Source organism: Euphorbia lathyris, chromosome 5 (genome assembly GCF_963576675.1).
Source record: "Euphorbia lathyris chromosome 5, ddEupLath1.1, whole genome shotgun sequence".
In the NCBI taxonomy this organism is placed as follows: Eukaryota; Viridiplantae; Streptophyta; class Magnoliopsida; order Malpighiales; family Euphorbiaceae; genus Euphorbia; species Euphorbia lathyris.
In genome coordinates this window covers 68,390,467-68,462,555 of record NC_088914.1, presented here as the reverse complement: position 1 = coordinate 68,462,555, position 72,089 = coordinate 68,390,467, and the positions used below count along the sequence as shown (strand labels likewise).

Sequence of the window (72,089 nt, the reverse complement as noted above, 5' to 3'; positions counted from 1 at the left end):
GTCCTACTAGATGTGCCAAAAATTGTTAGCGATATTTAAAAACATACAATGATGCGGAGCATCTCCTTCGAGGACCGAGTCCGGGCGAGAGAAGTCAGAGGAGGAACCAAGCACGAACAATCAAACGAGTAAAGGCGCCAGAAACAGTCCCACACGACGAGTCACTTAAGTGACGCTCCGTGTGGAGTATGATTTGATCCGGAGAGAGTGGCACTCATTGAGTCAGAAGCTAACCCACACTACGTGTGACTTAAGTGATGTTCTACGTGAGCTCTTTTAAAAAGCCTTGCAAATCAGTCTTGCTCCTTACTCTGGTTTCCTCCTTATTACAACTCATGTCACTCCATATTTACAACCATGCCACCTATTTATCCTTACCTCATTTTACCCTTAGCATTACCCTTTAATTAATTATGTAAGTTAGGCTTTTATATAATTTGTTCTTTAGGGTTTTGAGATGATATAAATGCATCTCTTTCTTTTGTTATCAATTAACTTTTTATAATACAATTTTATCATCTTGATTATGAAGCTTTTGTAAAGGTTTTAAGCTTCAACAATGGGAGATTTCATTATTCCTACGCTTTATTCCGTAAAACCCGGGATTCACTCCTTGAAGTTTAGGTTGAAAAGAACCTTTTTGTCAGTTTAATCAAAACTAACTCGTCCCGAAAATCCATCCATATTATACAATGGATAACTCAATATCATAAGATTGATATACAACATCATACAAACGACATACTAATGAAGTAAAATATCATTAGAGTTAATTGTATTGACGTTTATAATTATAAATGTTATATTGTAATGATAGACAGCAATATGGTTACTGTCATGTAATGGTCATTGCAATGGCAGTTTCCGCTCGTTATCTGAAACTATAACAGATGACTGTAACTCAATGTTTACTAATCAAATAAATAAACTTATGCATAACAATTACAGATTTCGAATTATTTATTATTTTAAATGATAAAGTTAAAATTTTATGCTATTGTTTTATTATTATTATTATTATTAGCACTATAAAATGTGAGAAGAGGCAAAATAGTGATAAAAAAAAGGTTAGATTAGAAATATTGTGTATAATAGCTCTGATAAAAAAAAAAAAAAAAAAAAATCAGAGGCCAGAACCTTATAGTGAGCTAATCACGAATTCTTTTGATTTTAAAATTGGATAGTTAATTCTATAAAAAAAATGGGTAGTTAAATTAATATAATGTTGTAATGTTACTTTACAAATTATTAAATGGAGCATATATATTTTTTTTTATTGAAATACGGACCTAGCCCAACGGGAATCCTAACCAGATTGGCACCCCCGAAAAGGCAAAGAACCAAATATATAAATGAAGAGATGAAAAAAGTATGAAACCAAAACAAAGAATGTTTTAAGAAAATCTAAACATATCCCTACCAAAGGCATTATCTCTAGCAAGAATGGAGCAGAAGTCTGGAAGGGTATTCCACATTTGTAAATCTGAGGCCAGACGTCCGTAATTAGCAAGAGCGTCCGCCACTTGATTTCCCTCACGGAACACATGGGAGACAACCACCTGAATATGCGTCATTGAATCTAAACAATTTAACCAATCCACACGCATTGTCCAGGGAATGATCTGCGCACGGGTACGGAAAATTCGAATAACGTAAGTCGAGTCACTTTCAATCCAGAGACGAGTCCATCCACGTGACCTCGCAATCGAAACTGCAAAAATAGCAGCTTGCAATTCCGCCATGTGTACCAAAGCACAATCAAGGGAGAAGGCAAATGACCCAAGAGGATGCCCCTGACTATTTCGAAAAACCACACCGCAACCAGCTCTACCCGAGATCACGGAGGCATCAGTGTTAGCTTTAATCCAATCAGACGGAGGGGGCTGCCATCTAACTTCAATGATTCGAGGGGCCCTATGACAACGAGCGTTTAACCCGAGATTATGGAAAATAGATAACTCCACAACAGAATTCCATACTGATCTGTTGCTGATTCTATCAGAGCTACGAATTGCAGACCAAAGATAGTGTAATCCCTCATGAATGTTTGGTGGCTTGCTCTAAAAAATAGCAGCATTTCTTACAGACCAGATCAACCAAACAGCGTTGACAAACGCGACCTGCCAGAGGGAAAGGACTTGCGAACTGAACTTGTGTGAGAAGGCGTGTTGCAAAAGGGTCTGTAGAGAAGAATCAAGTACAAGTCTTCTACCAAATAAAGCCGATATGATAAACCAGATTTGGGAAGCAAAGGGGCAATGAACAAACAAATGGTCACTCGTCTCATAAGCCATTAAACAGACCAGACAACGAGATATTAAAGGCAGACCTCTAGCACGGAGCGCATCATGAGTTGGTAAAGCGCCCCAGTATGCACGCCATCAAATCATGGAGTGTGATGGCTAAATAAAAGGTTTCCAAATTGACTGAAAAACCAAAGGCAAAGTCGGAGGAGCACGTAGCCAGTGATAGAATAACTTTACCGTGAAGAGGTCATTGCTCGCAGGTCTCTAAAAACATAAATCATGTTCAGAGCCATTTTCATGCATATTCCCGATGCGCTGGTGCAATGGACTAGCCAGCATCGGAAGATCCCACCAGTTGCCATTTTCATAAAAATCTGAGATTCTATCAGTGAGCTTCAAACGATCTGAGATAGAAATCCCAAGCTGTTCAGCCAGGGGCGGCAAAATCCATTCCGAATTCCAGAATGACAACTCAGAAGATGATCCAAATGACCAAAAATAATTCTCTCGTAACTTGAGATAGGCAGCCTTGACAGACCACCAAACAGACGATCGCTGCAACCGAAACTTTGGCAAACCAGCCCTGTTTAGAAAGCATAAAGAATTAGAGGAAAGAAAGCCCCACGCCAATTTACCACTCATAGCCAAGTTAAGGGTCGAGAGGTGTTTAATACCCAACCCTCCTTCCTTTAAGGACTTTAAGCAAACCTTCCAGGGAACAGTAACAAGCTTTTTGGAAAAAACTGAACCCGTCCAAATGAAATTCCTCATGTGTCTATTGAGCCTATTTAGCAAACTCATAGGCCATCTGTAAACCATAAAGGTGTGGATTAGAGAGCTAGTGATAATTGAATTAACAAGTGTTAGCCTACCAGTCATAGAGAGAGACGTCCCTGCCCAGGACGAGAAAGAGAGAATAATTCTATCCGCAGTCGCCGCAAGGTATTTAGCTCTTGGGATCCCTTGAAAAAGAGGAACGCCCAAGTAATTAAACGGGAGAGATCCAATTTTGATTCCAATTAGACCCGCCAATCTATTCCGACGTCTGAGTAAGATCGAATCCCCGAAGAAAATCTCAGACTTTTGCCAATTCACTAATTGTCCAGATAGAGAGCCATATAAATCAAAAATATCCATGAGAGCATGTATGTTTGAGATGCTTGCCCTGCAGAAAACTAAAATATCATCTGCATAAAACAAGTGTGAAGGCATTACAGAAGAAGTAGAATAATCCATCGGAGACAGCGACCCACGCAGGGTATGAGCATTGATAAAACGGCTAAGGAAATCCTCCGCTAAACCAAATAGAAGAGGGGAAAGTGGATCTCCTTGTCTTACTCCTCGAGAGCAAGAGAAATACCCAGCAGATCCATTAGCAGTTAGAATCGAGATATGAGCCAAAGAGAATATCGCATGAATCCAATCAATGAATTGAGAGGAAAAACCAAACGACTTAAGAACTTCAAGCAGAAATTGCCAGTTTAACGTATCAAAGGCTTTCCTAATGTCCACCTTCAGGCACATGTTACCGCCAAAACATTTTTTATTCAAGAGATTGACACCTTCAGAAGCGGTTGCAATGCACTAATGGATTTGGCGCCCTTTTATGAATCCAAATTGATTCTCTGTAACAATTCGGCTAGCAATAATGGTGAGCCTATCAGCTAAGATCTTTGAGATGATTTTGAATGTGAAATTGCTCATAACAATCGGCCTATACTGTTCAATTGTCGAGGCACCATGGACTTTGGGGATAAGTGTCATCAAGCTTGAATTCAGCCCACCAGAGATTTTCCCATGCTGAAAGAACCACTGAACCATTTTACACACGTCACTACCCACAATGCTCCAATAGGACTGTAAGAAATGACCGGTGAAGCCGTCAGGGCCAGGAGAGCTAGAAGGAACCATGGAAAAAATCGTATGACGGATGCAATCCTCATCAGGACAGACAGTTAGAGAAGTGTTCTCAAAATCCGTCACAACCCGAGGAACCATATCAGAAACTAGAGACAAATCCACCGGATTCCCACCTGTGCTGGCGAAAAGGTTATCATAGTAAGAGATCATATGATTAGAAATAATATTTGGGTCAGTGTGAGAAACCCCATCAATTGTTAAGGCAGAAATTCCCATATACGATTTTCGCATCGCAGAGACACGTTGAAAGTAGCTTGTATTACGGTCTCCCTCAGCAAGCCACCGCACCCGGCTTTTTTCTTTCAAATATGTTTCTTGCTGAAGCAAGTGAAGGTCCAACTTCTCATGAGCGGCTAACTCACGTTCCTGAAGATTCAATAACCATCCAGCAGATTGAATAGTCTGCTGAATATCTGCAAGGGAGCTGCGCGCCTCATCAATGTTAGCATTGAAGTTACCAAAAATATTAATATTTCAATTTCTCAAAATAGTTCTCAAACCACGTAACTTATGACACAACAAAGGAGCCGGCAGAAGAGTAGAGGCAAAGTCATCCCAATGATTTTTTATTATCCCATAAAGCTCAGGATTACTAACGCACATTTTTTATTATCCCATAAACTACTACTACTTGAATTGTCAATCTGTACAAAATTAAGGCAATTTGCTTGCACGAAAACAAGAGATCGAGTGAATGAGAAGTGTTAAGTATGATAATATGACTGAAAATTACATATTTAACAAGTTCAATGAACTCCTCCATGTAAAAAGTAATAATTTGTACTCTTTTTCATGAGAAAAAAAATAAAGTCAATAATTTTTTTTTTTTGAGAAAAAGGTCAATAATATTTTGGGTAAATTTCAAATAAAATCCATGTGGTTTCACTACTTTTTAGAGAATGGACTGTGGTTTACTTTTTGTCAAAGCGAGGATTAAGGTTTCGCATTTTTAATAATGCTATTAAAACTATCTTTAATGGCCTGAAAATGAAAATCTTCAAGAATTAAAGTTGTTCAATGTCATATTTACTATGGAACTACATTTTCGATTCTAAAAAATCATTTTTTTTGTAACTTTCTCTCTCTAAACATTAACTTTCTCTCTCTTTACCAAACATCATCTAAATAATCTCAAAATAAAAAAAGTTGAAGAACTAAAGTTGCTTATAATATTAGTAGTTCTTAAAATATGTCATTTTTAAGTCGTCAATGGTGATTTTAATAGTATCAATCGAAAAAGTCCTTATTTTGCTAAAGTTAAAAACATCCGTCCTCGTTTTGACAAAAAGTAAACCACAGTCCTTTATCTGAAAATTAGTGAAACCACAGGAGTTTTATTTGAAATTTACCCTAATATTTTTAACTGTAACTCTAACATTTCAAGAAAAACTGACAAAAAAAAAATGAACACACTGATTTACTGTTATATTATTTAACCATGACAGTTTTAGAGCGAGGTTGCATAGATGGTCACCTAGAGCCTTTCGTTTAGGAGGGCCTCCGATCGGGAAAAAAAATAATTTTTTTAATAAAATTGAAAACTATTTTCTAACTATAGTACAATAATTATTGAGATTTCAATTATTGAAAAATTATCTCAGTATATCATTATTATATCATGTCTGAATTTAATAGTAACCATATAAAAAAAAACAAGAATTTACTCCAATAAATGGAATAAAAAATCGATAACAGTAACACAAATTGTCTTCTTTTTCTGTTAGTTAGTGTGTCTTAGCAACAATAGAACAACAAGGGACTTTAAAATTTATTTCACTACTTTTCACTTAAAAATAACACGCGTTATAAATTTAGTCATATAGTTATTGGGTGGAATAACAAGGAACTTTAAAATTTATTTCACTACTTTTCACTTAAAAATAACAAGGATGCGTTATAAATTTAGTCATATAGTTATTGGGTGGAATGAATTTAAAATTTATTTCACTTAAAAATAACAAGGATGCGTTAAAAATTTAGTTATATGATTATTGGAGGAAAGCAAATTTAGTATCTACGCATAAAATAGTACAGTTTTAAGCCTAAAATTCATCGGACAATACTATTTGAACGTAATTAATGGAGAGTTTTTTTTCAGTAACAGGAAAATCTTATTAGGTGATCATAATGCTAGAGGTTGAAAGATAGTCAGGATATAAACTCATTGAAATTAGATTGTTTTGTACATAAGGGTTAAATCAATTTTCACCCAATAACCATATGGATAAATTTATACATAATTTAAAAATAATATACCAATTAATTGTTTCATTCTCTACAAAATGCCAAAAAGTTTGACTTTAAATTAGAGTCACCCATACATTTAATTGTCACGTGAAATCTTCTAAATATCAATTACATCTAATATATTTATTGTGTTAATGATATAATTATAAACAACCTACCAAAATGTCAAAAATTAAGTCTCTCACGTATAAGTTAATTGCAAAAAAAAATAAAAAATAAAATACTATTATTAGCACAAGTATAAATATATCAAACGGAATAAAATAGCTTTAATTTATCGATAAATTTATCTCATATTATGTATAATGGAGCAGTCAAATAACATTTAAACTAGTGTATTCGAAGTTACACTTAAATGAGATTAAAATTGTTACTATTTGAAAAAGTTAGGGATAAAAATTTAACAGGGTAAATCTGCACTCGGTGAAAAACAATAGAGTAAATTTGAAGCTTATCCTCTTGAAAATTGATTGTAAGATAAGGTTGATGAGTTTGTGGTCAAATATTGGAAAAGAAGGGAAGGAAGGGCATTTAATGCAATTTGCAAGAGTTCTCCGAAGGAGAGGCGGCTGGTCCACCATTTTCAGTTACCTTGCCTTGCTTAGGTCTATGCTGGCTACCCACATTATATTATTATTATTATTACTGTACCTGCCAAATAAATAATTTTATTACTTACGAATGCATTACGCTCATTATCACTTAATAATATTAATAACCATGAATTCTAGGAACCGATAAAAAAAAAAAAAAAAACTTAATACATCATTTGCTCGTCAACTTGTCCAAAACACTCGATTAGCTCCCTTATATTTTCAAAGTCTCTCAATAACTCTCTAAAATTATATAAAATATTCAGTTAGCCCACTAATTTTACGTAAAATGTAATCAATTGATCACTTGGTTGCAAAAAAGTAAGTTAAATGCAGAAAATGTATTAAACACGTTTTGAAAAAAAGTAAAACAATCAAGATCGGAGTATTGCGATTGTAATATTAGAGAATACAAGGTTTATAACTGAGCAAATAATAACTTTATTTTTACTCTATTCTTGAATTATATAATAACATTCTAAGACAATTGGAATATATATCTTCCGCATTTAACTTACTTTTTTACAACCGAATGATCAATTAATTGCATTTTACGCAAGTTCAGGGGGCTAACTGAATAATTTATACAAGTTCAGGAGGCTATCGGGACACTTTGAAAATTCAGGAGGCCAATCAAACTTTTTGGACAAATTTAGGGGGCAAATGATGCATTTAAGCCAAAAAACAATTGCAAGCACTGCATATATACGACATTACACCCATTTGGTTTTCCACCCTAAAGCTTCAAAATCAATTAGGACCCTAAACTATCAAAATCATCGATCAGGTCTCTGAACTAAGTAAAAAGCATCAATTGAATCATCATCATATTCTAAAATCAGAAACTGTGACTATTTGATATAGACGGTAATAATCTCTGTGTTGGTTCAAAATGGATTTAAGAAAAATGGTCTAAACACTACAAGAAAAAACACAATCACCGACGGCAACAATCCATCGGTGATGGACTAATTTGCATCGGTAATCGTTATCACTGACGGAATTCCGACAGATTCGCCTGTCTCGGCGTTGAGCTCGTAGGTAAGCAGCTGCGAGAAATTTTTACCGACACAAATTGTAGTTGGCGTTATATGTCGGAAATTCCGACTAATTTTAGTAGGTGACTTGCGTCGGAGATTCCGACAAAATCACCGACTCACATGTGTCGGTGATTTATTTTTCAAAATATTTATTTAAATAATTCACAGACGGATAATGCGACCAAAAATGCGTCGGGAATTGTAAATCATTTTAAATTAATTTTATATTTTCTTTTAGCCACTTTATTTGGATTGAAGGGGACTCTAATATATATCAAAAAAATGTTCTAAAACACCACAATTGTATCTACAAGAAATGCAACTATAACAATAAGCAATCTATCACCCATATAGTTAGGAAAACAATAAAAAACCATGAAAATTACACACATTTTGCAATAGATGTACAACATGTATGTCCATTTTGATGCTAGAAACAAGATTAGTAAAAATTATGAAATGCTCTCTAACTACATTGCTATTCAAAGCATCTATCGATAATACCAAAAGAACACAGTTATGTTCTAAAAAGACAAGCCACACTGGCCCAATCTAATAGTAAAGCACACGAAGCAAAGCTTAATGAAACTCCCATCAGACTTGCCTAAGTTGAACATAAATATGAGTCTGCCAAATGACATCAACTTTAACATTGTCAAGCAATTGCACAACAAATTTATGATCAATGGAGGAAAAAAACAAGACATGAAGCTCAGTTTTAGAATAGATCGACAAAATATGCTGAAGTACCGAATCTCTAGCTAAAATTGGACTAAAAATTTCTTCAAGGTATGAACTAAAGCGTACCACTTTTCCACAATATCTATCATATTCCCAAGCTTCCCTTGTATCAGATCCCTACCTCCTACAAATTGGACCTATATGCAGAATAAAATTAAAAACAGAGTATTTAGTCAACGAAAATGTATGAAATCAAATGGATATTTCTGAACTCGTGTATTATGGTTTTACCTCAACCATCTTTGCACTTGATTCCACTTTCCATTCACTATAGTCTGCAAAACAACAATCAAGCAATGATCCCTCATTAGTAATTAGGCAAACAAATTCATCGTCCACATTAAACAGTAATGTAAAAAATGTTTAACTTCTGATCACTCAAAATGTTCAGCTCATACAAGTCTTAGTAAACGGATCTTTAAAACTATTCAATCGGAATGATTTTCGATGAGACCTCAATTGATGATTTTTGTTTAGAATTAGGATTTAATTGATGATTTTTGCTTGGTTCAGGGACTTGATTAATGATTCTAAATATATATATATATATATATATATAGTTTTTTTTACCGGCTTCTTTGTTTGTCGAAAGATATTGTATTTTAAAAATATTAGGTGCATAAAATTTTGTGTTGAAAAATAAAGTATTTTTTAGTGTTTAACTATAAAACTGAAAAATAAAAAGAAGTGATTTGCGATTATTATTTTCAAAAGAGTAAAAAATAATGAAGTATGGTTTTAACATAAGAAAATATTCTACTTTTAGAAGGTAAAACATTTTTTTCACTTTTTTATAAAAAAATTCTAATGACTGGCCTACAATTTTTTGTTGACTTATTTTTATAAGAAAATAAATACCAATACCATGTACATAAAATAAATTCTCTAGTTGCACTTCTTTAGAGTTATATCAAGGCACAACTATCGTCTTTGTCAAAATGTGTCAATGGTAGTTTTGAGTTTTTTTTTTTTTTTTTGCAGTGATGACAACTCGCTCCCTTTTATAATGTGTCATGCTCGACAGTTTTTCCTTATCTTCATTCATATTATTATTATAGCATCTAGAGTTTACTATCCAATTTGTAATCGATAAATTTATTACTTATAGCAGTAAGTGATAGCTCTTCTTGTACATCTGTTTTGGAGGGCATACCTGAATCACATGTCATTGACTCTATAATGGCACATGAAGTTTGGAAGTACCAAATTTCATTGTGACGTTGTTGCCAAATCTCTCATTGTGACATTTTCTGTCATCCTTGTTATTTGAACCTTCTGACATTTCTCGATCTCGCGGTGTTTGGATCCTTGCTCTTTTTATTGCTAAAACGAGCTTTATCTTTATCATTGACTGAGACTATATAGACATGTGTTTGTCTAGAGCTTCTTGATTAGCGAATGTGATGAGAATCAGATCCATGCCAAGAACGGGATTATATTTACGAATTTTAGTCCTTTATTCGATAATCCTATGAAGCGTGCGAAGTTCAAAATGAAATAATTTAATCCCTTTCGAGTTACACGAATATCAAATTGAAAATGGATCAATTAGAGTTAATTCATTTTGAATTTGGATTTTGAGGGAATTAAATTTGGATTTTAAGGAGATCTAATTAAGTTGGATAATAAGTTTTGGATGGTGGGAAATTATTTGCAATTTAAAGAATTGCACAATTTTTCTTTGGTATGGAACTACATGATGAATTATGAGGAAGACTTTTACTTTGACTTTCTAGATAATAATTTTGACTAGGTTAGTTACTTTTTTACCCTTATATTTATTATGTTTATTTTAGTTATGTAAGGGCAAAATATGTCCAACATAATTTAGTTTTAGTCTTTAAATATTTCCAATTTTCTAAGTTTGTAACAAGTTTCATCTTAATAAAAATATTACTCTTAAAGAGTTGTGAGTGGTTTCTCTTGTGTTCTTTGGGGCACTACTTTGAACAATTCGGGATTAAATCCTTAATTGTTGGAGACTGGGATTGGGTCTTTAAAACCTAGTTTTGTAAGGGTTCTTTTCTGTCCGACCCTGATTCGTTAGCTTTCCTAGGGATCAAATCTAGTTGTCGGGTTTTCGAGGCATTGTTCCTCGTGGGTTCGCATCAGTTTGGTATCAGAGCCAAGCTCTAACTTTTCAGGTTTTATCTATCCGTAAAATTCTTTGACTTTTTATTTTATTTTATTTTTATTTTTCTCTTTTAAAAAAAATTACAAAGAAAAAGAAAAAAAATATCTCTTAGTAACATTTAGATTTTGTCATCAATTACTTTTCTTTTTAAAGGTCAAAATCTTGTTTAAATTATTATATTTGTTTTTTTTTTCCTTTTTGTGTGATCCCAAAAAAAAAAAAAAACTAACAGTTCATAATTAAAAAAAAAGAAACAACTTATGAACTAAAAAAAATATATCCGAAAAAAAAGGAGACTAAATTAAGTTCATTTACAAAACTTACCATTTTATTTTATCTTTTTATGTTGTTCAATTGTTGAATATTTTTATTCATTTTTTTTATTCCTTTTCCATCGATTAAATTTCCAAATTGTCAATATTATATTTTAGTCATCGAATTGCTTAACTGCGTTCCGTTCATTGTTTAACGTTTTTGCTTCTTAAGTTGTACGATTAAATTTTGGTTTTTGACTGTTGAGTTTTTAAAACTGAATTTGTTCTACTGAGTTTTTTAAAGAACACTATAAGAGAAATCGAGCGGTAAAAGGCATAGAGTGGTGAGCATATCAGAGAGAATAACCAAAAAAAAAAATTTGAGCGAAACACCGAGTGAATCGTGAATTTTTTTTTATTACTTGATCTATTTGAATTTCTTTTGCACAATAATATGGCAGACGATCAAGTGTTAATAATGTTGAACCGCTTGATGAAACGTATGGACATCATGGAAGAAAATCAACGAGTTGTTCTAGAAGCAAACCAAGGCGATGTAATGTATCATTATGATGACAGTGAAAGATCGGCTAAAAATCAGGGTGACTATGGTAGAGAAGAAATAGGTCTTGGGAATGTAAAATTCAAAATATCATTGTTTGGTGGAAGAGATGATCCGGAAGCTTATTTGAAGTGGGAGAAAAAAATGGAAATGATTTTCGACTATAACAATTTTTCAGAAAAGAAGAAGGTACAAAAAGCTATTACAGGATTTTCAGATTATGCCTTAATCTGGTGGAATCAATTTGTGACAACCAGAGAGAGGTGTAGAGAACCACCAATTGATTCTTGGAAAGAGCTAAAAGTCGTTATGAGGAAACGATTTGTTCCTAACCATTTCTATGTGGGTTTGTACAAACACATGCCGAGTGTAATGCAAGATTTCAATCGAGTCGAGAACTACTACAACAAACAAGACTTCATATCTCGATATGAGATTATTGCTAATAGCGATAAACGTACATGTGTAAGTGAAGAAATAATGGGTGAAAAGACTGGAAAAGTTGTTGATGAGTCTGGCAGAGTGAAGGAAGAGTCTAGCAGAGTGAAGGAAGAGTCTGAGAGCACAGCATGCAATGATGAGGATGATGCTCTTGAAATTGAAGAACTAACAAAGAAAGATGAAACGCCGCCGAATAAAAAAATTGAAACAAGATCTCAAGTTGAGAATGATGTAGACAAGGTTGAGATTCAATATGTATCTGCTTCTGACCAATGTTATGTTTCAAAGATACTGGTTGCAAGAGAAGATGAGGTGAAAATTGATGAACAATTGTGTGGAATTGAAAAGACAAATTTTGTTGATTTCGTGGGTGTTGAAAAGATACGTGCTCATACTAACAAACTTGACATTTGTTTGTTTAGTGTTCTAGATTCTAAATTGCAGGTGTTCAAGTCTATCCACGAACAACATTGCGATTCGAGGACGAATCGTCTTGAAGAGAGGGGGAATGATGAGAATCAGATCCATGCCAAGAACGGGATTATATTTACGAATTTTAGTCCTTTATTCGATAATCCTATGAAGCGTGCGAAGTTCAAAATGAAATAATTTAATCCCTTTCGAGTTACACGAATATCAAATTGAAAATGGATCAATTAGAGTTAATTCATTTTGAATTTGGATTTTGAGGGAATTAAATTTGGATTTTAAGGAGATCTAATTAAGTTGGATACTAAGTTTTGGATGGTGGGAAATTATTTGCAATTTAAAGAATTGCACAATTTTTCTTTGGTATGGGACTACATGATGAATTATGAGGAAGACTTTTACTTTGACTTTCTAGATAATAATTTTGACTAGGTTAGTTACTTTTTTACCCTTATATTTATTATGTTTATTTTAGTTATGTAAGGGAAAAATATGTCCAACATAATTTAGTTTTAGTCTTTAAATATTTCCAATTTTCTAAATTTGTAACAAGTTTCATCTTAATAAAAATATTACTCTTAAAGAGTTGTGAGTGGTTTCCCTTGTGTTCTTTGGGGCACTACTTTGAACAATTCGGGATTAAATCCTTAATTGTTGGAGACTGGGATTGGGTCTTTACAACCTAGTTTTGTAAGGGTTCTTTTCTGTCCGACCCTGATTCGTTAGCTTTCCTAGGGATCAAATCTAGTTGTCGGGTTTTCGAGGCATTGTTCCTCGTGGGTTCGCGTCAGAATGTATTTTCTAATTCTATTAAATTTGGATCTTTAGCACATCCATGCTTTGTTGTAACAAGCGCGTTAAGTTCGGGACGTAGCCCATATAGAATATGAATCTTTTAATTTTTGTTTTAGTTATTTTTTTTAAAATCCAATTTTAAATTTCTTTACATAAAGTGTAAATTTCGTAAAACATTAACTCATTGTTATATCTATGTATAGATATTCATGATTAATGAGCATATTCTATTTAGAATGGTGAAAGAGAGAGAAAAGGAGAGAGAAAAACCTAGGGCTAGGAGGACAATGGAGGGGGCGGTGATGGGGCCAGATCAAAACCTGGTGAGGCGGATCGGGCGGCTGGTGAGGGGCGGCTTGCGGATCTGGCGTCGGAAGGGGCATCGGCAGGGGGAGATGTGAGATTGGCGGGGGTTTCTAGGGAGAGGAGGGTGAGTGGCGAGCGGGTGAGGGATCGCTCCCGGGAGAGGGGTCGGGCGGCTTGGCAGGGGGTGGTGCGATGCTCGCAGACCCGCCTGGGGCGCAGGCGTCGTCGAAGGCTACGGTGTTGCCGGTTATGGATTCTGTTGACGGGTGCTTGGGCGTGCGGCGCCCTGGCGCTGAGGACGCTGCTGCCGGGAGTTTGGGCATGCGACGCCCTAGTGCTGGTTGGGGGGCGCCAGGTGCTACGGAAGGCAAGACTTCGGAGGGGGTTGCCGCTGCTGCCACGGGTGTTCCGGCAGCGGTGTTGGAATGCCAAGCGATGGACCACACTGTGTCCCCGGGACTGCAACAATTTGTGGCTATTAGAGAAAATCTTATTTTTAAGAAAGATTGGGGGAATTCCTCCTGGAGAGACAAGGTTATGGGGGTGGTAGAGGAGGAACCCATGATGGAGGAGGACACTATCGAGGATGAGTCTGAGGATATCTTTTCCGACTCTGATGTCGAGGATGGAGAGCAAGAGGACCTGCTGTGTCCGGTGATCCGTCTGTCCTCTGAAGACAAGCGGATCCTTAGATCCAAGTGGAAACTAGCCTTAATTGTTACTGTCCTAGGGAAAAGGATTAGCTTTAATTACTTTGCCCAAAGGATCCAGGCTCAATGGGCTAAGAAAGGGAAGGTTACCATTACGGACCTGGAAAATGACTATTATGTCATCAAATTCACAAGGGCGGAGGATTTTAATGCCGTTGTTAACGGAGGTCCTTATATAATTTCCAATCATGTGCTGGCTTTATGGCCTTGGGTTCCAAACTTTAATCCTCATGACTGCTCTGTCAATAGGATCCTCACTTGGGTTAGATTCCCAGGATTGCCTATTGAGTACTATAGCGAGAGATTTCTTAATAAAATTGGAGGACTTGTTGGGAAAGTTCACCATGTAGACAAAACTACCGTTGGGGCAGTGAGAGGCAAGTTTGTCAGGGTTTGTTTTGACATTGATCTTGCTAAGCCTCTTCTGTCTAAATTCTGCGTTCAGAATAAGGTCTTTCATATTGAATATGAAGGTATTCATAATATATGCTATGAGTGTGGCATGTTTGGCCATACTTATGATGGCTGTCCTAGAAGAAGGAAGGTGGTTGAGGAGGTGGTGATGAACATTGTTAGAACTGAGGAGAGTCAAGGTGAAGGGAGGAATTTTGGCCCATGGATGCTGGCCAAAAGATCGGTCAGAAGGAAGCCACGTGCAAATGTTGTTCGGAATCATCCTCCCGATATCAGCAAGGAGATGCAATCTCTCCAAATTGCTCCTGAGATCAAGGTCAGGCCCCCGGATATCAAGATTGGTGCTAGTACTGATTCAGCATCCGCTTCTGGGTCTAGGTTTGGTGTCCTGTCTAAAGAGGATGGACAGGACTCTGACTTATCTAATGATCATATGGAGTTAAGTATGCCAGGCCTTGAATCCGCCGAGCCAGCCACCATCCTAGGTGAATCTGTTAATCCTCTTTTCGTCTCCAAAGCTGTTGCCAATGGGAGCTCCCAAATCATTGGCTCAACAGGAAATGGGATGACTAATGAGGTTAGTAATTTGAAAACTTTGGTTGATGTCCCAATTGGAAAATCTATGGGAGTCAATAAGTTGAATATGAAGAAACCCAAGGCTAACCCTAAAAAGAACCATAAGTCTTTGGATTCTTGGGATAAAAGGGGGCCTGCTGGTACCTCTTCAAGGCTCTCAGGAGCCCCGAATAAATACCTAATCTAGGATGTGGGCCTGGGGTCAGTAGTCTTCCGATCTGATGGACTTTTTTGTTTGGAATGTTAGGGGTGCGGCTAGCAAGGCTACCCGCATCCATGTTAATGATCTTATTAAAAAATTTAACCCCTCTTGCTTTGCTCTTCTTGAAACCAAGGTTAGTGGTGCTAAAGCAAATGAGGTGGTTAAAAAGTTTAAGAATTGGAGTTGTGTCAGATCTGAAGCTACTGGTCGGGCAGGGGGGATCTGGCTTTTTTGGAAGCCAGGTCGTGTTAAAATTGATATTATCAGTATGGATAAACAATTCATTCATAGTAAGGTTTGCTACCCTGGTAATAAACCTATCTTTGTCACCTTTGTTTATGCCGATCCTGTTTTGGCTAACCGTAAGAGGCTGTGGGAGATACTGTATTCTATAAGTACTAGCATGGTGGATGCATGGATGGTGGCTGGGGACTTCAACGATATTGCCCTTATGAGTGATCAGAAAGGGGGGGGTAATCATTATGTTAACCGGTGTCTCAATCACAAGCAGAATATGGATTTATGCGGGCTGTCTGACCTGGGAGCCGCTGGTCATAAGTTTACTTGGAAAAGGAATAGCGTGTTTGTTAGGTTGGACAAAGTTTACGCGAACGTGGCTGCGATTTATGGTTTCCCTGAGGTTAACGTGCTGAATCTCCCTTTCCGTCATTCTGACCATTGTCCTATCCTCGTTAAGCTGGTAAAATATCATCGGCCTAAAGGGAATAGACCTTTTAGGTATCTGGTTGCTTGGGAGTCCCATCCTGAGTTCAAAAATTTTGTTAAAGACAATTGGCAGCCTCATTCAAATGTTCTCCTCGCCACTGAGGGGTTTAGGAATAATGTGGTGGGATGGAATAAAAACATCTTTGGCCACATTGTTAAAAGGAAAGATAAACTTTTGAGAAGAATTGAAGGCATTCAGCGCAAATTGGAGACCCGCTTTGACCACAGTCTGAACTGTCATCTTAGATCTCTCCAGAATGAATTAGAGGCTGTGCTTAGACAGGAAGAGCTTCTTTGGTTTCAGAAATCTAGAAAGGCTTGGATTAAGGATGGGGACCGGAATACCAGGTTTTTCCACCTTTCTACTATTATTAGGAGGCAGAGGAATCGTATCGACGCTATTAAGGACTCCAATGGTGATTGGGTCTATGAGGATGAAGACATTCGTCGCCTGGCCCTTGACTTCTATAAAGACCTTTTTAAATAAGATGTGGTGGATCTGGATAAAGCTCTTTCTGGTACGTCCTTTCCTAGGTTGGAGGAGGGTACTATTAAGGACGCTTTCCACCCTATTGACTAGAAAGAAATTGATCTGGCCTTCTCTAGCATTGGAGCGACCAAGGCCCCGGGGATCGATGTTATTCCTGCTTGCTTTTACCACAAACACTGGGAAACTGTGAAAGAAGGCATTTACAGTTTTGTTAAAGGTGTTTTTGGCGGTTCCAACGATATTAGGCTGGTTAATAAAACCCTCCTGGTTCTTATCCCTAAAGTTGAAAAACCTTCCTCCTTTTTACAAATGAGGCCGATTAGTCTTTGCAATGTGTTGTATAAAGCTATCACTAAAATTGTGGCTAATAGACTCCGGCGTATTCTTCCTGAGATTATCAGCCATAATCAAGGCAGTTTTGTTCCTGGCAGGCAAATGATGGATAATGTGGTTATTGCACAGGATATGGTTCACTCCATGAAGATGAAGAATGGTAAGAAAGGGATTGTGGCTCTCAAGCTGGATCTAGAGAAAGCTTATGACCGTTTAAACTGGAGTTTTCTTCTGGATAGTTTGAAGAAAGCTAGTATCCCGGATAGTTGGAGGAGTTTGATCGATGACTGTATCTCTTCTCCTGTCTTTCAGGTCTTGATCAATGGTGATATGTCTGATAAGTTCTCTCCCTCCAGGGGAATACGTCAAGGGGATCCTATGAGCCCCTTCCTTTTTGTCATTGCTATGGAGAGGTTGTCTCACCTGATCCAAGAAGCTGTGAGCAAGGGGAGCCTCCATCCTGTGTCCATCAACAAGTTTTGCCCTCCTATTACCCATTTGTTCTTCGCTGACGATGTAATGATATTTGCGGAAGGGAATGAGGAGCAAGTTGGTGTGGTTATGGATATCCTTAATTGCTTCTGTGCTGCTTCTGGCCAAAAGATTAACATCCAAAAGTCTCGAATGCTTTGCTCTAAAAATATGGATAAAGGAGTTTGTAAAAAGCTTAGTGATCTTTCTGGTATTCCTCTCACCCACTCTTTAGGTAAGTACCTTGGGATCCCTCTCCATAGCGACAGAGTCTCCAAAGCCTCGTTTAAGGAGACACTGGATAAAACTAATGGGATGTGTGCTAGTTGGAAAGCCAATTCTCTTTCCCTGGCAGGCCGTCTAACTTTAATTCAGTTGGTCAACTGCGCAGCTCCTAATCACATCATGTAAGCCTGCAGATTGCCTGAGCCTGTTCTTGATGAGCTTGACAAGATTAACCGGCGGTTCCTTTGGGGAGAGTCTAGGGAGGGGAAAAATATTCACCTTGTCCCTTGGAAGGAGGTCTGCCAGCCGAAAAAGTTGGGGGGTCTTGGAATAAGACAAGCTAAGGATAATAACAAAGTCTTATTAATGAAGCTCCTCTGGAGAATGTGGCAATGCCCTTCCTCTCTTTGGGTTCATCTTCTCTGCGGTAAGTATCGAAAAGACAAAATCTTTGGGGGCCCTAAGGAGAGAGTTGTCAATTGTTCTTTCCTCTGGAAAGGGCTTAGCGATGTGTTTGCAGAATTCCGCTTGGGGGTTGGCCTGGAGGTGGGTAATGGAAAATCTATCAGTTTCTGGAATGATACCTGGTTAGGAGACAAACCGTTATTAGAAGTGTGTAGATCCCCTCCGCCTAATAATGTCCGTAATTGGAGGATTGCCGATGTAGTGGACTCTGAGGGGGACTGGATTTGGTCCAAGTTTGATACTTTCTTTAACCTGGATACTCTCCTTAGGATTAGGGGGGTGAAGATTAGTAATCAAGAGGAGGATAAGGATAGGCACTGTTGGGCCCTAACTAACAATGGTGTTTATTCCTGCAAATCGGCCTTTGAAGCCTTTTCTCCCAACAGGTCTGACCCTCTCTCTGATACTTGGAAATCCATTTGGGCCCTTAGAGTCCCTTACCGTATTAGGAGCTTCCTGTGGCTGGGGGTTAAGGACAGGTTGCTTACTAATTCGGATAGGCACAGAAGGCATTTAGTGGCTTCATGAGCCTGCAGTAGATGCAGAGGACATATTGAAACCTTGTGCCATGCTCTTAGGGACTGTTCTAAGAGTAAAGAGGCGTGGAAAAAAATCCTCCCACACCATATTCTTCCCTCCTTCCTTGCCCACTCTGAGCAAGACTGGTTCTCTGAGGGTGTTAGTGGGAAATTTCTGGCTTACATGGAGCATGTTGATATTTTCTTTGCTATCATCAGTCACCAAATTTGGAAATGGAGGAATGAGGAGATTTTTGGTAATAAAACGGTTTTTATTTCTAACTTAGTGGAGTTCTTCTCGAAAAAACTCTTTGTTATTACTGAGAGTTTCAAAGGGGATTCCCTTGCTTGCTCTACCTAGAAAAAATATGTCCACCTCCTTGGTTGGAGCAGGCCGAGAGAAGGGGTGGTTAAGTTGAATACGGATGGCTCCTGCCTCAATGATGGGAAGATTGCTGCCGGAGGCGTTCTTAGAGATGCGGGGGCGCCTGGCTGTCTGGGTTTACCCAGAATCTAGGGTTGGGCTCTTCCTTTTCTGCTGAGCTTTGGAGCATTCTCTCTGGTATCAAGCTTGCCAAGAATCTGGGTTTGAAGATGTTATCTGTTGAATCTGATAACATGGAGGTCATCAATATGATTTCAGATAATCATGCTATTTGTCGGAATAGCCGTAACCTTATAGAGCTATTAAAAGACTTGGCTCCTCCTTTGAGATCATTAAGTTCATCCACATCTTCAGAGAGCAAAACCGGGTTGCTGATCGCTTGGCGGCGGCTGGTCATACAGGGTTGTTGGGCGTCACTACCCTTTCTGAGCCTCCTTCCTTTCTCTCGTCTCTTCTTTTAGAAGATAGGATCGGGGTCAGCTTTCCCAGGCGGATCCCGGGTTAGGTTTTTCTTTGTTTGTTTGTTTTTCCTTTCCTATTTCCACAAAAAAAAAAAAACTCACTGTTATATCTTGTTGCAAGAGCGACAAAAACTCGTTTTCGAATTGTTGGAGCTTGGCATAGTTTATTCCTATAAATAATCTGGTATAATGTTCCATGCTTCGTTAGGCGTTTTTGTGTCATCAACATGCTGGATCAAATCTTCCTCCACCGAGATCGTTAAAGCAAACATTACTCTACCACACTATACCTTCCATTTTAAGGTCATTTTCTTTAGTGTGAGGTGCTGTGTCATTGGCTCCAACAAAAAATCTTTGATAAACCTTGATCGAACCGATAAAATTGCATATGAGTACTTGAAATACTATAATTATTCTTAAGTTTTTCAAGAGTGCTTGTCGAGGTACACATGTTACGTACCCATGATGATATAGTTATCTCCTTTACTCAACTAAGTAAGTTGGTTTCAAACCAATAATTCTCACAGTCCCACTGCATGCTAACCATAACTTATACCACTATAATTTCAGATCGTGAACTCATTCGCACTCGATGATTGGTCCCAGATCGTCTGATCGCACTCAATTACCAGTCTCTAAGTGCCAACTCTGATACCACTTGTTGAAAAACTGAAGACTTAATTGAACAAAAAATAAATTTTACAACTCAAATATTCTTTGAATATATCACATTCAATTTTCTTACTTATTACTTTTTTGGTTTAGGTTTTTGTACTAAAAGTCTATTTATACTACTCCTAAATAATAATAAAATCACTTACATATTCTTTTTCATTATTCACTTTTTACCGCACATTTAAATAACTAAATATTATCCAGTTTTACCTCAAATCTAGTAAACTTTTAGATTCTAAACAGTAGTCGCACGTTAAAAAAATATCTACATATTTCTCTTCAATTTAATTATCTAGAGAATTCTATTAAAAGTGGTCATACTCAATTTAATATGATACTAATTAGCTGAATTGCTCATGCACCTAAAAAATATTTTATGAATTGGGAATGATAAGGGGTCTAACATGTAAACACCCTCTAAGTATGTGTTTGGTTATAACATGTACTTGCATGTGCGGAGATAAGGGGTCTAGGCCGGCGGACGAAAGCACCTCTATCATTGATGGTTTTGCCGATCATTATAATTAATCCTATTATAAATGGTTTTCTTATTTCCGACAAATAGAGATTTGTGATAACTAATTAGCATTTTAGTTTTGTAATTAGAAAATTAAGGATTGCTATATACAGTAGTGTTCACATGGATCCTGATGATCATGGCGAATTTAGTCATTGTAGATTCAAAGCATTTTAAGGCTTAGATTTAATCAGCCTACATCTAACGGTGAATGACCAAATTCACGTGGTCATCAGGGTCCATGTGAAAAATACTGTTGCTATATAATATATGTTATAGTAGAATTCTGGAGTAGTAATTTCATATTTAGAAAATTAGCACTAGTTATCAAATCAAGATCAACAAAAATGATTATAGAGTATATAGATTAATGTATAAAGAACAGAAAATGGTCAAAAATTCCGCACATTAGACCAATATAATATGATGTAAGCACTCACATATGCCCGTCGGCTGCAACACAATAAAATACGAATTCATATCTGTTTTCATTGCTTGGTCGTTGCCTTTTTATATTATATACTTTTAAACAATATCTATTTCATCTCATTAACAAACAATATAAACATGTCATACATACACCTATATATACACACACAACACACTTGTATATTAATCTAACTCTCATTATCCCTAAAAAAATGGAAGCATATTCAGCATACTCTTCATCTTCCTCATCTTCTTCAATGTATCAACCAGGAAGAAAATCCCTAAAACAATCACAATCACAATCACAATCCTTCATTTCATCATCTCTCCATTCAGTTCGCAAATCAAACGTGAAACCGTCCAAGAAGCCAATAGCGCCGTTACCGCCGACTCCGCCTAGAGTTTACAAAGTAGATCCGATGAATTTCAGAGATCTTGTTCGAAAGCTCACCGGTGCTGCCGAAGAATCATCCATGGAGGAGCAGACTCTGCCACAACAGCATCGGCTCCAAAGAGTGGCTCCTCCTCCGATTGATATTCTTGATAGACAGCCAGTGGTTTCGTTTAATAATTCGCCGGTGAAAACTCCATTTTCAGGGTTGTATCAGGAGCTTATGTGCGATACACCTGATCAGAAAAATAGAAATGTTTCGGAGAGTGTAATGGCTCCCGGATTCCTGGATTTGAACCTCTTTTCTCCGTCTGCTTGGTGTTCTTTTCCTCTTCTGAGTCCGGGAACTCTTTCCAGCTTGGACCAAAGTACTGTTCTCTGAATTGTAATTATTGGATAATTAATAATTATGATAGTTAATTAAGTACTTTTTTGTTATTTTACTGCTCAATTAATGTACTGAAATTATTAATTCCAAGTTTTTTAGTGATTTGTTTGAATATAATACATGCAAATGCAATATGAAAGGAGCTCAGAAAACTGCTGAAAATTACAAAAATGTGAAGTCATTTTCGCAGCCGCGTTATTATTTATAACGGCTCAACTAACTATTCTACTCCAAAAGGAGAAATTGTATTAAAGTTCTGATTATTTCGGTTTGACAAAATTTACAATTCAACTCTGAAAATTTATGTTTGACCAAAGTAAAATGTTTGTTTCAGATTAGATAGTGGTCCTGTTTGGCAAAGAGCGTTTTGGGATAAAAAGCGCGTTTTTGACCAACTTTACCGGTTTGACCACTGAAACCGCTGATTGGAGTGTTTGGTGGAGAGAGGTTTAGAAGAGCGTTTTGGGATGAAAACGCTAATTTTGAAAAAGCTCATTTTAGGAGCTTTTTCAATTAGCGTTTTGGGATATTAAAATTAATGGACTTTTTTGACCCCAATAAATAGACTCTCTCTTATCCTGCGCCAAAATTAATGCCCTTATTTGTCTTTTTGCACAAACCGCTATTATCAATCAGCTAATTTTTACCAAACAGGTCTAACAAACAGCTAATCAAATCAGCTAGTCAAATCAGCTAATGTAATCAGCTAACAACTAATTTAATCAGCTAACAGCTAACAGCTAATTCCCAAACAGAGCCAGTGTGTATTAAAAGTCAAATAGTGGTGTGTATAGAAATTTTAATTTAATGAGAATGCATGGAGTGAATACAAGAAAAAATAGTCATATAATTTGAATGATTTGTCCGAATATTTCTAAAGTTGATGTACTGGAAATAAATAACGGTATTTTATTTTATGTTTGTTTTGGAGATGCCAAAGCAGCTTTTTATGATTTTGCTGTTTTAACATACATATATTAAATAGAATATTCAGCACATTTATCATACCTAATCCCTTTTCAAGCGAAAAAACCCAAAATTCAAATATTGTTGCGAATGAGCGATAGTGAGTGAGGTTATACCGATGCATAAGTTATTCCTAATAATATATGATTAACGCCTAATACATTACCTGCTTCTCTCATCAGTTCCTTGAATTTTATTAGTTCGATATCACCAATTCACTAAACTTGTCCATAAAAGTATATTAGCTCATTGAGCTTTATAAGTGTCTCACCAACTCCTGTTTATTCCGTAACAACTAAATACAAAAACTTATTAAATCTAAATTCTAAAAATACATCTTTATTTATTCGAATGGTAATTTTTTCTTTTCTCATACCTTTCAACCTATTATAAGAGTTAGTGTTACAAGTTTGAGAAATCAAATGGATGAAGATTGAGAGTTAATATTATGGTGTTTGTATTTAGTTGTTACCGAATAAGAAAGTTCGGGGAGCTAGTCTACTTTTATGGACATGTTCGGAGAGTTGGTAATACAGAATAATCAAGTTCAATGAGCTGCTTGCAAAGTTCAGAAAGTCAATATACTATTATGAACAAATTCAGAAAGCTGATGATGTATTATGTCATTAACCTAATCAAGATGATCTACATAAAATTCATACTTTGCATTCTAAAAAGTAAAATGCATATTTGAGCCTACCGATTAAGCTCTTAATTTTTCAAACGGATATCTTAAGTCCTTTATGTTTTAAATGAATATACTAAGTTTTTTTATCAATTATTTTTAACACGTTAAACTCCAATTTGGCATGTCAATTATGTAAATAATTCAAACTTCATTTAGTACGTGTAAAACTGACAGAATAGCAATGTTTCTCTAAAGTAAAATAGTTAAAAAATTTATCCTGGACGATAATCTATATGTCAATTATTTAATGTCTCCATTTAAAAGATTATGACTTAATATGTTGAAAAATAATTGACATGGCATCTACTCAAATAGCTCAATGTCATGCCAACAGCTTGTCAGCACCACATCAGCATGTTACTAATTAATTTAGTGTTAAACATACAACAACAACAACAACAACAAAGCCTTAGTCCCGAAATGATTCGGGGTCGGCTAACATGAACCATCATATAAAACCGTGAAAATCAAGTCGTGTCAGCGACACAGATTCGCTCCCTCCACTCCGTCCTATCCACTACCATATTTTCCTCAATTCCCAATAAACTCATATCACTCTCGATCACCCTCCTCCAAGTTTGCTTAGGTCTTCCCCTACCCCTCACCACTACATCCCTTTGCCACTCTTCGGTTCTCCTAACCGGCGCATCAAGCGCTCTACGTCTCACATGGCCAAACCACCTTAGTCGGTTTTCTCTCATTTTATTCTCAATAGATGTAACCCCTACTTTTGTCCTAATTATTTCATTACGCACCCGGTCCTTTCTCGTGTGACCACACATCCATCTCAACATACGCATCTCCGCCACCGACATCTTATGGATGTGGCAGTGTTTCACTGCCCAACACTCCGTACCATATAACAATGCTGGTCTAATTGCCGTCCGGTAGAATTTTCCCTTCAATCTATTAGGCATGCCGGGATCACAAAGGAAACCCGTAGCACTCTTCCACTTCGACCAACCAGCTTTAATCCTATGGGCAACATCTCCATCTACTTCTCCATCCGTTTGGATAATAGATCCTAAATACCGGAAGCAATCCGAGGCCTGAACAACTCTCCCATCTAGGGTGATTGTCCCTGCCTCCCTACTCCTACGGCCGCTAAACTTACACTCCAAATATTCTGTCTTACTTCGACTCAACTTAAAGCCTCTAGATTCTAGAGTTTGCCTCCATAGTTCCAACTTCATCTCCACTCCTTCTTTCGTCTCATCAACCAACACAATATCATCTGCAAACAGCATGCACCATGGTATACCATCTTGAAGTGAACTTGTTAGTTCATCCATAACGATGGCAAAAAGAAATGGGCTTAGTGCGGAACCTTGATGCACTCCAATCGTAATAGGAAACTCTTCAGTTTTCCCAACACTAGTACGTACACTCGTGCATACTTCCTCATACATGTCCTTTATGATGTCAATATATTTCCGCGAAATGTCTTTCCTTATCAAGGCCCACCAAAGTACTTCCCTTGGTACCTTATCATATGCTTTCTCCAAGTCAATGAAAACCATATGCAAGTCTTTCTTCTTATTTCGATAGTGCTCCATTAATTGTCTCATTAGATGGATGGCTTCCATAGTTGATCTTCCCGGCATAAAGCCAAACTGGTTTTCCGAGATCTTCACCGTCCTCCTTAGCCTTTGTTCAATCACTCGCTCCCAAAGTTTCATAGTGTGACTCATTAATTTGATTCCCCGATAGTTGGCACAATCTTGGACATCGCCTTTGTTCTTATACAAAGGGATTAAGGTACTTTTCCTCCATTCTGATGGCATCTTATTGTTTCTCCAAATTTTGTTGAAGAACGTCGTCAACCATTCGATTCCTCTTTCTCCCAAACATCTCCAAATCTCAATAGGGATGCCATCAGGTCCTACTGCTTTCTTCAACTTCATCTTACTTAATGCCATTTTGACTTCACCCTTTTGAATTCTCCGCAGGCATTCATGATTTATCATATCGTGATGGATACTTATATCTCCAACATCTTGTTGGCGATCTCCATTAAATAAGTCATCAAAATAGGACCTCCATCGTTCCTTGATATCCTTATCTCCAACTAGGACTTTCTGGTCCACATCCTTCACACATTTAACTTTTCCGAGATCTCGCGTCTTCCTATCTCTCATCCGAGCAATTCTATATATGTCTCTTTCCCCTTCTTTCGTATCCAATCTTGTATACAGATCCCGATTCACCTTTGCTCTAGCATCTCGTATGACCTTCTTTACTTCCCTTTTAGCCTCTTTGTATTTTTCGTAGTTCTCGTCACTCCTACATTTCCCCAATAGTTTATAGGATTCTCTCTTACTCTTTACTGCTTGTCGTACTTCTTCTGTCCACCAAGATGTGTCCTTACCCGGTGGCATGCTACCTTTAGATTCCCCTAGAACTTCCTTCGCTACTTCCCTTATACTATGCTCCATCTTATTCCATATTGAATCTATATCTGAATCCATATTGCAAGTCCAAATATCTTTTTTGGTCATCTCATCCACAAATTTTTATTGATTCTCCCCTTGCAATTTCCACCACTTAATCTTAGTCTCTACTTGAGGTGTTTGTTTTCTTATACATTTCCTACTTCGAAAATCTAGCACCACTACTCTATGTTGGGTTGTCGTACTCTCACCAGGGATCACCTTACAATCAATATAACTCTTTCTCCAAGCACTCCTTACTAAGAAGAAGTCAATTTGGCTCGCATTACCGCCACTCCGATAAGTCACTAAGTGGGATGTTCTCTTCATAAACCATGTGTTCATGATACTCAAGTCATAGGCTGATGCGAATTCCAAAATATCATTTTCTGCTTCATTCTTATCTCCAAAACCATACCCTCCATGAACACTCTCAAACCCATCTCGCCTAGAACCCACGTGTCCATTGAGATCACCCCCTAGTACCATTTTTTCATCCCTAGGAACCTGTTGCACCACTTCCTCTAAGTCATCCCAAAAAGCTTGTCTTATAGACACATCTAATCCTATTTGTGGCGCATATGCACTAATGACATTCACAACCTCATCCCCTATCACTAGCTTAACACTCATAATTCTATCGCTCTTCCTAGACACCGCTACTACCTCATCAATATACTCCCTATCAATAAGAATACCTACTCCATTTCTACCCTTATCCTTTCCTGAGTACCAAAGCTTATAACCCCAAGGAGCTATCTCTCTAGCCTTGGCTCCAACCCACTTGGTTTCTTGTAGGCATAATATATTTATTCTCCTCCTCTTCATAACATCTACAATTTCAGCTAATCTTCCTGTCAAAGAACCTATGTTCCATGTCCCAAAGCGTAACCTACTACCCTTACCCCTACCCCTACCATTACCGTGGACTAGCTTATTTACCCGCAACCCTTGCATATTTGACACCACCCCCGGGTCCTGGGGTGGCGCGCCGCTTCGGGGCGACGACCTAGCAACCCTTGCACATTTATCACTACACCCGGGTCTAGGAAGTGCAGCGCGTCGCTGAGTAGGGAACGCCCCAACGGTATTTATATTATGGTTCATGTCATAAGATGTGGCTAAGTTTTACGTTGGCCGCCACAAACCTACCGCAACCCTCCTCCTTTGTCCGGGCTTGGGACCGGCTGTAAAGGCCACCAAGTGACCCTCACAGGCGGAGTTTTAGTGTTAAACATAATTTATATAAAATAATTTGACAAAGTTATTACTTGAAAAAAAATTCAAATTGGCGCAAAATGAACCATATATACCGCCCATTCTGAGAGGAAGCAATTTTGCGGCTAATGCAAAAAGGGTGGGGATATATATAATTTACTTTTCCTTCCTTCAAATCAGAAGATGAGAGATGCAACCTTTTATCAACCCTCCAAAACAAATGGGTGGTTATTAGACTTTGGTAATTGGTATTAGGGGTCAACATAGTCTGATTCTATTCAAAAAGCGAACCAAACCAGAATATACAGGTATTTATGAACCAAACCGAACTAAATTTCAGTTCATTACAAACCAAACCAATTCAGTTTTGTTCAAGTTGGAACCAAACACTACTCGCCTTTACTGCTGTTTGTTCTTTAAATTTTCAAAGAATTCAGATCTAACTCTTTTAAAACTTCGAAAAAACTTCAGCATTGAACTCAGAGTTAGAGCTGCAAATGAGCTAAGCCGTTCATGAACGGCTCAGTGGTCGGTTCGATTCGGTTCGATTTGTAAACAAGTCGCTCGTGAACATAATTTACTGGCTCGGTTCGTAAACGAGCCAAGTTGAGCAGGCCAAAGCTCGACTCGAAAGCTCACGAGCAGGCTCGATTAGAACATTTATAAACAAATTTTAATTTTGTAAAAAACTATATAGTTTTGTATTAGTTCACAAATATCTAAACTTAATATTATTTCATTTGCTATTAGATGAATTCGTTCACAAACATAATAAATGAATAATAGACGAATTATTTGTAAGAACCTTGTTTATTTATTCACAAACTTTGCTTGTGAGCTAGTTTATGTGCATAATTAAAGAGCTATTTGTGAACAACCTTCATAAATATAATTAACGATTTACTCACAAACAATTCATGGTTAGATAATTTTCTTAATGAACCTGGTTCAAAGAAGATTTTGGGCTCGAAACAAGCTCGAAGCTCGGCTCAAGCTCGTTTATTTTCTAATGAGCTGAGCCGAGCTTGAACAAGCCAAAGTTCGAGCTCGTTAATTTTATAGTGAGCAGAGCTTGAGTAGGTCAAAACTCGAACTCGGCTCGATTATAGCCTATAGAGTGTTAAGTGTACAACCCCAAAGAAACTACAAATTCAAATTTTAGTGTCATGATCAATCTTAAGAATCATTATGACATAAGAATGGTACCAAATACCAATATATCTTTCTTTTAATTTTGTATCTAGTCATGCTTTAGTGTTCAAATACTTCCTACCAACAAAATCTAGAAAAAATGGTCTTGGTCAAACTTCAAGAGTGCCATCAGCAGCAACTGGTGTAATAAACAAATCAATGATTCTCTAGATATATACAATAATTATTGAACCCCATTAAATAAAAGGATCATAGTTCATTGAACTTCCATCAATATAGGCAGCTTTGCTACACTGACATACGCATTCCAAGACCATTTAATGAGAATGTTGAATCTCAACCTTTTCAATAATAGAGTTTTAATAAGAAGACAAACAAATACATATAATACTCACTTATTCAGTAATCTTTCATCACAAGTGGTTAAGACGTTATTGTCTATCTACATATATGAATCTATGACATCTACTCCACCACAATTTCTCTAGAAGAATTGACATGTAAATATGTTAATTAACAGTGCAGAAACTGCTTACTTTTGGATTTTCAGGTACCTTTTTGCGAAAATAAAACCACTGTAGAAATCAACATTTACTGATCCCAGTAATTCCTTAGCTGTGAAATATGTAGTAGAAGTTCATCTCTGCCCAGACCAGTGACACTACTAGTCATGATCCATGGGGGATGTTGCCGGTAGTTTTGTCCAATCAACTCCTGGAAATTCCTGATGTTCTCATCAGGCCTTTTTCCTTTCCCCCCTTTGATTTTGTCACACTTTGTGAAGACAAAAGTTAATGGTATCTGAAACAAAAGGTGTAAAAGTTCAAAACTTCATCAGCATATAGTTTTTGTGGTTTTCTGCTAGTAAGATGGAACAGATACATAAAAGGTTTGAATTAATGCGAAACTTACATTGTTACGTTCAAGCCAATAAGCACAATCTAAGTCAATCTTTTGAGGGGGAACACTTGCATCTATTAGAAGTAGCACAGCAACAAGTGTTTCTCTGTTCAGAAAATAGCCTTTCGTGAATGATGACCAATCTGTTCGAGCAGAACCTGAAGCTTTAGCAAACCTGCAGATGCAGAATTTATTTAACCAGTTAGCTAGTAAACAAATTGCATAAAGTTCAGGTAGAATTTTCAAAGATAAGAAGTTTGAGAAAGGAAACACAACTCGAAATTATAGTGATTAAATCATTTTATACACACAACGAAAATATAATGCATTACAAACAACAGAACTGAGGGTAATTGTTATCATTTCCATCTCCTTAATCCATGACTGAGTTCTCATAGAATGATGATGATTGTGAACTCCCAAAGAATGCTAATTAAGCTGCTTCAGAAGAAAGACAATCATCTCATGTCTATCAATTAACTCATACACATCACCCATTCTAACCTATATTGCACGGAAACTCTTCTTCATTTGCGTTTCCACGTTTCGTGTCCGTTTCCGTTTCTTTTCCATTACCGTTTCCTAGCTAAATTTTCTTAAAAATAACGTTTCCCGGTAACGTTTCCGTTTCCATGCAACATAGATTCTAACCTCTTTTCCAACAACGATGAGAAATCATGATATACAAAAAGGAGATGTACATTCTAAATCTTCTAGAATTTTCAACAGCTCTATATCAATAAGGAAAGGCATAATTGCAACAAGAAATTTGACGCAAATGCCGGAAGGAGAGACCATTTTTTAGGTGGACAAAACGAAGCCACAAGGAGAACCCTTTGAATGTTTTTTTAAGAAAAGTCAGCCCTGATTTCTTCAGCAACCAACACATCATAGTTATTAAAGGTGCAAGGCGCACTAACGGGAAAGAGGTTCCTGGAGCCCAGGCCCAATGCTCAGGCACGCACTTGAGCGACACAAGGCACACTAAAGAAAAATTATACATAAATTCATAAATAACAACAATTAACATTTCCAAAATGCAACAAAGAGTCAAGTGCTAAATTATATCCAATTATCCATAACCTTAATTATAAAATGCATGAAATAAATTCCCAATTAACTACTAACTCTTTTACAACTATAATTTATAATAAAAATTCTAAATCTAAAGACTAAAGTTCAACCAAATGCCAAGTGAATTAACTAATAGTCTAATAATAACTGCTTTTCATCAAGACTAAAGTCTCCATTTGCGATATATCTAAGCTCTTCACAATGTAGCACCGTTTTTTTGTTGTTTTTTGCGGTATTCCTTCCTTCCCAATCTTCTTTCCTTTTCTATTTATTTCTTTTTATTCTAATTCAATTTAAGCCGTAGATCATGCAGATAGGAAAGGGCTGAGATTAAAACATCCTATTTTTAGGAACCCTAAAAAAACAGTCTCGTTTCTAAATTTGCGCTTAGGCACGCCTCCTGGAAATGAGCTAGGCTCAGAAAGGTGCACGCCTCTTGAACAGAGCCCACCTTTTGGCTTCTCAGGCAACAGGCCTGAAGCCTAGCGCCTGAGGCATGCCTCTGATAACTGTTAGAGTGTGTCTTGTGACAGCCTGTCATAGCATGGGTTATAGTCAAACCCAAGCTAATATAGCTGTACCTTATCAACTAAAGTGTATAAATATGTGTATTTCTTATCAGATCAATATATCAACGTAGCATCTTACTCTACATGATATCCCATGTATTCCTAGTGTATTACATGGCTGGTTACAATAACTATTATGTTAAAAAGTCAGGCAACATACAAATGAATGCAGTAAGAAAACAAAATGTTGACTAAAAATAAAAAATACAAACCCACCAGCCAGAATAATAGAATTATCGGTTGAGATGAGCACGCCTATGTAACCATTAACATTATCAAGATAACAAAAGCAATGCTAATAAAAAAGGACAAGACCAACAACAGCAGAAAATGCTTAGAACAGCTTAAGAAAAAACTAATATTTAACGCATGCAATGTTGAAATGCCTTGTAAGTCGTAGCTGGTCAATTTTTTTTTTGTGAGAATCAATGGTGTTTCTCAATCAACCTAGAAAGCCTGCTGAAATCAATCATAGAGAAAAATTATCCACCAAAGTTCATAACAATGTCAACACACCTTAAGCTGAACTAAAGCAAACTTCATTGTTATTTAGAGACCTTATAAAAAGAAGATTACCCGTAACCAGGCAAATCCACCATGTACCAGCTTTTATTCACCAGGAAATGGTTTATCAGTTGAGTCTTACCTGCAGCATAAGGAATCACAATCCAATTATCAATTTATACCAAAACAAAAAGGAAAAATGCAAATTAAAAAAAAAAATCTGAATTGAATAATTTCTAAACCTGGTTTTTTAGATGTGAGCGCAACTTCCTTCTTTCTAACCAGAGCATTAATAAGTGAAGACTTGCCCACATTGGACCGACCCAGAATGGCAAACTCAGGTCGGTCGTCGCTGGGGCAATCTCTCGCCCGACTACTACTCTTAATGAATTCTACTTCCTTAATCTGTGAATGGCCCGCATAAGGTCCAAGAACGATGTTAGACCCTGGCAAAACCTTATCCTCCGTCACCTCGTCGGGGTCGACCCCCGGCGGCACGAAGAGTACGGTCCGTGAAGAGAGGGCGGCGTCTGAGGTGGACGGTTTAGCGGTTTTTGAAGCAGAGACATGGGGATTTGGATTGAGATTACGAGAACTCTGGGTATAGTTGAAAGAGAGAGTAGATTGGAGAGATTTAGTGGAAGAAAATGGAAGAAATGGAGGTGATATGAGGTTGAATATACGGTTTCGGACTAACATTTTTTCTGCTGGGGTTTCGATAGTCGGATGTCGCACAGTGCTTAATCCGCTACCGTTGCGTTGTCGTTTCACTGCTCCCCAGTCTAGGTTAAAAATTGAGAGCAAATTGGCGGCAATTTGGACTTTGTGATTGCCAAAATTGCCAAACCCAAAATTGAAATTATCCAACTTAATTGATTTGCTTAATACATAAATTTACTCTTCAAACTTGTGAACTTTTACATTTTGACACCCCAAACTTTTATTTCAATCTATCACACACTTTAACAACTTGATAAAAGTTTGTATCGTTGATTATTGCATTAAGAGTCAAAATGGTCCATAAAATCGGTAGTTGTGATCAATTTAGTCCAAATCAAAATTTATGTGATTTGATTAAATCCTGATAGTCTACTTGTCAATATGCGATTACACAGAAACAAAGTTAAAAATGAGATCATTGTCCGACTAACCTGTTTTGCTTAAGTCTATTTATGAAAGGATTGGAAGATGATCACATATAGTTAGTAAACAAAAGTTGTAGTGTAAGCTTAATAGAATGAACGATCTTATTTACATTGAGTTGGGTTTACTTTATTTATATTGTGATTGAACTGTAGAAGACAATTATAAATTGAGGAGCAGGACATGCTACATGTCATCTGTTGACAAGTGAACATGTGCTCACATATTAAGGCATGATATTCTTCAAGCCTACTAGGCCCATGATTCTCGAGATTAGATATGATCATGGTAACGAATGGACCCTTGACTGAATCTAATGAAACTTCCTGATTCAAGGTTCTTAATACGCAGTCGTGCTGCTTTACTTCACTAATGAGGCGCCACGTGTCCCTTTCTCGGAAATTGGTTCGGGTCTCTTAGGCACCACGTGGCAAAGTTATATTCGCCTGATATTAAATGCCCCCTATGTCTAATTTATCATTCTATAGGATGAGAAAGTAAAGCGTTGTACTTGCTGATTCGGAATAAGTTGAATATGGGGGATTTGATATTGATGTCTTTAAGAACTTTTTATAAATGAGAGACTGATAAGGAGGTTATACAGGCTCCTAAAAGTTGATTTTCCCTTCGTCTAGTGCTCATAAATGCAAATATCGGGGCACAGTTCCCTGTATTTTTGGGCATCTTTCGAGTTGGCAGCGTTTTGTCCTTGTGTGCCACGTGCCGCGGTGTCGCAATTTTTGAGGTGGCGTGCCAAGAACATTTAATACTTCTTTAATCATTACTGAAAAATGATATCACCCGTCGTTTTAGTTACCTCCCCAACAATACAAAAGGAAGAGAGTTTCTCGGTGAGTTTCTTCTATCTCTTGTTTTTCTACTGCCTTGCCTTCTTGTCGAAATTCTTTCTGGTGATTCCATTTTTAAGTGTAAGTATTTCTCCTGCCTTCTTTTTTCTAGTTTTACTTTTTTCTAGCTATGGCTCCTAAAAGTCCAACCTCTAAAAAACCCTCTGACACTAATAAGTCTGTCAGGAAGAAAACAACGAATAAAGTTTATCTATGGGCTGAAGAGCAACCTTCTATGGTGACTTTGGTGAAAATTCGGTCATTTCTTAAAGATTATCTTGACCTGCAAAGGATGGATGTGCGTGTTCCCACCCTAATTTGCCGAGGAGGTGCCGCCCACCGAGGTTTCTTGGGTATTTATACCCAACATGTGGAGATGGGGCTGTGATTTCCTCTCATGAACAGTGTTGAGGATATTTTAAGGAAATCTGCATTTTATCCTATCCAAGTTTCCCTTTACTCTTGGGTGGAACTACTTACTCTTGCTAAGGTTGTTCATGTTAAGGAGCAAGTTGTTAGTTCGTCCCGACCATGTACAACTTGGGAAGAGGCTGTTATAAGAGTTGTACTTCAAATCAGCATTATAGTGTCCATGTCACCAGCATGGCATGCATGCACACACAATGCATGAGTATTGTACTTCGATTAGGATTCCACGTATATTGGGTGTTGTGTTTAGCTTAGGTTTTCATTTACTAGGCTTGTGTTATAAGTCCTTCTGGTTTTTGATTGATCTGTATATATATTTGTGTCTTTTGATCAATAAAACACAACGTGAGATTTACAAGTCCTATAGTTACCTAAGTTTAATCTTTCTTCCTCTCGCCTGACATGGTCGCCAATGTTTCTATCGTTCCCTAATAACTTTATTTTTGTGATGCTTTTTGTGATACCAAACAATTTAGTTTTTTTTTTTTTTTTAGTTTTTCCTTTTAGGTTGTTTCTTTTATGAACTTTTTCTTTTTTCTTTAATAAAATTTGGGTTTGGTTGTTCGGAGGATGTATGGAAAGTGTCAATTTAGTCCGGATATTAAGCACTCTTTTTCTTCCTTTAGCTCCGAGTTTTTTTTATTAAAAAAATATATTTGTAATATAATATTTTTAATTTTAGTTGAATATATAGAAAAAGAAAATACATCTTCCTAACTCAAAAGACCATTTAACTGATACCAATGATATATAAATGAGCATCTTACTTGGAACTTATCCAAAGTACTCCGCATCTTCCATGTATGTGTCTTCTCATCATATGTATGTGTCTATCTCTAAGAATTTCTAAATCACTTCACATTTTCCATTTATGTATTTTCTCATCACAAAACATCTCTCATCACATGTCTACCTAATTTTTATTTTGAACGAGTCGTACGAACCTCAAACATAATTTTTAAAATGCATTGTGAAATCCAAAAAAAATAGTATATTCTGATTGGTTAAAAATTGTAAATAAAATGCCAAAGTTAAAATTCTTGTATAGCTTAAAAAAAAAAAAATACTCTTGTAACATAGTATAAAATCTCCCAATATCGATAATCGTATAAAAAGTTTATAATATGTATACAGCTAAGTTTGTTACAACAAATTAATATATTTAGTTTTACACGTTTTTCAGTTCGAATTGAACCTCTCTTTTTGAGTCAGAATTACAACTGATTTATTTAAGTGAACACACTTCCTTCCTTCCTTTGCATGATCTCCATTAATTAATTAATACTATTGCTTTGCTTGCTTAGTTGAATATTTACATTTTTGTATTCTATCAACTTACCATTTTCGATTTCTTTCCTTCTCCTTACTTTTTCTATTTTTGTTTTCAATTTCAAATAAATTTCATTCATTTCCAAATACTATTATTTCTGAAATTCAAATATTAATATGAACCCAAATCCTACATACAGTATAACCTAACTATTTAAGTACCTAATAATAAGTTAAACTTTTAAGGAATTTTTTTCACAGCTCTCAAAATATCAAACCTTTTTTTTAAAATTTTCCCAAACTTTAATTTTTATATATATTACTAAAAACTAATAATTTTCCGATAACTTGCGCATATACAAGTCCTAGAAAACAAAAGTTTCGTAGGTACGCACATGCATGCAACAATAAAAGCAGGTAAGTAGTAACTTGTCCACTTCAAACTTTTCTTCTTCTTCTTCTTATTCTCATAACATTATTTATTTGTCTTCTCTTGTTGAAGTTGATATTCTTTGGATTTGATGGGCAATTACTGCTTTTTAGTGCAGAAAATACACAACAACTCATCCCCTCATTCTGAAAATGTATCAGCAAATGATCCCCAGAAGAATTATTCAGTGTGTGATAGTGGGAATAATAATAGTAGGAGGATTAAAGTGATAATAACAAAGAAAGAGCTTCAAGAATTGCTGTCGAACAAGGCACCATTAGAGGATATGTTACTTTTGGGTATTAAGCAACAGCATGATGACTCTACTTCTTCAAGGTGGCACCCTGTGCTTCAAACCATACCTGAAGGAACTGAGTTTTAGCATTACTTTCAATTCAACTCTATAGTTATTGTATATAATTGAAGTAAGTTTCGAATAGAATGCCCTAAGCAGGCACCTAGACCTGCTTTAGTGGAGCCGGCATTCATAAAATACTGCTTTGTCAACATTCTTAAAATAATGAATACTATACAAACGATTAAAAAGTAAATCGATATCATATCTTCCCTGGAAGAATTCAAGCTCCTTCCAAACTTTCAATAAATTGCCAAAAAAAAATCATGAATACAACATTGCGAATGTTGATTTCTACATTCCAATCTCTCTATTCTGATTTCACATTACATTCTTCAACATGTTTCGCTTTTGATTAAAAAGTTTCAACACAAAATTGAAAAAAGATCTCGTTCAAACAGATTACATTCGCTGCAAAAACATTAACATATAATTCTTATTTGAATTAATTAGTCCATTTTCACTCAATTTCACATGAATTTCACCCAATTTCATATCTTCTCAAATTGAATGAAAATGGATGAAACTCATCTAAAAATAATTGAATCACTTGAGTTTCAAAAGGTTATAGTGCAATTTCACATGAATTCCATTTCACCTAATCTCACTTCTTCTGAAATTGAGTGAAAGTGGGCGAAATTGGACAAAACACATCTCAAATTGATTGAATCAACTGAGTTTCAAAAGGTTAAATCACATTTTCAAATGACTTTCACCCAATTTCTCATAATCTTATTACTTCTTCTGTAATTGAATGAAAGTGCGTGAAATTAGATGACACTTATATGAAAGTGACTGAAACAAGAAATATTAACACCGGTTTTTTTTTTATCAAGTTTCACATAAGTTTCAAAAAGTTACAGTATAATTTCACATGATGAATTTTGTCAAAATTTCACCAAGTTTCACCTTTTTTTAAATTGAGAAAGGTGAATAAAATTGGATGAAAAGTGAATCTCCCACCTGGCCTATGGGAAGGGGAGAGAATCTCCCACATAGCCTATGGGCAGGCGGGATCTCCCGCCTGCCCATAGTCAAGGTGGGAGATTCTCTGGCTTGCCCATAAGCCAGGCAGGAGATTCATCCGCCTAGATATAAAAAAAATTATGCAAAATCGTCAAATTTATGACGAAAAAATGTAAAATCGTTCAATTTTTTGTGATGAAAAATACAAAATCGTCCATTTTTTGTTACAAAAAATGCAAAATCGTCACAAAAAATATGAATTATTATACATCATTTGTTTGATAAAAATGTAAATTTTAATGTTTCTGACTCGTAATCATCCATTTCCGGAGTTCTCGGATTGTCATGCATCAATTATTTTCATAATTTCAATTATTGTTGTTCGGGTTTGTGATTTTGGAGAGAGAATTTTCAATTTTTTTTAATCAAAATTATGAGAAAGACAAAAAAAAATCAAAATGGAAACGGTAATAAATAAAATGGGGATGGTATTTAACAAGGTAAAGGCTATGCTTACTTTGTTTTTAACAAAGTAAGCCTTGCTTGGTGTGTTTTCACCATTGGATTAATTTTCTAATCCATCATCCAATGGTGAAAACACACCAAGTAATGGTACTTTGTCAAAAACAAAGTAACCATATGCTTACTTTATTTTTGACAAAATAAGCGTTACTTTATTTTTGACAACCATTGGATGATGATTAACTTTGACAAAGTAAGCTTATCCAATGGTAGAAAAAACAAAGTAAGCATAGAAGGCACTCCAATTTAGATATGTAAATGAGTTTTTCTATTAGGCAGTCTATAATTTACCTCTATAAAAAAATTAGTTTATTTCACCAACTTATGAAACCCCAAAATTAATTTCTCCGAATACAAGTATAGGTGTCAATGCGCCTCGTCGCCGTCGGTAATAGAAGTGAAGAAGAAATCTTGGTTTCGGCAGCTACACTGCCACCCCAAACATAAAGTCAGCAGTGTTGTTGTGTTAACTATAGAAATATCCCATTTTCTTTTACGCACAAATCACGCCCTCATTAATCTATAATTCAAGTCTTTATTCCCATCAAATTTCTACCGCAATGGATTTTTATGTATATGTATATCTATTATAAAGTAGATCAGTTTGAATTAAAAAAGCCCATAATCGGAGGACCTCCAATTCACATTTGGACATGTGTATTGTGATTCTATATATAATTAAAATAGTGGAGCCTTTTATAAAATATGTGGATTCATATTAAACGTGTCAAAATATGTATGGAAGGTTTTTCATTTGACATGGAAAACCGAGTGTTTCTAATAATTTTCCCTACTTAAAAAGCAAGGACAAAACGTTTCGGAAAAGTATAGATTTGATTCAAATGTATGAACTTATAAAAATTAACCTTCATGTTTTCAAATAAAATCAATTTTACTTCTATATTATTAAATTTTGAAAATTTTAATTTGACTGTTATTTAATTGTCATCTCAAACGTTCCAAATATCAATTATATCAAAGATATTTATTGTGTTAGTAAGACAGTTACAAAAAAGTCTATTAAAATGCTAAAAATTAAGTCTATCTATACAAATTAATCACAATTTTTTTTTATCAATATGCCTAAAATATTTACTGTGTGTTAGCATTATTTTTGTAATATGTTAAATTCAACATTGATGCGTGTATATTTTTTGCGGGCATGCCGTAGAAATAAATTCTCAATTGATTTTTAATGTTTTTTGTTCATGTTTATATGCTTTAAACTTAATTTTTAAAAGTTAGACAATTGAACGAAAGATTCAAGAATTGAATAAAATCCCCTTTTGGGTTCCTAGCTCCATTATAGAAAATTTAACTATTTCAACTAATGGCCTACTACGAAAGTAAAATCAACAAAAGGATTTGAGAAAATTTTCATCGTTATTGATTTTTAGAAATAATTTGATTACAAATGTTTAATTGGAAAGGAAAACAGAAAATTACAACTGAAATTACATTAATTTCGTAGAAATTACGTCTAATGCAAATAACTCAAAGCAATTGAAATGACAAACTTGAGCGCAAAACAAAGAGCAATTTTGTGGGCTTGAAACTGGAATTTTTCTCACATGTTCGATGATTATTAAGCGACTAATCAACTGGAATTACAACACAAACGAAATGCAAATTACAACGATTATGGAATTTTTGTTTAGTGTTGTTTGCTGGTTTTTTGTTTTGGGTTTACTGTTGGTGTTAAAAGGGGTTTGAAGATGAAGAATGAAGCTCTATCTATAACTGTTGTCACTTGGAAGAACAATTTCCATCAACTATGACTTTCTAAAATCTCTATCCATGTTTTTTTAATTTTATGATAAACAATTATTTTCAACCAACTATAGCTTCGTTTCCAGCAGTAAATGCAGAATTCCACGTTATTGTAGTAAGATTCTATCGTTTGGTGCCTCAAAAAATAGATTTTTGAGGGTTTGTGATGTTGAAAAATAGAAGCTGATTCCATTTCTTTTCTTTTTTTACATTCTCATTTTATTTTTGTAATTCATTTTTATTTCTTTTTTAACTTTATCTTATTTTTATAATCATCTTTTATTAACCAAAAAATAAAAATGTATTTTCACCTTAATATTATGTTATTACTATAATTATAAATAATCAATAACAAAAATATATAAAATTATTTCATTTGATTGACAAACTTCTATATAATAATTAAATGATTGTAAAACCAGTCATTTAAAAAAAAAGATACCATCAAATTTAACCTTTATCCTAATTAAAAAAAAAAACTATTGTTTCTTCAAATTATACACACACAAAAATATTCTACTATTCTTTTTGCTTTACTTTCTTTATTTTTGAGATAAAATAAAAGGAGGACCAAAATGAGCGAGTATGGAAATATGGAGGGAAACGCAATGGAGGCACCAGCTAGGCGGTAGGCCTTCCCAAAAAATCAGTGTTTTTGGTTTCCCACTGCCCGCCTCTCTAATTATTATGTTCTTTTTGTATGCACTTTCTTTTTGTTCTTTTTGTCCACACTTCCATTAACTCAACTGCCCTGCACTAACTATATAGTATTATTCCTAATTCATTATCTATCCCACAAACCTTAGCCTTTGTGTTATTAAACCCTTTCATATTATTTTATAATAATTCCTTCAAGTTTTTAATTGAAATCTTTTAGCTATTTTTTCTTTTAAAAAAACGCATATATACAACAAAAAGATATAATACAATTCACAAAATGTCAATTTTAATCGATACCATCCCAATTTTTTTCAAATTGAACGATTGATTAATCAATTTTTGGCCATGTAGATGGCTTATCCGGTCTCCCCCAAAGTCCGTTGTCCAACTTTTGCTTGATGATAGCTAAGGAATTTTTTTTCCCTTGAATGATCACGGGTTGAGGACATGGTTTTTCTTTGTGTGTTTGCTGTTTTGTTGTTCTTCCTTCATTTAGTTGCAGAAAAATTATGATTTTTACACAACATTATTAAAATTGAGTGATTTAGGAGTGTAAATATAAATAAAGATTGGCTTCTCCACGAGCTAGGTATTAATTTAGGCCTGCGTGTATTTGATTGGAATTAAATAAAGAAAAGTAATATTAAGCTTGGTTCTTTCATAAAGAAAAATATATATTAAGCTTGGTTCAGTAAAACCTGTCTATTTTTAGGATGGGCTGGCTGCCCCTAATAATACTAATAATTAAATTTATTTAGTGAATTACTATACCCAGCCTTGAATTCCCACCCCTAGCCCCGTGAAAAGGCCGAAATACCCTTTAGATAATTTTTAGAATTTGAGGCTAGGTATAACAACACCCTTTATTTATCTATATACTAAATGTTTATTTAAATATAATTTTTTTTATTATAAAAATATATATTCTTTTTTAGATAGATTTATTGAGCTAATTCGATTTGAGATTTGAATTTTAAGTTTGAATTTTTCCTAAACTAAAAACAAGTTGGCCTGAGGGTTTTTTTGTGAAAGCTAGCTGGGTTCGGACCGACCCGACCCAATTTGACTCGAATAGTCTCTCAAATCGCTTAAACTAGAAAATTCGAGTTTGAATCCTAATATAAATTTTAATTAAAAAATAATGCACAAAAAATATATATAAGGAATCTCAAACCTATTAATCAAATATGTTATTAAAAACATACAAGCTAGCAAGTTGGATTAATGAGATAAATCACCAAAAAACATAGCGACAGGTTTATAAAAGAAAAAGTGAGAAAGGGCGGTAGCCTTTCTTTTGCAACATTGACCGTATACATGGATTTTGGGAGATTTGAGTGGGATTTCTTTAAATTAAAATAACCTTCCCTATCTCCGGCTAAGCAGGCCCTTCTCTCAAAAAGCAACCCAAGAATAACTTTGCTACTGATGTGAACCCTTGTCCATCATTCCATCATTCCACTTCACATTTCTTAATTTCCTCCTCTATATATACATCATTTATACTAACCTCTATCACTTTTTCTTTGTTCTAAATAAATATTCTAGGCCGAATATGGGAAACTGCCTGTTCGGAGGGGCAGGAGAAGGAATGATAAGAGTGGTTAAATCCTCCGGGGGAACAATGGAGTTTACAGGGCCAATTACAGTAGGATGCATCACCAATGAATTTCCAGGTCATGCTATATATCCAAGCCATGATCTTTTTTGGCGACCACTTTCTTCCGACGACGAACTTCAACCAGGAAACTCGTACTATTTACTTCCAATTAACGACGAACAAGTTGTGAAAGAAGGGCATGTTAGATCCAAAAGCATACCCACTTCTTCATCTCTTCTCACTCCTTACAGAATGTCCTTTGATTACCATGGCATGTTAAAAAGATCTTATACTGAGCCTTTTTCAAGTTCTAGATACAACAACAAGTACTCTAATCATGGATTTTGGAAAGTTAAGCTTGTAATTACACCAGAGCAGCTTTTGCAGATACTTTCTCAGGAAAATCTAACGCAGGAATTCGTTGAAAATATGAGAGTTGTTGCTAAATGTGGAAATGGAAATGGGATTTCTTCTTCATCTTCTTCTTTTTCAGATCAATGGAGTTTTTCTAGTAGTCGGAATTCCTCTAAGAAAGATGTTTAATCTCTACTTTTTTTTTTTATCATCTGTTGTTTATTTTTGTTTTTTCTGTGCTATAATGGCAAAAGCTTTTTGTATACAGTGATAGGTTCAATCACTTTATAATTAGAAATCAATTTGTAGCTTCTTTTATATATCATTACTTATTAATTATTATAATGATAGTATTTTGTAGTCATTTCTGTAAAAAAGATTATGTTATTTTTCTTTTTGGCTTAAGATCAATTAGCAATTGATTATTTCCAACTAGAATTAAATGATAGCTCATTACTCGGATAGTTGTTGGGAGCGACGGATATTAATATGAAATCAGCCTCTAACTATCGGTTTAAATTTTTAGTTTAATTAGTTGAATAATATGATACGTGAATTATGATATTCAATGTTTTGGGTCCTTGCTGATATTAGCATCTACACCAAATAAATTAAGCGTGAAGGAGCGTGACGTGTTACATATTCTACATTGCTTAATTGGAAAGTTATACACCGCTTATATGTGTGAGACAATCCACTAACGTGGCAGAGACAATGTTTTGTCTTTTTGAAAACAACAAAGTTTAATAAAATCGATTTCATAAATTTGAAGATGAGGTTCAGATTCTGACTCAAGTTTCTGTACAACGTGACGTAAAGTCTACTTACATAAACTGTACGAAGATAATATAGTCTCATTATTAGGTCGGAAGATGTTTGTGTTTCTAGTTGTATAGTTTTGTGTACAAAATTGGGTTGTATAAAAAAAAGTGAAAAAGGTAAAAATAATTTACATTAAAACTTTTTTTTTTTGGGTAAGAATCTTTAAAACTTTAAAAGGTCATGTACTTAATAATATGTTGTGACATTTGTTTAGGAATTTGGTTACTTATTCATCTTATTATTTTTAAAGTATAATACATAATTAATTTTTTTTCATTTTTTATTTTTTAAAATTTTAAATACATAGATGTTCCATGATTAAAAAAAATTAAAATATAAAATAAAAGATTCATAAAGATTGATTTTGTATTTTTTGAATTAATTGAATTTAAAATTTTATTTCCAAATTAATATATAAAAAGAATTACCATCAAAATATATCACTAAATTCTGCAGTAATTAATTACTTAAGCCTAAAAATGACTTGCGATTTGCAATTTACGCCTCGCGATACCCCTGTGCTCCCCGTCATCTGTACCTCCGCCGCAAAGACCTTCTAGCTCTGACGCCGAGCCCGTTTTCTCTCCGCCGCCGTTGGTAGTGGGAGGTTGTCTGTCCTTCCGGTGCTGCGTGTGGTGTCTGTGAGGGTTTCGTCTTTTCGCACGGTTTTCTCTCGTGCGTGTTTGCGTATTTTCCGATCTTGAGGGATATTGGTCCCCTGGTTTCCGCCGCCGCCTCTACCGCCGCCCTGTCGGTTTTCTGTCGTGCTTTTATCGCCGATCCCCGGATAAGGGGCCACCGCCGGTTCGTTCATCGGTTCTGTTTGGCTTTCGTCTCTACCGTTTCGGTAGTCGGGTTCGTTCGCTTTCTATCCCTTTGTCTCTAGTTGGACTTGGCTAGCCTTTGTGTTGCATTGTTTGTGTGGTTGGTAGAATTGTTTGCTTTGTTTCTTGATCTTTTCTGAGTTGTTGCTTCTGGACTGTGTATTGGTTTATTGAGATTTGCTGATCTCTGTGAGTCTGGTGATTGGGCTTGGGTGAACTGTTGCTTGTGGTTGTATTGGCTGTGTGAGTGCCCTGGTTTCTGGCTGTTGGTTTTGCTGTCCGCCATTTTTGTTTCCTAGTAGTGTTGTTAATCATGGCTGGTGTGGAGAAGGCAATAGGCAACCTGTCGTTGTCGGATGGTGAGGAGGAAGCCCTAGATCTTAGTGGTCCATCATCCAACCCCATTGCTAAAAATGGAGGGCTGACCTTGATTGGTCGGTTTCTCACAGAGCGTTCTATTAGTACTGTAGCCATGAAGGCTAAAATGGCCACGATATGGAGACCAGGCAGGGGAGTGGCTATATCAGAGCTTTCAAACAATAAATGTCTTTGAATTTTACCATGTGATTGATTTGGCCCGTGTAGTGGAAGGGGGCCCTTGGTCTTTTGATAATCATTTTCTTGTGGTTTCTCTCTAGAAAGATGAACCGTCACCTGACTTGGTTGATCTGTATATTGCCGACTTTTGGGTTCAGATTTATGACTTGCCTATTGGGTCTATGTCGGAGGGAGTGGGTAGACAGATTGGGGACTTTATTGGTAAATTCCAGGCTTATGATATCAATAATAACACCGGGTTACGTAGATAATTTATGAGGCTAAGAGTCTCTATTGATGTGAGGAAGCCGTTGAAAAAGATGAAGAAAATCCGAAAGGGAAAGGAGGAGTGGGCTTATATTTCGTTCAAATATGAGAGATTGGGATCGTTCTGCTATATATGCGGGCTGTTGGGGCATACTGATAGATTTTGTGATAAGATCTTTACTTTGAAACCTGGGGAGATCACTAGGGAGTGTGGGGACTGGTTGAAGGCCCCTGTACGCAGGGGCGGGGATGTGTTGAGTGTGAAGTGGCTAAGAGAGCCAGGTAGTCAGACTATGACCTTCAATTCTGGTAGTGGACCTACTTTGGAGAACACTATTAAAGCTCTAAAAGTAGGGCAGTCGAGTGGGGGGTAAGGAAGCTGGGAAGGAGAATATTCCTGCGGGACAGGAGGGGGCAAAGTTGAAGGGTAAAATGGATGCAGGGAAAGGGAACCCAATTATACAGCCAGTGCAGGAGGGGAAGATAGTGAATATGGATGTGGATAGTGATGATGATGGTCTTGAATTGGCAGAGGATCGTAAGCGTAGGCGTGCAGGCCCGGATTCGATTTCAGTTCAGGCTATTGTGAATAAGCTGCAGGGAAACAGGTCTGATCAGGTTCTTAATACTCTAAAGGGGACAGTTTCTATGAGCCAAGTAGATTCTTATTCTTCTAATGACACAGAAACGACTCGGTCTACAGAGCAGGCCCGCCGAGGATTATGAATTGTCTAAGATGGAACTGCCGAGGGTTGGGGAACGCCCGAGCAGTTTGGTCTCTCGGTGAGCTTGTTAAGACAAGTAAGCCGGATATGGTCTTTTTGATTGAAACTTTGGTTACTAATTCTTGTATTGATGGTTTGAAGAGGAAGTTTGGCTTTGAAGGTTCTTTTGCAGTTGATTGTAGAGGGAGGAGTGGGGGAATTGCCTTACTTTGGAGGAAGTCTGATATGGCTTCAGTGGTTTCTTTCTCTGCTCACCATATTGAAGTTCATATGCATGACGTTGAGAAGGGGGATTGGAGGCTGGTAGGTTTCTATGGTCATTCTAACCGAGCCAATCATGTGTGTTCTTGGAGTCTCTTGACTCAATTGTGTTCCTGTTCAATTCTACCTTTACTAGTTATCGGGGATTTTAATTGTATTCTTTCGGATTCAGAGAAGGTTGAGGGCCTAGGCTACTCTCAAGGGTTGATGCGCCGATTCCAAGAGGCGGTGGAAGAGAACCTGTTGATTGATCTCCCTACACAGGGTAGTCAATTCACGTGGGAGAAGAGTCGGGGTACTAGACTGTGGGTCAAGGAGAGGTTGGATAGGGCTATGGTCACTAGTGCTTGGGTGGACAGATTTCCAACTCATCGGCTTCGCACTCTGGTCTCAGCTTATTCTGATCATGCACTAATTTTTTTAGAGTTCGATAATCCGGTTAGTAATGTGAGGCGCAGTCATTTTCGCTTTGAACAAGAGTGGCTTTCAGATCCTGAGTTCAAGGTTCTGGTGAGGACTTGTTGGCTAAGCAGTAGCTGTCATAACCTCGCTGCAAAGCTGGCAGCCTGTGCCAGCAGTATGGAACAATGGGGAAAGAAGTATCAGATGAGGTTTAGGAAGCAAATTGAGGGCTGTAAGAGGAAGTTGGATAGTCTTGTGGATAGTAGTGTTCCGGCTGATGTGGTCAGATTCCTTCAGGCCAAAAGTGAGTTGAATTCCCTACTTGATTCTGAAGCTATACACTGGCAACAAAGGGCTAAGAATTTCTGGCTTCAGGAGGGGGACCAAAATACTAAGTTTTTCCATGCCTGTGTCAAAGCTAGAAAGCAGAGGAACACTATTTGCCATCTGAAGGATGCGAATGGTCTGATAGTAGAAGGTGTATATGACATGGGGATTATTGCCAAATCTTATTTCTCTGATCTGTTTGCTGGCCCTACTAGCCCTTGTTATGATGCTGTGAATACCCGTGTCCCTCTTGTTTCTCCTGAAATGCAGGCAGACCTGTGCTCCCTTTTTACTTTTGATGAATTCAAGACTGCCATGTTTCAAATGCACCCTGATAAATCCCCTGGTCCTGATGGGTTAAATCCGGGTTTCTTCCAACACTTTTGGGACCTCATTGGTCCCGAGGTTGTTAATGCATGTAAGGGTTATCTGGACCGCAAGGAATTTCCCCCGCACTTAAATGACATGATAATTGTCCTTATCCCTAAACTTGATAGGCCTGAGTGTATGAAGGATTTTCACTGTCACGTCCGTGTCTAAATTTCTAGAATTTATACCTTGATAGTAATATATATGCGAGCCTTGGCGCAACGGTAAAACGTTGTTGTCGTGTGACCGAAGGTCACGGGTTCGAGTCTTAGGAGCGGCCTCTTGCCAAAAAAATTGGCAAGGGAAGGCTTGCCCCCAGTACACCCTTGTGGTGGGACCCCTCCCCGGACCCTCGCTTAGCGGGGACGCGTAATGCACCGGGCCGCCCTTTTTAGTAATATATATTATAATTATTAGGTGTGTGATTTTTATTTGGTGCTATAGAAAAAGTTTGGTGCTATAGGAAAAGTTTAGAGTTAATTCGATGGTTTTAGGTGTAAATTAAAAGTTAGGATAATTTTTAAAAGATTATAGAAAGATAGAGGATCAAATACGATATTTGCCAATTTGAGATATATATATATATATATCAGATGATATACGGTACATCATTATCCTTTTCTTTTTCTTTTTCTTTTATATCAATCATCAGTTTTCTCTGAACCGTTTCTCCACCGTTTCTTTGATTTACGGAGATTCGACCGTCCGAATCACTTAAAATTGAAACCATAGAATCCTTATACATAGTTCTAAGTCCTAACCGAAGAGTTTTTGAGTTTCGTAAGTGTTTGGAGATTAACGTCTTAGACAGAATTTAGCGGCGAATCGATCGGGTGTATTTTGTTCAATTAGTGACCAAGGTAAGTAACTATCAACTATATTTTGAGTTTTATGTATATAGATATATATAATCAAAGAAGTTTCAGAAATTGATATTTTAGGGTTATGCAAGAATTTTGTAAAATTGGGGTTTTTCATGATTTTGCTTTTTATTGTGAAATTACGGTTCAAATGAAGCTATTGATTATGCTTCTATGTGAATTTCAGATTTTACTTGATTATGTTGATTTTAAGGCTTAATTTGGTTGATTTACATATATACATATATGTTTTTGGTTTCAATATATATCTATATTGAACAAAATGTATTTGATGATTTCTTACGAATTGTTTTTGGATTGAGAAATCTGTTGCGGTTATTGTTATTATTATTTTGGATTGAAGTCCAAATATGAGTTTTATGATACAAAAGGGCTAATTGAAGCCAAATGATTTATGGTTATGAAATAGTTTGGAATTTGATTGTGAAATGAAATTTGAGCACGTTATGATTTTATATCCATCGAGAGTTATCCGGATCGGTGGTTTTATATTTTAAAGACCATGTTCAGTGAGGGATATGACCTGTGTACACAGTCTTAAGACCTATTGGGTATGGCAGCGAAGTGTTGGGTAAGACCATATGGGATAGGCAATGTTAAGAGACGTCTCGATTATATATGTGGTTATGTAATGATACTTAAGGGGAGAAACTCGAAGATGGATACAATGTTTTAAGTTCATTTGGATTATGTTTTCGGTTACGATTGATTTTGATATAAGGTTTTACGTTTGATTGAATACGAGTTGGTTTTGGTTTGATAAAACATTTATTTGATTATGAATTGGTTTGATAAAACGTTTATTTGTTTTGATTCGTTTTAAGGTTTTGATTAAATCCCTTATAAATGTATAAATGTAGCTATGTTAAGTAAAGTTGGTTTTTTATAGCTGATAGTTTCTTACTGAGATTTTTGTCTCACCTTTTTAAATGTTTTAATGTTTTTAGGTGAGAAAGTACATGATACAGAGAAGGTTACCGACCGATTAGGCAATGATCGGAAGTTGTTGCTTATTGTTAGAATTATGGTTAGAACTTTGGTATTGCAATTGTAATATAATGATATTTGGATAATTGGAGACTTCTAAGTATTGATTATAATCTTTCTATTTCACGCCCGATGCCGATTGAGGTCGTTCAGGGTCGGGTGTGACATTCACCCTATCTCCCTTTGCAATGTTCTTTACAAATTGATTGCCAAGGTCCTAGCTAATAGGCTCAAGCTTGTGTTACCTTTCTTGGTATCTGAGACTCAATCTGCTTTTGTCCCTGGTAGGTCTATCTCTGACAGCATTATGGTGGCCTTTGAGTTATTACACTTTCTGAAGAGAAAGAACATGGGTAGAATTAGTGAGGTGGCTTTAAAATTGGATATTAGCAAGGCCTATGATAGGGTTGATTGGACCTTCCTGAGACTTGTTATGCAAAAATTAGGCTTTCCTGGGCTGTGGATTGATTGGATCATGTTGTGCATTTCTACTGTGGAGTACTCTGTGTCGCTTAATGGTACATTTGTGGGTCCGATTACCCCTGGTAGGGGCCTGAGACAAGGCGGCCCTCTATCGCCGTACTTATTTATACTGTGTGCTGAAGTCTTATCTAAACTGATTACAAGGGCGGCGGATGAGGGTTCCCTTCATAGGTGCCTCATCGCTAGGGGTGCGCCAACCATTACACACTTGTTTTTTTTGTGCAGATGACAGTTTCCTGTTTTTCAGGGCCTCTATGGATGAGTGTAACAAAGTTGGGATGATCCTATCCGAGTATGAGGCAGCATCTGGCCATGCTATCAACCTGAAAAAATCTGGGATTTTCTTTAGTCCGAATGTTGGCCTGGACCTGCGAAATGAGGTATGTAACTCTCTTCAGGTCTTTCACCCTCTGGATACTAGTCGCTATTTGGGGCTCCCTTCACTAATTGGGAAGTCCAAAGTGGCGATCTTCAGTTTCCTCAAAGATAGACTCAGGAAGAGGTTGAGTGCATGGAATTTTAGATTTCTTTCTGCTGCGGGTAAGGAAGTGCTAATTAAGGCGGTTGCACAGGCTCTGCCAACTTTTTGTATGAGTGTCTTTAAACTGCCCAAATCCCTTTGTCTGGATTTGGAGAAGATAATGAATTCATTTTGGTAGGGTATGAAACCAGAGGGTAGGAGATCGATTCATTGGCAGAGTTGGGACATGCTTTGTAGGGATAAGAGAGAGAGGGAGGTTTGGGCTTTAAGAGCCTCCAAAAATTCAATCTGGCCTTATTAGACAAACAGGCCTGGAAGTTGATGGTTAATCCAAATTCTTTAGTGGGTAGAATGTTCAAAGCTAAATATTTCCCTAGAGACCCCTTCCTTTCCTCCAAATTGGGCAATAATCCTAGTTTTGTTTGGGGGAGTGTTTGGAGAGCCATTGAGGTATTGAGACTGGGAGTTCATTGGAGAATTGGGGATGGTAAGTCAATATATGTGTGGAAAGACCCATGGGTAAATACTGCGGCCCTATTTAGGGTCCAGGGAGATGTTGTTATGCAGCAGAATGATACAAAAGTGGCTGACCTGTTTATTCAAGGCAGGAAAATCTGGGACAGAGGGAAGGTGGAGGATTTGTTGACCGAGGCAGATGCCAGAATTGTGTGTAGGATGGTGTTGCCAACCAGAGAAGTAGAAGATAGACCAATGTGGAATTTTACCAAAAATGGCATGTACACAAGTAAATCAGGGTATAGAGCGCTTTGTGATGGTTATGGTGATGAGAATCAGGATGATGGGTGGAGTAGAATCTGGAAGATGCACGTCCCTCCAAAAGTTAGAATGTTTGTATGGAAGTTGGCTTCGGGCTGTGTGGCTACCAGACAGAGATTGGCAGGGAGGGGGTTGTCAATCCCAATGTAGTGCCCTTTCTGTCATTCTGATACTGAGCATGACCATCACCTCTTTGTGGATTGTGTATACGCCCATGAATGTTGGAACCTATCCGGGATCAATACGGATGTATTCCAACCTGATTATCTAACGGACTCTATTTTGCAGGTACTCTTGTCCAATGATGAAGACACCATAACCAAGGTGGCCATGACGCTTTAGGTTATTTGGAACCAAAGGAATCAGATAGTCTGGGAGAGCAAAGTCCAATTACCAGAAACGACGATCTCTCTTGCAGGTAACTACCTTGCTGCTTGGCGCCAGTCCCAGCTAAAGAACCTTCCGGCTGCTGTCCGTCATCCTTCCACGCCCCCAGTGGTTCACGCTGATGCCGTCACAGCACAGAACCGCCCGATCCCAGTATCTCAGGCGGGTGTTGCGGTCCCTGTTCGCCCTGCTACGCAGCGCCAGCTGCCCTTTACCTTCACCGTCGACGCAATCGCAACTGTTGGCACGGTTGCCCATCGTCATTAGCACACGACGCGGGTGACAGCGACACAGGTACGGCATACTAGATGGTCTCGCCCCCCTTTTGGCTTTGTCAAATGCAATTGTGATGCGGCTACCTTTAAAGTTGAGTCTCAGAGTGGGGTGGGAGCCTTACTTAGATCATCCGATGGATCCTTCATGGCTTATCGTAGTCGCTAATCCCAATTATCGATGATATCAGGGAAGCTGAAGCGTTAGCTCTACGTGATGCATTGCATTGGTGTGTTTATCTTAATTGTATTAATGTTTTGTTTGAAAGTGACTCGTTGGTTGTGGTTAATAGTGTCAAATCGGTTGATCCAGACTTGTCTGTTTATGGGTCAATTATTCAGGATTGTAAGGTTTTGTTAAATAGTCGACACGATTATAAAGTGTCTTTCTCTCCACGCCTAGCGAACAGGGGCGCTCATGTTGTTGCACGACATGCCCTGTCCAATGCTAGCGAGTTCGTATCTTTTTCTACCCCGGTTTGGTTGCAGGAGACTATTGTTGCTGATTCGGTTTAAGGAATGAATATCATCTTGTTTCAATATATATATATATATATATATATATATATATATATATATATATATATATATATATATATATATATATATATATATATCACTAAATTAATTATATTAACTGATTTCATATCTAAATATATTATATTAATTAATTTATTATGAATTGAGTTTTTCATTTATGCTCGTTTTTTTAATTATAGGATAAATCATAACTATTTAAACTGTTGATTTTTATAATTTTTTATTAATTAAGCTTACGTAACTTTCCCAAAATATCCTTACCTTTTCATCTTCCCTCTTCTCCTTGCTGGTTACGCGAACGGTTGCTCTTCCCCAAATGATTCACAGACCTTTGATCTTCCTTTTTTTTTTAAATTGCACGAAATCTGCACAATTTCTTCAAATCACCATTTATTTCTCTTCTTCCTCTCTTTATCCCTTGATTCTTCATCTTCCTAATCCTAGAAAATGAAGTCATGGTTCATCTTCCATTTCCTGCTCGTTTCTTGGTTTCTTTCTTCTTGTGACCATCGAAGAAATGATGATTATACGTTATTTTCATCGTTTTTTTCCAGTTTATCATATTATTTTTGTCGAAAAATGTAAGTATATACTGTTTTCTCTGCGTTTTTTTTTCCAGAAATTCACTTAGCGTATGTCGTTTTCGCGAAATCTGCGGGGAGAAATTTATCGATTTAACTTTACGAAATGATGATTACGCGAAGTTTGCGAGGTAATTCAATAAATTCTCCCGCAGACTTCGCGTAATCATCGTTTCACGAAGTCAGAGCGTCACATTTCTCCTCGCAGACGTCGTGAAATCATCATTTCGCTAAGTAAAATCATCCTCTTCCTTACACATTTATTTTCGCATACTTCGTGAATCCTCATTTCGCGAAGCCAAATCTTCCTTTTTTTCTGACTAACACGATTAAATTTTTCTGAAGGTGGTTGAATACATAACATCCCGCAAGAAGACGGTGTCCTCAGATGCAGATGAGATGACTTTCCTTCTGATACATGGAGAAATTCCCATCAAGATTGGTCACATTCAACTTTAAAGTGATTAGTTAAGAGTTATTTTGCCAATCTTGTTCTGTACCGTGAGACACATCCATCCCAAAAAGTCTGGACTTCCATTTCTCATTCCAAAAGGTCTGGACTTCCAATACAGGGAGAAATTTCTGTCCAGATTCGTCAGGTTCACTTTAAAATGATTTGTTAGGAGTTTATTGTGGAAATCTTGCTATAAATTTTGATAATGTTATGATTTTCATGTTGTTATTGTGGCAATCTTGTTGTAAATTTTGATAATGTTATGATTTTAATGTTGGAATCCCTTGTTGCTGTGCCTTTTTTATTGTTATATACTACTTCGTAAATTTTGTTAAAAACACGTCCAGATTTCGCATATGCTAATTAAAATCATCAACTAAACCAAACATTAGCTTCGCATATTTCACGAAATCATCGATTTCACGAAGTCAGGCGGGAGGGAGATAGCCGCTCCGTAAAATTACAAACATATTGAGAGTATTTTGAGAAATTCACAGAAACATAGTCTAGATATGTAATAGGTTGAGTAAATGGGTTAAATATATAAATAAGTATCTCATTTGATCCAATTTTGTAATTTTCTCATTTTTTTAATTAAATCCCTAATTTTTATAATAATTTTTTTATTAAGTCTCTGATTTTTATTTTTTACATGCATTGGTGAAAATATATCACTAACATTGAGCTATTTGTTTCTTAAAAAAAAATAAAAAACATTGAGCTATTTGTTAACAGTATAGAGCCTGTGGATAAATAAATAATTTAGAGCTCAATCCTTGAGGGTCTGCTTGGATGGGGTTAGAGGAGGTTCATTAAAGGAAGGTTATTTTCCTAACCTTGCTTGGGAAGAAGTTTAAATGGAGGTTATTTTTTTTAACCTTGCTTGACTAGGAGTTTAAGTTTAAATGAAGGTTAAATGAGAGTTAAATGGAGGTTCAAAAACCTTGAAATAACCTCAATTTCAGTCCCACCAAATTAGTGGGATCTGAAGGCCCATCCCTTCCCCTTCTCTCCCCTTCCCTCCACTCCCTTTAATGAATCTTGTGAAACCTTCATCCAAGCAAACCCTTAAACTCCAAAATTTTAAGGACTTAAATATAGGTTTACCCTAAATATAAATTTTTAGGTCGGTTATGTTTCAAAAAAAATTAATGAGATAAGGGCGAATTTTAAACCCAACGCTTCAAACTAAATGCATATTTAGCCATAACGTATGAAATGATGCAAATTTAAGCATAGTATTTCCAAGCCCCCACATTATTGAAAATTTGAAAAACTGTTTTGACTGTTATTTAATTGTAATATTGAACTTTTCAAACAAGTTTGTCAATAAATTGAAGCAGTTTCATATTTTTTTTGTTAATTTTTTATAAGTATATTAATAACATAGTAAATATTTTAGACTATTTGATAAAAAAATTGTGAATAACTTATATGTAACCTATTTAGTCTTTAATATTTTAACATAATTTTTATAATTTTGTTAGTAATAAATTAAATATATTAGATAAAATTGATATTTGGAAAATTTGAAGTGGTGGTCAAACCAATTTTTTCTAATTTTCAATAATATAAGACTAAAATTGATTCTACTTAAACGTTAGAGTTAAATTTATACAATTTCATACGTTAAAACTAAATTTGCACTTCCCTTTGAAACGTTATGGTTAAATTTGATATTTATCCCAAGATTATTACAGTTAAATGAAAGTTACAACAAAGATTTAGGTCTATTTTGTAAGGTTAAAATGAAATTAACTCCAGGGTTGAATTTTAACAGTAATTTCAAGAAAAAGGTAAAAAAGGAATTTTAGCAGGAAAATCCAGGCGGTCTTCGCTGGAAAGAAAAGAACCGAATTAGTAGAAACTAAAAGATGCAGTAGTGCCTCTGCAACTCATCCTTGTTTTAGTTGAAATCCTCATTCCAAAAATGGCATGGCTTGCTAGGTCCATTGCTAATTCTCTCAAGCTTGAAGATGACGATGATGCCCTCTTACCTAACCCTAATGTCACCGACCCTAATCCACAATCTGATCTTCCTGCCCAGTCCTCGTCCCCTCGTGGTGTCAAGGAGGATATCTCCGAGCTCACCAAAACTCTATCCCGTCAATTCTGGGGTGTTGCCTCCTTTCTTGCTCCTCCTCCACCCGACTCCCCTCCTTCTCCCTCTCGTCAGATCTCTGATGTAATTGTCGATGATCCCCTACTCGACCAGCCGTCTGATCCCGAGCCTTCTAATGAAGATTTGATTTCGGGGATTCGTAGCGACTTTGCTGAGATTGGAGGAAGATTCAAGACCGGGATATCCAAGCTATCTAGTAATGTCGCTGTATCCGAGATCACGAAGATCGCCTCGAATTTCCTTCAGATTGGATCCGAAAGGGATTTTAACGATGAGGATTTGGTTGGCAGTGCTATCGGTGTCACCGAAGAGGTTGTATTTTTCGCCAGGGATGCTGCTATGCATCCTGAGACATGGTTAGATTTCCCTGTTCCTGATGATGATTTTGATGGTAATCTTTCAGAAATCTCTTCTTCTCTCTTTTGCTTTCCCGTTTATTAGGAACAAATTTATATATTGTGTAATCAGATATTAACTTAGATGTTATATTACTGGATGAGAACACGGACTGCTAAATGCTTTGACCTAATTTGGAGTGAATATGAATGTCGCATTATCAATTGAAATGATTTGGGAATGGAAAGCAAAATGTGCCTTTGTTTAGTGTGAATCTGATGATATTTATTGATGATAGATTTTCTGGATTCTCCATGTAGCTTTTAGCTAACAACAGTGAGGTAGATTCCTGTTTTGGACATCTTCAGATAATGAAAATTTGGTGATAGTGAAGCAATACTCAAATTAGGCTGATTTTGTTAAGATATCCTATGCAGACTAGTTGTTGAATAAAATTGTCCTATAAATCCTAGAAAATTCTCCCCATCCAGGTTTCCTTTTAGAGGTGAGGTTAATCTTTGGGTTTAGATTCTTTTATACAGAGTATTACTGTGAAGAAAAAACTTTTCTTAAATCGGAATTTGGATGGTGTATAGGGAGGGGTTACATTCAAATCTTTCTTCTTTTCCCTTCACTAACTCCAGTAAAGATGTGGTTTGATTGTTGTATAAATCCTTTTGCATATAGTATATGCACTTATTGTATTATACATAGTCTTTATAGGCTATCTGTTAATGCATTGATGATAATCTCCTATTAGGTTTTTGTTGCGTCAATCACTAAATTTTATAATTAGAATTAATTCTACATTTCATTCTTTCATTGTAGCTTAATTTTCATTCAGTATTACCTAAGGTAGTTATTTTCCTTGATGTCACTGTATAAGTTGGGTGACCTTGCACATATCTGTTAAAGTTAGCTCAGCTCTGTTTTGATGATTTGTGTTAATTATATCTCTATTGAGTTGCCTGTGAGTTGTGTCCCTAGAGTGTGATGCTCTCTTCTATTTAGGGGTTATTATAGTATGCCACACTTCCTTTATTTACTGCGAAGAGGTTGGTTGGTTCTACAATTTGGAGACCTTCTGATTGCAAATAGGTAACTTTAATTGTATGACAAGACTCCCTCTTGCTTATTAGCAATCCTATAGCTGCAGTTATAAGCCTTAGGAACATCAGTAAGATGCCAGCTTTTACTATTTATTTATTTATCTATTTGTCTTCTTTGTTTTTATTAGAGGTTTGAAGTTTTGAGAATCTTTATTCATTTTCTTTCTCCTTTGTTGCTTTCCTCTGAATATCTCATGATATATTTTTGCCTGAATTTGTTTGAGCTGTGTATCCATCATTGCACTTGCCAAGTATCCTGCCTCTGAATGCCTTCAAGGATCTAAATAAGAATATCTTAAACCTTTTAGGTCTATTTGGTACATATTTATTGGTCAATAAGAACAAGTTCTTGACAACCTGTGGTTTAATGGTTTGGTTAATGTCAAACATCATTTTAACTGCCTTTTTCCAGAATTTGATATGTCTGATGCGCAACAAGAGCATGCTTTGGCTGTTGAACGTCTTGCTCCAAGATTAGCTGCACTGCGGATTGAACTTTGTCCAGGATATATGAGTGAGGGCTGCTTTTGGAAGATCTATTTTGTACTTTTGCACCCTAGACTCAGTAAACAAGATGCTGAACTGCTTTCAACTCCCCAAGTAAGTTTGTCATTTCCTTCTTGTTGGTGGTACATTCTATGTGCATACCAGCACAGCACATCACCCTAATATGCTTTTAACGTCTGGTCCTATCTTTTTGCCTCTTTGCTGATTCAATCAATAATCATACCATATTATTACTGCTCCTATCTTTTTGGCTCTTTGCTGATTCAGTCAATAGTCATACAATATTATTAGTGGTTAAGTTGTTGAATGTAGGAAAAATAGGGTGGTTGGTCAACTGAAGATATATAGTTGCTTAACTGAGTCTCAGTTTGAAATTATTGTTCTCCTTTCCGCCATTTAATTCGGGACAATATGTTTCTATGGAATGACGACTTACAGGCTTGATCAAGAATCAGAGGTTAAGGCAATGACTAAGTAGAGTAAAGTTATAGCCGTGCATGTCACAGATTACGCAAATTTACTTTTGCAAAGTTTTAGATTTGTCTTAGAAATTAGTTTCTCATGTTGCATGTTCATGGTAGTACTCTTAGACTGAAACTTCTCTGAGGGATAAAAGGGGATTGCTGGGATTAGCAGTGGATGCACTATACCACTAGATCTCCAATATGCAATAATGTCTCTCAGTTGCTTAAGTTTTTGTTTTATATAATATTTCAACCCTATGCAATGAAATTGCTTGGCAACATTGCTGAAATACTAAGGTTACTATATGCTTGCAGATAGTTGAAGCGAGGGGAATGTTATCACACGAGTTGAAGAACCAAAACAAGGGAACCAAACCGGAATGGACAGAAAGTGGCGCTTCTGGATCACGAGAAACTGCTGACTTACCACATGAAGTGTCTCTTTCTGTACCATCTAGTGATTATTCTGAATCAGTGCCTTCAAAGAAACCTGTTTTTGAAGGACCCCCTGTCACTTTTTCTGAAAAGACACCTGAGAATGAAGCACTTCCTTCTGGTTTTAAGGATGAAATAGAATCAGAGAAGCACCCAATTCAGAGTACTGAGATTCAAATTGTTGACAAAGCTGTGGTTGAGGAATCATCAGTTAACCACAACCAGAATCAACATATCCCTATTACCACCTCTAAAGTTCTGGAGGAGAAATATGATGATACTGATGATTGGTTGAAAGAAGAAAGTTCGGAAGTTGTTGGCACCAGTGGAGGTGCAGTGCATATTGAAAATGATGAGGATGTGTCATTCAGTGATCTCGAAGATGATGATGATGTAGACGTGCCTACAAGTTATAAAAAGGTAATATCGATTTCTGATGCTTCAACGAAGGACTCGCGAGATTGGGTTCAATTAAGCGAAAGCTCTGGTGACTCAGTTAAGGATATTAAACAAACTGGGCAGGTAAGTGCTCACAACTCTGAACCCAAGGAGTCTAATGATTGGCTTGATGTTGAGGACATTGATGTGATGTGATAGTTACAATAAAGACAAATCTCTTCTCAATCTTTATATTGCATTGTGAATAGCTTTTATATGGTATGTTTAGCCATGTTAGGCTTTTGGAACTGTGTACATAAAATCTGAACCTAAAAATCTGGATGATATTGGAAGCAAAAATAATGTGTTTCTTTTATGTAATCTAATGTAATATGCCATCTTCATTTGATATGGGAACGGCATTATATCAACTTTAAGCACTTGGAGGCTTCTGCCATATTTTAGTGGCTTGATTGAGTTTTTTCTTTTTGGTTGAAATAAAGTACATAAATCTATCTCGATGAAGGTTTATAGGAGAATTTATAGATTGCCTACTAATAAATAAATTGACTGAATTGGAAATTAAAAGAAAAAAGTCCAGAAACATTAGAAGGTACAACTCGATCTCTTCATTTAATGAAATTTTTTATTCTCCGTGTTTTCATGCCTCAATCAAAATAGTTATTATCTGTTTCGAGTGTCATAAATGATAAAAATTTTGAAGCGTTTTTTGTGTTGAAGGATGGTTGTGTATATCATTGTGGTTAGAGAAATTATGAAATGTAGAAATCTATCACTTGTTGAGAGTTTTGCTTCTGCTGCTAATATCAGAACTCTATTCAAGGTGATGCATATACAAAAGATATCAGAAAAAGATCATCTACAAAGTAGATTGATTATTACACTGGAACTAAACAACCTAAGAAGAGAAACTACTCGTCTCTTGACGCATAAAACCATATTTACAACATATATCAAGTACGGTATGAGAAGCATAAGAACTTCTCATGACCGTATTGAGCTGCCGAAATTCCCAGACAGCTTCTCAAGTTGAGACCATAATAGGGTTCCTAATGACAATCTTGGCTTCCCATCATCTACACTGCCACTGCTAGTTCTGCTAAGACTTGCTGTTGAGGGAGTCCTAGAAGTCCATCTTGGTGATCTATTAACTACCAGAACTGATCCACCTATCTCGTTCCTCACCAAGTCTATTGTATGTTCACTAACTGCATCTCCCGAAACATCAGTGACGTAGAATGATCCCACTGCCCTGTCATCTTGCATACCAACTTCAGCCCTTGATATCGATAGGCCGTTTTCACGAAACACCCTAGTCAGATCAGATAGTAATCCCATTCGGTTGAGAGTGCATATGTCGAGTCTCACGCCCTGCATACCAGATAGTAAAAGTGTTAGCTTATAGATATGTTTTAGGATCTGAAACTGCCTTAAAAGATGTAGTTAATTATATGACACTTGCATGAGATGCCCTCCGCTCGATAGCAGCAATCAAGCACTGTTTGAGTTTATGCCTTTCGTACTCTGAATCCAAAGTGCAGCCATCCTTCTGCCGTATGAAATACTCCTGCACATTTTAGTCACTATTCTATCAGAATTCTCAACATTCATCTAGGCTGGCTCTTCAGTTTAATTAGATGTGAAGTGGTACCTGCTCAGCCATTATACCGCCAGAGCTAACCGCAGCATGGAATACCACATACTCCATATCGGTTAGTGCGCAAAGTGTATCGAATAGCAACTTGGGCCGATCTCTGCATCTCATATTTACAACAGAATAATCTTTCTCTTTGCAGGATTCTATTGATACATGAATCTCAGTACAATCTCTCCTATGTAGAGCACCGGTTCCAGTGCAGCCGAGACAGGGTTCATAATCCATGTTGGCATACATCAATTGGTGGAGCCGCCTCTCGGTGTGGGTGTGACTAGTCATAGAAGAGATCAACCTGACACTTCTCCTCTCGTCTATCCCATGATGTGCCTCAACAACATTCTCCAACTGCTCCTGTATATGAACGAGTCTATTCGTGTCCGTAATCAGTCCGCCTTGGAACCTGTCTTCTACATAAATGATGGATGCTGCTCGGGTGTTGTGTGTCCATGCAACAGCAGCTACAACATTACATTCCAGCTCAACAAGCACAGCTAAAATCTCGGACAGGAGACCGGGCCTGTCGGTCCCGATCATCTCCAAAGCAGTGTGTTCCGTTGACAGTACATGTCGCGGCCGAATGTCTCTTTTCACACAGTTTTGTATCTCCTTTGATACTCCACCTCTTCTGCTTGCACACATTGCCTGTAATTAGTTCATCATCTTATGAGCCAAATTTTCACCAATGTTTTTCCTTTATCTCATTTCAAAAAAATTAACAAATTAGTTTTGTTTGCATCTGGAATTTTTATTTTAAATAATTAGAACAATGTAGATACGTGTAAAATATATTTAAATAGAAAAAGTACCTGCTGGATATAAAGAATGAGGCTTTCGTCAGTTAACTTGTTACCCATTTGATCAGTCACGTGGAACACTGTATAACATATATAGCTTTAGTGGGATGACTCATATTTGGATCATAAAGATAGGTTTAAAATGCTTAAAATTCAACCATATATCTAAATCCTAATTGAACCTTAATATAATAATAATAATAATATAAACATAATTAATTAATTAAGAGCACTGATTGAAGAAGTGAAAGGTGACGTAAGCATGATGATAGAAAAAAAACACTGACCGTCCATGAACCATCCACCATCGGAAGATATGTATGATTTAGATATAACAAGTTCAAGATCTGTCAAAACTTGGACCATTTCTAATAAAATTCCGTGCTTGTTTGCACTATCAACCTGCACAGTGAAAATTGAAATAGAAAAATTAAAATGTCATTTTCATTCGCATTGAATGATAGATTTGGATTCATTTGCAAGGATCTTGGTTTGAAAGGGACTAATGACAGGAAGAAGGCACGAGAAGTTCCATGAAAACTAGGTTATGGAATAGTCTTTTTTTTTTTTTTTTTTTTTTTTCCTTTTTCTTTTCTTTTTTCCTAATTCCATGAAAACTAGGTATTAAGTTGAGACTATAACGTTTATGAACAAGCTTGCCAACAAAATTAATTCACTTAATTTTTTAATAATGGTATTTCTATAAAATGAAAAACATAAATGTAAAATAACATAATTTTGCATAACTCTAATTTTATAGGTTTTAAAACTATTTAGTTGTTTGTTAAAAAAAATTACAAATGTACATAATTAATGAGTTATTAGCAGTATAAAATTTATGAACAGAATTACCAACTATTTGCCAATGTTGAATGAGTTCTTCAATTTCTCATGAACCCAACACGAGCATATCAAAATTTAACTATGGCTGGATTACAGCTGTACTCAGAAACCATTAAAAGTGAAACGTTGCTTGCTTGTTTGAGAGGTAGAGGTTTTGTTTAAAATTTTCATCATGCATGCAACTGATTGCATCATCTAGTTCGGGTTCATATAACAATCTAGGAAAAAGAAACAAAATACAGCTGCTTTTATTGATATCAAAGCAAAAAAAAAAAAAAAGAGTTAATTATAACTGCAAAAAGCTTTTGTTTTGCAACATCTTTTTTTCCTTTTCTCTATCTTTACATAATTTCATTTCTACTGGCCCTCCACTCGGTGAGTCAGATAACTAAACCTCTCTTGGGCAAACTCCTACATGGAAATATATAATTCAATATAGGAAAAGTAAAAAAATAAATAAAAAATCTGGTGATTTCCTATTATTTAGTATCAATACTGGTCATTCATAAGATTCCTTTTAGTTGATATATGATATGAAAGGAATCTCCTGCCACTCAGCTAAAATCTTATAAAATTAATTAAGCGCAAGTGTCAATTATCTAAATAATAAACCTGAACAATGACAATGAAACTCCATATCCACTAACTAATAAGAAATATAGATCAAAACGTAGTTCTAAAACCATGTATCAATTAACAAAAGAAGTATTAATGTTACCTTAATAAGGGTGCATTCTTGGCATGTGTCATTATCAATACAAACCCTGTAAACATTAACACCAGAGATCAACAACAGCTGAACAATATCCAGAATAACTGAATGAATTGTAATTAAAATTACATACCTGGGAGGATAGATTCTTTCGATGAGAGATTCGAATTCGGGATCGATGTAAGGCTGATAAGCGATCTCCATAACATACGATGAATTAGTACATCTGATTCATCGTCAATTTAGCCTGTAATTCAGAAAAGAGGGAAAAGGAAGACTCGTTAATATAACATATATCATGCGGCGGCGTTTTCCTTGCTTGTTTTTCAATTCAATAATGGTGATCCTCCAGCCTCTTTCTTTAACAAAAAATAACGATTTGATTCAAAAATACGTAAAAGAAGATAGCAAGTGGAGGTGTAAAAGAAGAGTGAAATGTTTAGGGTTTGAATCAAAACTGAAATTGAGGAATTGAATCAAATTAAGATCGGAAAATAGTGAGAGTAGCTAAGCAAAATCACAAGTAATAAATAAAATGAAAGAAGAAGAGAAGAGATGGAAGAATTACCATGAATGAATTGTGATTTGGAGCAGAGAGAGATTGAGATTTATATATGTAAAAATGTATGAGAGAGAGAAAGAAGAGGCAAACGAATAGGACTCTCTTTTACGAAGACGATATGAAATGATAAACGTTTGTTTTCGCCAATTTTAGAACGTTTTCTTGCTGCTCTTCTTCCCTCTACTGCTTTTCTAATTCTATTCCCAAACAGGGACTATCTTTATTTATTTATTTTTATTTTATTAAAATTGAATCATATTAATTTCAATTTAATTTTCAATGTATTTTTGTGAGTATGCACTTGGGAGTTTTGCGTACAACGTGTATGCTCAGGGTTGAGGCCTTGAGAGTTACGACGGAGAGGGGTTAGGAATTACATTGGCTACCTGCCACGTGTTCTCTTTTGACACGTGGACTTCACCTTCTGGCGGCTACTTACTGTAACTATGAACGCGTGGTTTTTTCTGTGGAATTTTCGATAATATTACTTGTAATTAGGTGTTAATTGTTTGTCATTTCGTCAATAATAATCAACATACCCAAATGTATATATTGTGTGCATGAATGCAAAACTCTTGTATCACCTAGTTATGTATCGTCTGCTGATGTGGCACTTTCATCAAGTTTCCGTAGATTCTAGGATTTTCTTTTTTGGAAAATAGTTTAGGTAAGGATCACAATATTAGGGTCAATTTTACATAGAAGATTTAGAGTAAATTTATATTACTTACCAATAAAAGATAATGATTGATATTCAATTCTTATGTTTTTTTTTAATTTACTTTTGTTTAGAAATATGTAATAGAAATAGAGATAAGGTATCAAAATAGACATAAGGTTTTTTGGGAAGTACTAATTTAGGTTCAACGTTCAAAATAGCACCAATATATGCTTAACGTTTACAACATAATATTAATTTAGGCTTAACGTTTACAATATAACATCAATTTAGGCCTCACGTACAAAATAGCACCAATATACGCTTAACGTTTACAAAATAATACGAATTTAAGCTTAACGTTTACAAAATATATACAATTTAAGCTAAATGTCATAATTAAATTAATCATATTATATTCTTTCCCTATTAACTATATATATTATCTTTTTATTTAGTTCTATATTCCTATTTATTATAATACAATTAATTAGTATTCTTGCCAATTAAGATCTTATATTTGTTTTTCATCAATGATTCCATGACTTCTAAATTTCATTGTTCATGTAATATATGCAAAATAAAAGTAATTGAATATCACAATATTTCGAACACTAGTTAAAATAATATTGATAAATGTCAATGTTCGAAATATTGTGGATATTCAATTACATTTAGTTTGAATATATTACATGAGCAATGAAATTTAGGAGGCATGGAATGATCGATGAAAAACAAATATAAAATCTTAATGGGCAAGAATACTAATTAATTGTATTACAATAAATAAGAAAATAGAACTAAATAAAAAGATAACATATAAAGTTAATAGCAAAAGAATATAATATGGTTAATTTAATTGTGACGTTTAACTTAAATTGGATATATTTTGTAAACGTTAAGCTTAAATTCATATTATTTTGTAAACGTTAAGTCTATATTGGTGCTATTTTGTACGTGAGGCCTAAATTGATGATATATTATAAACGTTAAGCCTAAATTGATATTATGTTGTAAACATTAAACCTATATTAGTACTATTTTGAACGTTGAGCCTAAATTGGTACTTCCCCAAAAACCTTAGGCCTATTTTAGTACCTTATCCCACTATGCCATTTTTTCCTTTCACATGACACAAGATACATGACAGACATTTGTTTTCGTGTTGTCTGAATATTTTTCGTGACAGTATTTTAAATGTATGTCATCTGAAGGTGAAATAAAAAATACACTCGATTCTCAGATGGCATTACGATTACAGAATCCTGTCATCCAAAGAAAACGCGCGTTTTCGTTAAATTTGATGCGCTCAACAGATGACACTTCTAATAAATGAATGTCATTGTATGCCGAAAACAAAAAAGCGGCAAATGAAATTTCACTTACGCGGCCATACCAAATTTTAAGCGCTCTATATCATTTGACTGAAATTTCAGCTGATATATAAACTCCCTCTCAATCTCAAACCCCAGTTTAGGTTACGCAAGCTTCATCCCTCTCATCCCTCTCATCCCGCTCTATCTCCATGGTTGATTTGGACATGCAATATTCACTGGGTGAGCTCGAAACATGGTACTGGTAAACCATATTTTCTTCGTTCCTAGTTGTATTAGAGTATCATTGTTTCTTACTCTATCTTTTTCTCATCCGATTTACTTTGGTGTATGTCGATTTCAGCAGATGGTATAATGATTTTGTGATTTTTAGACCTATTATTGAAAGGTTTAGATCGCTCGCTTAACTACACTGATTTTATTGTATTTAGATTCACTGCTGTAAAGCTTGGGTCTTTATCTTTTTTAATCTAGGGCAAGACAGTGCCTGATACAGTAGATGGTATGAACTCATCTGATTCCTTTTTATTTGAACACTATTTGCAGGGATAGTAAGAATGCTTCAGTACATGGGAAGGATGACTGAAGAGATTGTCAATCGGTTCATGGCTTTAGCATATGGGAAGATTTCTTTAACTTACTGAATATATATTAATGTTATGTCGGTTTGAACTGATTGGTCATGCCTTTAAAAGTGATTGTGTATGTTTGATGTACTGTTTTGGAACCTAGAACTCATTGATTTAGGAAACTAGCCTGATTTAGTATATATATTGTTATGTGGGTTTGAACTGAACGATTACATATATGTATGATGTTTTGGGTGATGATGAAATGATTGGTATGAACTGATTGGTTAGATATAACTGTTTAGGAAGCTAGGACTCATAGAGTTTATGTATGAATGATCATTAAGCATGTGGCTGATTAGGCATACTCTAAAGCTTTGAATGTTCATTGAGATTGGCACTACTCTTACACCTATGAGTTATACTGCTAGAAGTGATTGAGTATGTGTATGTGTATGAAACATGTTTATGTATGATGTTCTGTTGATGTTTATGTTTGAGGTTCTGTATGAGTATGTGTACGATTGTTCATTTGGGCATGTAGCTTATTAATCATGCATCAAGTATTAGAGGAACAATGTAAAAGGGTCATTAAGCATGTGGCTGATTAGGCATACTCTAAAGCTTTGAATGTTCATTGAGATTGGCACTACTCTTACACCTATGAGTTATACTGCTAGAAGTGATTGAGTATGTGTATGTGTATGAAACATGTTTATGTATGTTCTGTTGATGTTTATGTTTGAGGTTCTGTATGAGTATGTGTACGATTGTTCATTTGGGCATGTAGCTTATTAATCATGCATCAAGTATTAGAGGAACATTGTAAAAGGGTCATTAAGCATGTGGCTGATTAGGCATACTCTAAAGCTTTGAATGTTCATTGAGATTGGCACTACTCTTACACCTATGAGTTATACTGCTAGACATGATTGAGTATGTGTATGTGTATGAAACATGTTTATGTATGATGTTCATTGAGATTGGCACTACTCTTACACCCTCATATCCACTTTGCATACTCTGCAGTCCATATCTGGGCAATCCCCTCATACTCTTCCCTGTTGCTGCGGTATTGCTCAGCAACTGCTTCTTGCCCAGGATATGGCTCCTCACTGTGGGGCTGTAGAAGTAGATCATATATGTGCCACAGACACTACAAAATGCATAGAATAATTAGAACAAAAATATGATGCTGTATGTTTATCAAATGAAATAGATAAATGGTTGCATTATACCGTGGCAGTGGAAAAGCGATGGTTATTAAGGATACGGGGAAGTTGAATCAACCCCTGAGGAGCCACGTTAGGATGATATATCCTATTCCGGAACCAAAACTGAGAATAAGAGGAGAGATTTATTAGTGTATGTTTCATGTAGGTGATTATATCTTACTGATCTGAGTTAATATTACTCTTGCAGGTCTGTTTGGGAAATCCAAAGGGTAGCTGATTCTGATTTCAAATACACCCCTTTCATATGGGGTGTATTGGGGGCCTTTCATCCTGATCGACCATGTGAAGAAGTTACCATCGAGAGGACCTGTACGTTATCATCCAAGAAGAATCATTAGAAATACACAGAAGAAACCAGGAAGGGTTACAGAACAACTATGGATTGACATACGTACCATTGATGGCTAGAAGCCACCCTGGGTTCTCATTGTATAACTTATTCAAGTCAGCAATTATGTCTCCTGGAGTTTCAACAAGGGGATCCATTGTTGGTAAGTTTTCTGGTTGTTGAAGGTATGATTCTGAATTATGATGCATATATTTATAGTGATATGATTGTGGTAAGTGAAAGGCCGTGAAAGGGGAAGGGTCACATAATTACTACTGAGTTTAGGGTTGTGTGTAATATTAATGACCTGCTTGGCTTTTGCAGGTACCAAGACCTTTGGGATTATAGGCCTAATTATTACTCCAAGATATGGATTGACTTATGAAAGATTGGTTATTTTTTGTGTTTTAATTCAGAAATGTATTGGTTATTCAAGATATGGATTGACGTTAGGCACAAATGTAAACATATTATGAGTATTGGTCTCCAATAAAATTAAAACCATCGATATACATAATTTAATCTTCATATTTTAGAATGTTTCTGTATTCAGGTATAAAAACCAGAAATACAAACAAAGAAGAAGGCATAAAGTGACATTTTAATTTTTAAAAATGTCATCTAAACAGCAATAAAAAGACATTATTATATCTAAACAGAAGAAACAGGCTATAACGGCAGAAATTATTATACAAACTGTCATCTCAAATTAAATATGCCAATTTCCCACACGCTAACCTGACGGTTTTAATTATAAAAATGTCATTTGATGACATTAAAGGTGACGGCAGTAATAAATAAGCTGCATCGTAACAAGGGTAAAATGACAGTAAGAAAATAGGCTAATGTCATGTGTGATGACGAAACATGATAGAACCTGACCGTCGTCTGAATGTGCAATAGACGACAGTGAGCCCCGTAACAGATTTATATCTTGTGGGACGACGGTTTTTAACCGTCGTCTGAAGAGGGTTTTGGCGTAGTGTCCCATAAAAATATTTACTTTTGACATTTATTATCTGATTTTTCTTCTATAATTTTGTGTGTTGTATGATTCTATCATCGTTATTAATTTTGAAGTACGAACACAGAAAAGACAAAGTTATCGAATACAACGATAGAAGATGAGTTGCAGATGAGATCGTTCTCTTTAAGATGTTTACAGTACTGTCTCTGGTTTGTGTAGAAAAATGGTTCTCTTTTAAGAATGTCATATTGTTAGTCTTGGCTCTCTTTTAAGAATGTCATATTGTTAGTCTAAAGGGAAGAAGAGGAAAAAGTGTATATTAGTTGTTCAAAGTTTCACATTGGAAAGCTAGACATTTTGGAGGAGTTTGGAAGATTATATATTTGGGCTTGGGTTTTAGGCTTAATGCACCCTACAACTAGCCTCCTCTAATTTCTAAGGCTTAGTTGTTTTCTCCTCCTTTTTCTATTGTAATATTTTCTCATTTGCAATAATATTTAGTAGTATCCGAGGACGTAGGCAATATTGGTCAAACCTCGTTAAATTCTGGTGTCTTCTCTATTTGTTTTATGCTTTAGCTTTAAATTTGCTAGTCGTTTCCGCAACAATTGGTATCAGAGCCTTGGTTTAGAAACTTAGTATGCTCTGTGCACCACAGTTAGACTGATCGGTCGACACATTAGAAAAATTTCTTTTCTCTGGGATTCGTTGGTTTAAAAACTTAGTATGCTCTGTGCGCCGCAGCTAGACTGATCGGTCGGCACATCAGAAAAGTTTTTTTGGTTTCGTTGACAATTTAGCAAATTGAAAGGTAGTGTTTAAAACACTCATTTGGAAAAATCTTAGATAATATATTAAGTGCATAGAAAAATTCCGTCAAAAGGGCAATAATCGCCTAAGAAAGCTGGTACTTAAGTGAGATCGTATGTGACTCCACCAGTGGCCTGGGAATTTTTCCAGTAAAGTTACTTAAGACAAGTTATTATTGGTGATTTTTCAATTTGAAATGAGATGACGACTAATGAAACATCACAGGGTCCCACATCGGTAAAGACATCTATTTTGTCAAGAATAGGCGTGTCAAATAGCAGAATTGCAGTGGAGATCTTTGATGGTACTGGTCATTTTGGCATTTGGCAAAGCGAAGTTTTGGATGCCTTGTTTCAACAAGGTCTAGATATTGCCATTGAAGGAGAGAAACCATGAGATGTTGATGAGAAGGATTGGAAAACAATAAACCGTTTGGCGTGTGGTACAATTCGATCATGCCTTTTCAGAGAGCAGAAATATGCATTCAGTAAGCAAACTTGTGCAAGTGTTTTGTGGAAGGCATTGGAGGACAAGTTCTTGAGGAAAAGCAGTTAGAATAAGCTTCATATGAAGAAAAGGTTGTTCAGGTTCTCATATATTCCTGGTACAATGATGAATGATCAAATCACGAGTTTCAATAAGCTTGTTGCTGACTTGATGAACTTGGACGTGACTTTTGGAGATGAAGATTTGGCATTGATGTTGTTGGGATCGCTTCTTGAGGAGTTTGAATTTCTTAAAACGACTTTACTTCATGGAAAGGCTGAGGTGTCTCTTAAAGAAGTTTGTATTGTATTGTATAGCTACGAATTAAGAAAGAAAGATAAGAAAGAAAGTAGCAGTGGCATAGCAGAAGCACTAGTCATGAGAGGCCGTTCCCAGAAGAAGAGTAAAGGCAAGAAGGAGAGGTCACAATCTAGAGTTGGCAAAGATGAATGTGCCTTTTGCCGAGAGAAAGGGCACTGGAAGAAAGATTGCCCCAAGCTGAGGAACAAATCTGGTAAAAGGAAGACTATTGCAGATTCAAATGTCACCAAGTATGATGATAACTCGAACTTTTCATTGGCTACCATGGCATCATCAAGTGGGTTGCAAGCATGTATTCTAGACACGGGTTGTAGCCATCATATGTGTCCTAATCGAGAGTGGTTCTTTGACTTCAAAGAAATAGATGGTGGAGTTGTTGGGGTTTAGTGTCCTATAGACAATTGTTCTAGGATATAAACCTAATGTAAATAAATTGTTATTTATGTCATTTGTTTTAATAAGATATGGTTTCATAACTGTATAAAGGCAACCTCTTTTAAAGAACTAAATAAGTCTAATAAAAGGAAATCCCTAAGTTTATTTAAAGTGATTATAAAGTGTTCATACAAGCATGAAGTGAGACGAAACATTATAATAAACTAATAAACTTAAAACCACCCTAAGTCAAGTGATATGTTTTGAATAGGGATTGACATAACACTGTTGAGACTTGCATGTAATAATGTTTTCTGTCGAGACAGAGAGCTGCTCTTACAAGCTTCAGATATGCAGATATCTGGACAGTTACATGGATCCAATGAAAGGGTTCATTAGGATTGGGGGCCCGACTTAAGATAACAGGATGGGTAGATTTATTCTTGTCACCTGTTCATCTCATTGGTATTAATAGGTATAAGTAATCCTAAGACTCAAAGGAATGTTAATTAGTGATTTTGGATTATGGATTGTGATGCTTTGATACTGTTGTAACACGAACCATAACAGGGATGACTCTGGGGTGTGTACGGCAGACGTTTGGTATCACAGGAAGTAATTGCAGGATAGTTAACATTGGATTGAGCATTTGTCACTCCTGATAAATGGGAGATACGTCCAAGGATCGCTTGTGGAAGACTTAACTCTAAATCCTTGCAAGGTGATAGCTTAAGACTTGAAATGCAGATTTCACTTAACCTATCTAATTGGAGTTAACTCGGCCTGTACAAGTAAAACGAACGTCTCGCTATATATGACTTGACATTATCCATAGTCATAAGATTCTGTTCAAGGATGTAGTTGATGAAGGATCGAATTATACTGTAACTAATACGGAAAGGTCAACGACGGAATCAACCTGTCTTTTTATAGCTCTAGGGGAATGTTTCGGATCTGCCAATCACAGTTCGCGTACTCATTCCGTTATACAAAGATTGAATATAATTTTGAGAAATTAATTTAATAGTTGTATACGGCTAGAAGCAATAAGAACCTAATGAGTCACACATAAGACTTGGAACCCAAAAGAGAAACAGATGTTAATTAATTGACGGAAGCCCAACTGAGTCCACTAAGGCCCAGTAACAAGGGGGGCGATTTTATGTGCTATGTCACATAAAGGAATTAATTTAATTTAAACAATTATAATTAGATTATGATTATGGATTAAATTAATTATAGGATAAATAAGTTAGGAGGTTTATTGAGACTAAATTGCTTCTAATTATTATCCTATTAATAAGTTATTATTATCTTTATATTTAGATATAATTATAGATAATAACAATAAGAGTTTTATTACGAATTAAATTCTTATTCAGTAACCTAATTCTATCTGACTAGGGTTTAGATGGAAGAGGCTATATAAACCCCCGTTAGTGGTAAATTTCGGCCACCCCTGCTAATCCCAGAGAGAGAGAATTTCGACCCCTACTGTAGTGGATAGTCTTTCACCGCTTGCTTCCGAATCAATTGATTTCATCTCTTTCCCTTTACTCCTTGATCTTGTGTTGATTAATTAGAGGCAATCTATTTTGATTGCTATAATATGGTTGAGTTCTAACTTCGTTTGAATTGTGTTTTTGTTTTGAGCTCGTGAACTCGGAATAAGAGTTGAGGGCACTACGCTTGCAACAGTAGATAGTTCATCAAAAGGTATTTCCTTCTATCACTCTTTATATGAAATAACGATTCATGGATCTTGGTTAAAGGAAATAGGTTAAAAATTTTATATTTCCGCTGCCAAACATTTGCCTATTTTCCTTCAGGAGTTGTTCACACAACAAATGACAGTCCTTGTAAGACAACTGGAATTGGTTCAATTCAGTTGAGGAATCATGATGGAGCAACTAGAACTTTGACAGATGTCAGATACGTGTCGAGCTTGACGAAGAATCTTATTTCAGTGGGAGTCTTAAGCAAAAAGGGTTTCACTATTGTTATCAAAGAAGATTCTATGAACATCATCTCTGGTGCACTTGTGGTAATGAAGGGAGTTCAAAGGAGCAACAACTTGTACTATTATGATGGTAGTACAATTACCAGAGCAATAGTGGTGGTTTCCAGTAATGATAAAGAGCTAGAAGCAACCAGATTGTGGCATATGTGGTTGGGGCATGCAGACGAAAAGTCCTTGAAAGCTTTGGTGAGTCAAGGGTTATTGAATGGAGTTCGGACCTGCAAGTTAGATCTTTGTCAGCATTGTATCAAAGGAAAGCAGATGAGGGTGAAGTTAAGCACTGCAATCCATAATAACAATGGTATTTTGGACTATGTTCACTCAGATGTATGGGGACCTTCCAAAACAGTTTCCCTGGGGGGGTAAATCCTATTATGTTACCTTTGTTGACGATTTCTTTAGAAGAGTGTGGGTGTACACTATGAAGTCAAATTATGAAGTGTTGAGAATTTTTCTCATGTGGAAAAAGATGATGGAGACTCAGACAGGAAGAAAGATCAAATGTCTCCGATCAGATAATGGTGGAGAGTACAAAAGTGACCCTTTCATGAAAGTTTGTCAGGATGAAGGAATTGTCCGACACTTCATAATAAGAAATACACCACAACAGAATGGGGTGGCAGAACGGATGAATTGAACTCTACTGGAGAAAGTTTGATGTATGTTGTCCAATGCCGGTTTGGGCAGACAGTTCTAGGCTGAGGCTGTAACATACGCTAGTCATCTCATTAATCAGTTA

The 72,089-nt window shown here is 36.2% G+C and overlaps 5 protein-coding genes across 5 annotated transcripts; 3 read left to right on the top strand and 2 right to left on the bottom strand.

Annotated features, from left to right (window-relative positions):
- Positions 1 to 21,473: 21,473 nt before the first annotated feature.
- On the top strand, positions 21,474 to 22,186 carry LOC136230271 (uncharacterized). The gene has a single exon (XM_066019290.1). It carries the CDS (start codon positions 21,518 to 21,520, stop codon positions 22,076 to 22,078), a length of 561 nt encoding a protein of 186 aa, XP_065875362.1. The 5' UTR covers positions 21,474 to 21,517; the 3' UTR covers positions 22,079 to 22,186.
- Positions 22,187 to 28,853: 6,667 nt separating this feature from the next.
- Positions 28,854 to 32,408, bottom strand: LOC136228702 (GTP-binding protein At2g22870). The gene is made up of 4 exons (XM_066017154.1): positions 31,827 to 32,408; positions 31,657 to 31,726; positions 29,450 to 29,612; positions 28,854 to 29,338 (listed from the first exon to the last, which is right to left on the bottom strand). The coding sequence occupies exons 1-4, from the start codon at positions 32,281 to 32,283 to the stop codon at positions 29,129 to 29,131; spliced, it is 900 nt and encodes a 299-aa protein (XP_065873226.1). The 5' UTR covers positions 32,284 to 32,408; the 3' UTR covers positions 28,854 to 29,128.
- Positions 32,409 to 41,497: 9,089 nt separating this feature from the next.
- Positions 41,498 to 42,275, top strand: LOC136230784 (uncharacterized). Its single transcript, XM_066019965.1, has one exon. It carries the CDS (start codon positions 41,532 to 41,534, stop codon positions 42,117 to 42,119), a length of 588 nt encoding a protein of 195 aa, XP_065876037.1. The 5' UTR covers positions 41,498 to 41,531; the 3' UTR covers positions 42,120 to 42,275.
- Positions 42,276 to 54,141: 11,866 nt separating this feature from the next.
- Positions 54,142 to 58,117, top strand: LOC136228614 (uncharacterized). Its single transcript, XM_066017049.1, has 3 exons — positions 54,142 to 54,820; positions 56,287 to 56,474; positions 57,161 to 58,117. The coding sequence occupies exons 1-3, from the start codon at positions 54,238 to 54,240 to the stop codon at positions 57,872 to 57,874; spliced, it is 1,485 nt and encodes a 494-aa protein (XP_065873121.1). The 5' UTR covers positions 54,142 to 54,237; the 3' UTR covers positions 57,875 to 58,117.
- A 395-nt stretch (positions 58,118 to 58,512) lies between these two features.
- Positions 58,513 to 62,500, bottom strand: LOC136228615 (ACT domain-containing protein ACR1). Its single transcript, XM_066017050.1, has 8 exons — positions 62,254 to 62,500; positions 61,819 to 61,932; positions 61,692 to 61,737; positions 60,418 to 60,532; positions 60,143 to 60,210; positions 59,331 to 59,978; positions 59,142 to 59,246; positions 58,513 to 59,050 (listed from the first exon to the last, which is right to left on the bottom strand). Exons 2-8 carry the CDS (start codon positions 61,887 to 61,889, stop codon positions 58,664 to 58,666), a joined length of 1,440 nt encoding a protein of 479 aa, XP_065873122.1. The 5' UTR covers positions 61,890 to 61,932; positions 62,254 to 62,500; the 3' UTR covers positions 58,513 to 58,663.
- Positions 62,501 to 72,089: the final 9,589 nt, after the last annotated feature.

Coding starts and splice junctions, on each gene's coding strand:
- LOC136230271 (XM_066019290.1), top strand. CDS start 21,518: ATGGAAGCATATTCAGCATACTCTTCATCTTCCTCATCTTCTTCAATG.
- LOC136228702 (XM_066017154.1), bottom strand. CDS start 32,283: ATGTTAGTCCGAAACCGTATATTCAACCTCATATCACCTCCATTTCTT. Junction 31,727..31,826: donor GCTCACATCTAAAAAACCAG/GTTTAGAAATTA, acceptor CTTATGCTGCAG/GTAAGACTCAACTGATAAAC. Junction 29,613..31,656: donor GTGGATTTGCCTGGTTACGG/GTAATCTTCTTT, acceptor CTGCATCTGCAG/GTTTGCTAAAGCTTCAGGTT.
- LOC136230784 (XM_066019965.1), top strand. CDS start 41,532: ATGGGAAACTGCCTGTTCGGAGGGGCAGGAGAAGGAATGATAAGAGTG.
- LOC136228614 (XM_066017049.1), top strand. CDS start 54,238: ATGGCATGGCTTGCTAGGTCCATTGCTAATTCTCTCAAGCTTGAAGAT. Junction 54,821..56,286: donor TCCTGATGATGATTTTGATG/GTAATCTTTCAG, acceptor GCCTTTTTCCAG/AATTTGATATGTCTGATGCG. Junction 56,475..57,160: donor AACTGCTTTCAACTCCCCAA/GTAAGTTTGTCA, acceptor ATATGCTTGCAG/ATAGTTGAAGCGAGGGGAAT.
- LOC136228615 (XM_066017050.1), bottom strand. CDS start 61,889: ATGGAGATCGCTTATCAGCCTTACATCGATCCCGAATTCGAATCTCTC. Junction 60,211..60,417: donor TGGTGGATGGTTCATGGACG/GTCAGTGTTTTT, acceptor TATGTTATACAG/TGTTCCACGTGACTGATCAA. Junction 59,979..60,142: donor TCATTCTTTATATCCAGCAG/GTACTTTTTCTA, acceptor AACTAATTACAG/GCAATGTGTGCAAGCAGAAG.